Below are 62,705 nucleotides of genomic sequence, written 5' to 3'. Positions count from 1 at the left end.
ATTTCTATTTCCTGCCTTCCCAGCCTCCTTTGCAGCGAGGAGGAATCATGTGATCCTGTTTTGGCCAATGGAAGTGTTGCTTTCAATTTTGGGGAGATTTCATTATACTTAAAGTTCATGTCTTTCCTTTGCAAAGTTGCTGACCTCTTGAAGACTGGATTCAAGTAGACAGAGAATCCATTCACCAAGCTTTCAAGTTAAGAGATCAGAAGTTTAGTTGTCACTTGAGTTGTGCCAGTGGTCCTGATGCGTGACCCCTGGGCTAGCCACACTCCCTCTGGGGAGACTCTGTTTTCTCATCTGTAAAGACAAGGGTGTTGGGGCTACAGATCTACAATCACAACTACTGGGGAGATGGAGATAGTGGAATCACAATTTGAAGTCAGCCTGGGCAAATTCAGTAAGATCTCTATCACAAAAAAGAAGCCAGGCACAGTGGCTCTCTCCTGTGATCCCAGCTACTTGGGAGATAGAAACAGGAGGATTGTTATCCAATGCCAGTCCAGACCAAAGCTCAAGATGTCAAGGTTGAAGATGGGGTGGGATGATGGAATCTAGGCAAGGGGGTTGTCCCCATGGAGTCGCCACTGGTATTGGGGTGCCTGGAAACAAAGTCAAAAACTTAGGATGGGAATTTGGTTGTAATGCTGGCTCCTTCCAAGATGGCAGAATTTCAAGGCCCTTAGAACCTCAAATTCTCTGTCACGCACATGGCCCAAGATGGTGTTTCTGGAACTGGGCACCCGTGGCTCACACGTGTGATTGATTATATCCAGCCCGGTTCTATCTTTTTTTAAACCTAAAGTTCATGTCATAAGCTGAAGATGGATTAAAATGCTTACTCTCCTTCTCTCTCCTTGTTGTGCTGAGTTAAATAAATCTCCCTTCTCTGCCCTTCACTACTACTGACATAATGGGGTAAGCGGCTGGACTTGACTTGTTGGAAACTCCCCTTTCCCTTCCCCCCTCAAAATATTGGGCTTCTAGACTAGGACTCTGGTTACAGCTGTATTTTCCCCCTAGTATGATACACACTTAAAGGATAAAACTCTTGAAAGTGTGGCTCCCTTTCTCCTTGAAGAGCTCTCTGGCTGTGCTAGCCTTAGACTTGAACTGCAGAGAGAGGTAGAGTGTTTGTTTCTTTTGCATTTCAATTTTCAATACTGGATAAGAAGGGACTGAGGAAGACAGAATAGAGTGTAGGAATGAAGGAAAAGGGCTCGTGTGCTTGCTTTAATGAATGGCTATTATCTGAAGAAAAAAATGTGTGTGTGTGTGTGTGTATGTGTGTGTGTGTGTGTGTGCACGCGTGCGCGTGCGTGCTAGTACTGGGACTTGAACTCAGTGCCTCATGCTCTTACATGGCTTTTTCACTCTAGGCTAGCGTTCTACCACTTGAGCCACAGCTCTACTTCTGGCTTTTTGGAGATGAGTTTCATGGACTTTCCTGCCAGGGCTGGCTATCTTTGAACCTCTGTCCTCAGATCTTAGCATCCTGAGTAGCCAGGATTACAGGCATGAGAAACACCAGCACAAGGCTGAATATTCTTAATAGTGAATGAAGGAGCTTACATTTTTATTTTATAGGGACTGCAAATCTGAGGTTGCTTGTTCTGCCTGAGCACAAAGGTTAGAAGCAGAAGGTATTTGGTGTTAAGCCTTTGTGTGGGCCAGACAGTGACCAGGACCTTTAGCACTTGCAAATCTCCTTGAATAGAGAGCAGACCTAAGTGTGTACAGAAATGGCTTCTAGAAGAAATCAAACTACAAGCCATAAGTAGAGTTTCTTTTTTTCATGAGCACCTATCATACTTCTGGTTATGATGCAAACTACTCTTAACTACAGGTTATCTGGATTCCTTATGTTTTCTTTTTGTACATGGGAATAATTAAAGCCACCTGGTAACTGTTCACATCTTATTTCCCTATAGGAACTGTCCTTTTCTTCTCCAGTATGTTTCCAACTAGACTGTCAATCGTGGTGCACTGCCTCAACTCCACCCATGGGCCCATGGCTCTGGCTAGGCCAATCAGAGTGCTCTATTCCCTTTCATCCTCGCACTGCCAGCTGATCTAGGCGGAGCTTTAGGGCCTACCACAATTGAATTTCCTTTCATCCTGCGTTGATTGCATTGAAATGGAAATTGCGGGTCCCCAAAAGACAGGCTAATCAGTGTCTTTCACTCTTGCTCTCTCCCCTGTAGTCTTCTGGTGCTGCTGTGTGAAGACAGCATGTGTCCATTGCTGTGGCAGGCAGGAGCCCCTGGAACTGGTCAGGGACAAGGTCAGACAGCAAAGGTTCTGTGAACACGACCAGAAAGCTGGCTCAAAAGGTCGGAATGCTATGACCCTTTTATTGCTTGCGTCAGGGGAAAATAAAAAGCAGACCAATTTAGTACACTAATTTATTTAGTACATGCTTGATATTATTTGGGATGCTGATGGCAGATTTTCATAGACTTTTCATCAGGTCTCTAACAAGAGAGGAAACAGAATTCTCTAGCAAAATGTGACAAGAGGCCCTTGACACATGGAGCTAAAAGCACTTTTAGCAAAGTCTTTTTGGGTGTGGGAGGGGCAGGGAGGGGAACACAGGAGGGCAATGCTGGGATTTGAAGTCAGAGTCTTGCACTTGCTAAGCTGGCCCTCTTCTTATTTTTCTTTTTGCCAGTCCTGGGGCTTGAACTCAGGGCCTGAGCTTTACTACTCAAAGCTAGCACGCTAGGACTTGAGCCACAGATCCACTTCTGGCATGTACGTGTACGCGCGCGCGCGCCTGTGTGTGTGTGTGTGTGTGTGTGTGTGTGTGTGTGTGTGTGTGTGTGTGTGTGTGTGTGTGTGTGTGTGTGTGTGTGTGTGTGTGTGTGTCTCACAGGCTTTTATACTCAGGCTGGCTTTGAACTTTGATCCTCAGATCTCAGCTTCCTGAGTAGCTGGGATTACAAGGTGAGCCATCCGCTCTTTGGCCTCTACTTATTCTTATTCTTATTCTTATTCTTATTCTTATTCTTATTCTTATTCTTATTCTTATATTTTTGGCCATTTCTGGAGCTTGAATTTAGGGCCTGAGATTTTTTTTGCTCAAGGCTAGTGCTCTACCACTTGAGCTACAGCACCCCCTTCTGGCTTTTTTTCTGTTTATGTGGTACTGAGGAATTGAACCCAGGGCTTCATACATGCTAGGCAGTCTTACACTAAGTCACATTCCCAGACTCTACTTATTTATTTATTTGTTTGTTTGTTTTGGTCCCTCGTGGGGCTTGAACTCTGGGCCTAAGCACTGTCCCTCAGCTCTTCAGCTCAAGGCGAGCACTCTACCACTTGAACCACAGTGCCACTTCTGGTTTTCTGGTGGTTAATTGGAGACAAGAGTCTCCCAGACTTTCCTGCCCAGGCTGGCTTTGAATCTAGATCCTCAGATCTCAGCCTGCTGCATAGCTATGATTACAGGTGTGAACTTACTTTTTTTTTAAGCAGCTTTATTGATGTAAAATGTGTATAACATTTTAAGTGTACAACTGAATGATTTCCTAGTACTTCAGAGTCATGAAAACACCACTGTAACACAGTTCTAGGACATTTTCATTACCCACCCACCCACACTAAATCTTCTGTGTCTGTGCATTGTCCCCCATCCTGAACCCCCAGCTCAGGACACTTGACAGCCTCCATCCAACTCTATAGTGTTTCTACTTCTGATGCTTTATATGAACAGAATCATAACATGGGGTCTTTGTCTTGTTTCTTTCCCTTAGTACAATGCATGTGAGGTCACCCGTGTTATAGGATATTAATAGTTTTGCAGAAAAGTGTTCCACACTCGGTCATGCCAAATTTCATTTAACCTTCATCTGTCCATGGACATTTGGGCTGTTTCCATTTTGCTGTCAACATCTGCAAATAAGTCAAACTGTGAGTAATTGGGTCTTTAGACCCTGTGGCCTTCCTCTTCAACACAGAGAAGCAGGCTCTTACCTGAAAACACACATAGCTCTCAGCAAACCTTGCTTGAAAGCCAGTGGCTCGAGAGAGGGTTAGAACCACCATCTTCCTCTGAGAAGACAAAGTCATTATAGGAGACCTCAGGATCCGTGTAGATTTCCCATGGTGCCCTGAACAAGGAAGGACAGCACCCAAGGCTGGAGGAGTGGACCAGTGACCCTTCCTTGGCTGGATGTAGAAGGATGTGTGAAAATGTAAAGTTGACGCCCCTGAGGGATGCTTGCCCACGTGTGGAGGGAGACTGTCAGTGGCATTCATTCATTTATAATGTGTTCATTCACTCATCCATTCACATTCAATAATATTACCGAGTGCTGTTTCTTCATTCTGGGCACTGGCTTAGGTCTTGAGGACACACTTGTGAATGAAATAGACAAAGCCTTCCCACGATCTTGGACTTTACTCCTAGGTGGGGAGATAGACCACCAGCCAGGACAACAAAAAATGTCACATAGGTCACATGGGGCTATGGAGACAAATTCAGCAGGGAAGCGCAGTGGACTTCCTGGGAGAGGACGGAGAACAGCACCACGTAGCACTTACTAAAAATGTGGGATGTGAGGCCCGGCTGCAAATGGTATCCATTCACAAGTGACTAATGCACTGTGAAGTGTGTGTGTGTGTGTGTGTGTGTGTGTGTGTGTGTGTGTGTGTGTGTGTGTGTGTGTGTGTGTGTGTGTGTGTGTGTGGGTACCTCAGCAGTTCTCACGTTAGCTGGATCAGAAGCTTCTAGAAGGTTTATTAAAGCACATTGCCCATCCCTTGGAACTGTATTGACATTGTCATTGTGATGTGGACCCTTGCATACTCTGTTCTTGCATTCTACCCCATCTCTGTTCCCTTCCCTAGGAAGGGCATCCATTGTATATATAAGGGAAACTGAGGCTCACAGGTGGCAAAGGACTAGAAATCCAGATCTCCTGCCATGAAGCTATTATTGCTCCCCAGATAAGGAGGATGGAGAGGAGAGAGTCAGACGTCTGTTCAGGGTAGCTTGGACTCTGGGGTCACACTGAAGATCCTGCCACCCCTCTTATTTCCAACTAGCTATTTCCTTAGCCTGAGGGTTGCCCTGACATCCTGATTGATAGCCCAGGGTTCCAAAACTGGGACCCAAATAGCATGGACTGGGGTAGATAATTACTAGTGATGTAGAGGATAGTGCCCTCAGCCAGAATGGCACAAATAGACAGTCACCTTGGAGAGTCTTGCTGTCCATAGAGGACCCAGTGAGTGTTTCTTGCCATCCTGGCGCTTTTTAATTACAATTGGAATAGTAAGGTTTAATTGGCATTCTGAGTTCCCATTTCTACCTCTAACGACTGTCTGAAGACCATTATTATGTGCCTGTGTCTGCCACCCAGGACTAGGAGCTGAAAGAGAGGTGTCTGACTCTGTTCGGGAAAGAAGCATCATAGGAGAGAGCCCAGGCCACATTCCCTGATCATCAGCTCCAAGTGTCACTCTTTCCTAGGAGAGACAGAACTCCAAACCATCCATCTCTACCAGGATGTATCATGGTCACACCTTGTGAGTTTGTTGTGTTTCTCTCACTGTCTGTGTGGTCCTTCCTCCTTAACCCCCTCCCCCTTCACTCCCCATCCTGGCTACTGAGACCCATACATCCAGACACATGTCCGGGCCTACTCAAGCAGAGGGCTGGGACCTCCAGATGTGGTCCACATGTGTCATAAGCAGGATCAGAAGTCTCTGTAAGGCTTAAAATGAAGTCCTTTGATGCACAAACCATAAAACAATGCATAAACCTAGCTGCTCAAGAGGCTGAGATCCGAGGATCGAGGTTCAGCACCAGCTAAGGAAAACAAATCTGTGTGATTCTTTTTTTTTTTTTTTTTTGGTCGGCCGTGGGGCTTGAACTCTGGGCCTGGGCGCTGAACCTCAGCTCCTCAGCTCAAGGCAAGCGCCCCTTCCGGTTTTCTGGTGGTTTATTGGAGATAGGAGTCTCACGGTCTCTCCTGCCAGGGCTGGCTTTGAACCGCTATCCTCAGATCTCAGCCTCCTGAGTAGCTAGGATTACAGGCCTGAGCCACCAGCGCCCGGCTGTGTGATTCTTATCTGAGAATAACCAGCCAAAAGTCAGAAGTGAGACTCTGGCTCAAGTAAAAAAGCAAAGGGACAGCACCCAGACCCTGAGTTCTAGCACGCATGCACACACACACACACACACACACACACACACACACACACACACACACCACTTTGAATGAATTACATCTTCCCCCCCCCCACACACACACATTCATCTCTTCCCCCAACAGCGCTGGAGATTCGGCAAAGCAGAAATCTGATTTCATCTTTAGAGATAAAAAGAGAAGATATTTGGGGGCTCACATCATCACCCTGGTAAGCTGGCCACCAAACAACCAAGGACGCTGAGCATTTATTTAGAAAGAAATCAGGGGCGGGCCACGTTCCACCGGATCCTTCTTTCCATCCTGCAGCCGAGAGCCACACCGTGCTCCGTGGCCTTGGGCTAGAGACCGGAGGGCTGGGAGATGGAGTCCCCCAGATGTGGGCACGCCCCAAGGTGGACGCTCCCGCGGCGGACACGCCCCAGGGCGCACGCTCCGGGGCAGGCGCGCACTCTCCGCGCACGACGCTGGGTGGCGCTGCCGGGTCGCCCCGCGCTGGACCTGTTGCATCCAGGGCGCAACTCCGGCAGGTGCAGAGTAAAGAGGGGCGTTGTGTGGCGCGCGCCCTTGTGCCCCTCCCCACCTCGCGTTCGCAGTCCCCACTCCGAGTGCCTTAAACCCACCTTAACTCGGCGCCGCCCATCTTCCAGCCTCGGCGCACTCGGTCGCCACCGTCTTAGGCGCAATGGATGGGGGTGGGGCAGGAATAAAGTTTTTCCAAGGCGTTTTGGGGACAAGGGCTGGCCGGCCAGGACCCTCCCAGCCCCGGTCTCCCCCACCCCCATCACCACGACCGGCCGGGCCGGGCGCCCCTTGTCTGCACGGCCGTCCCCGGGGCTCTGCGGCCGGCCGGGTGCCCGCCCCGGTACCAGCCGGCTGGGCTGACCCGAGCGCCGCCCCCGCCCACCCCGCTTCCCCGGCCCCAGTCCCCTCCCCGCCCGCCCGCCGCGCGCCCGGGCCCCAGCGTCGCCGCCGTCCCCGCGGCTGCCCCGGGCGATCTGCCCAGGCGCCCGGGCCTTCTTCCTGCCCGGGGAGCGCCCTGGCGTTGGGGTGCGACCCCGAGGGACAGGCCGAGGCGGAGACCCCGGGTGGCCCCGCTGTGCGATCCGGGCGGGGGCGGGGAGGACGCAGCCCCGATTCCCGCCGCGGGCGCGCAGGGCCAGGCCAGCACGGGGCGGCCGGCAGGGGGGCGGGCGCCGCTCATCCGCCACGCCGGTCACGTCTGGGGCCGCCCGGCTGCCCTCGGCTTCCTGCCCCCCGCGCCGGCTGCCCCCTCCCCGGCCGGCGAGGGCAAAGTGGCCGCGGCGGCGGCGCCATGCCCGGGCCGGAGTGAGCGCGCGGGCGAAGATGGCGTACATCCAGGTAGGGCTGGGGCTCGGGGGGCGAGGCCCGGGGGGCGGGGGGCGCGGCCCTCCACCCCGGGGGCGCGCACGGGAGGGGCGCGCATGGCCCGGCTCCCACGAACTTGCGGGGAGGACGAGGGTGCTGGGTGGCAGGCAGGCTCGGGGTGCGCCCCGGGAGGAGGCGAGGCAGGGGACCGATCCCCCCCCTCCTCCCCCGCGAAGCCCGGGGGCTCTGCGCCGGTGTCCCCTTCCCGGGGCGGGGTGGGGTGGGCGGGCTCCCCCCACCACCTCGGGTCCCCCTCACCCCGCACCCCACCCCGGGGAGGGGCCGCGGGGCGCGCCAGCTGCGGTTGCCGTGGTGACGGCTCCGGCTAAGCGGCCGGCGGAGCGAGGCCTGGGCTCCCGCCGGCCGGGGAGGGACAAGGACGGGGCGCGTCTGTGGGGCGCTGGGCGTGGAGGATGTGTATGTGTGGGGTGAGGGTGCGTGTGGGGGGACAGAGACCTGAGCGCGCTGGATGGCCGGGCCCGTCACTTATTCCTTTGCGTAGGGGGTTCTGGAAGTTGGGGACACTCCCCTCCTACCGATTCTCCAAGCTCCCCCAAGAATCTTCATCCTGAATGAACTTCCTAGCACCCCGGGTTGTTTTATTGGGGGGGGTGCGGTGGGGGCTGAGGGCGGGATGGGTGCTTGGAGAAAGGGACATTTTCTCCCGCAGGGAGGGAAGTGGAGACAGGTCAGCATCAAGGTCACGGAGTGAGACCCGCAGACACGCCCGCCCGTGGATCTGCGGTGAACCCCACAGCCCCCCCTCCACCCCACTCCCAGGGCTGGGACTCCCACAGCCTGTCCCCTCGGTCACAGCTGGGGGGGCTCACTGGGCCGGGGGGGGGGGCTTGCCTTGTCCTCTGGCTGGCAGCAGCCCGGAACTCTATGGTCTCTCTCTCTGGCACAGCCTCACCCATCTCTCCTGGCTTGGATTTTCTGGCTCGGTTTCCCTTTCGCGGGATTCCCCAGGTCCTCCTTTCAAGTTCAATGAAGGTCACCTTTGCTGTGCATCTACTGCATGCTGCCTGTGGTGGGAAGAGGGGGAGGGGGGTGTTCTTGAATAATCCCCAATAAACATCTGGTGGCCACTGTGTGTGTGTGTGTGTGTGTGTGTGTGTGTGTGTGTGTGTGTGACACCACTGGGAATCCCTGCCCCTCTGACCACACACGCGCGCGCGCACACACACACACACACACACACACACACACACAGAGGCAAGGAACGTTACAAGTGGTATCTATTCTTTCTGCTTTTCTCTTTTGTACTGGTTCTGGGGTTTGAACTCAGGGCCCTTGTGGTTATGCTTGGCTTTTTCACTTAAGGCGGGCATTCTACAGCCTGAGCCCCACGCTCCTCTACTTCCAGCTTTTTGCTGGTTCATCAGAGATAAGCATCTCTTGGACTTTTGTGCCCAGGTGGTCTTCAGATCTCACCCAGGTTTACAGATGTGAGCCACCGGTGCCTGACTGAATCTACTTTGGCTTTTTTCTGCTTATGTGGTGCTGAGGAACTGAACCCAGGGATTCTATGGTTCTTTTGTTTTGTTTTGTTTTGTTTTTGTCGGCCATGGGGCTTGAACTCTGGGCCTGGGCGCTGTCCCTCAGCTCTTCAGCTCAAGGCGAGAGATAAGAGTTTATTGGAGATAAGAGTTTCACAGACTTTCCTGCCCGGGCTGGCTTTGAACTGTGATCCTCAGATCTCAGCCTCCTGAGTAGCTAGGATTACAGGCGTGAGCCACTGGTGCTTGGCTTGATTCTATGGTTCTTGACAACTGTTTTTAATACAGAGATACTGAATGATTTGCCCAAGGCCACACAGCTGCTTAGAGGCACAGGTGAGATCTCGAATGCAGAGTGGAGGGTGTGGGGGTGCATCATTAAGCATCTCACAGGTGAATGGCTCCGTGATCCTGACTTTCCTTCTAGAACAAGTGGCTGAACTTTTTCAGGAAAGTTCCAGATCTTGTATGTATGTATGTATGTATATATATATATATATATATATATATATATATATGCACACATGTATATGAATATATATATTCATATATATTATATATATATATATTTGCCCTTCAAGATCCACAGGGTCCCTGATTGTATTACTAAGGCAGCCATTGGCGATGGAGTCAGCGTGGCTGTGTTCCAATAACATTTGTTGTGAGCATGAAGTTTGACTTCTATAGTCTACGCATTGTGTTTTGAGAACATGTCAAGGAACCTTCATGATGCTGTGGAGGAATTAACTAACCTTTTGGTTGCTTCTTGTCAACCACTTAAAAGTACACCAGTCACTCCTAGCTGGTGGGCTGTGTAGGAGCAGGTTCGGGGCTGGGTTTGGTCCACAAGCCTTACTTATCGTTGGCATTTTATCTTCTAGCGTGCCCTATGGGTCTCAAACCTGTGAACTCAGAGGGTCCGATGTGAGGAATCTGCAAGCCGGTGCCCTCAGAGCATCTTCCTGCCCGCTTGGGTCCTCTTCCTGGTTTTCTTTGCTCCCACACCTAGGTACCCGAGCAGGGTGTGTTGTTCTCCATAGCCTTGTAAATGATTCTCTTTGACCGCCCCATGTCCAGGGAATACTCTACCCCTTAAACTGAGAGAACGTGCCTGGGGTCTTGTCGGAAGAAGCCCTTTATATCAAACTTTTTTTTTCTTTAAACCCTTAGTGGATCCTGGAATTTGAACTCAGGACCCTGGTAATTACTAGGCCATGGCTCTGTCACCTAATCCACACCTCTAGCCCTTGTTGCTTTTAGTGGCTTTTTCAGATAAGGTCTCTTCACTTTTACCCAACTCAACTTTGGAGCCTAGTCCTCCAACCTTTGCCTCTAAGCAGCTGGAACTACAGGCATGGACCACCACACCCAGCCTCTGTCAAACATTTCAGACATTTTTTTTTTTAATTTGCTGCAAGACTCGGAAAGACCCAGCGTTCAGCAGACAGGGCACAGCTGCATCTGCCAGGATGATTCCAGATGCCTAGCAGGGTCTACTGGGTCCTCCAGATTCTGTTCTCTGTGTGGAATGGCTTTGCTTTTTGAAAGTGTTTGTGCTTAGTGCCTTTTTCTGTTTCCCAGGCTGCAATAATTCATGTCACTACAAGGATTTTGAATTTTAGTGTTAGTACTTTTTTTTTCTTTTATTCACTCTTTGGTAATTTTGGGGTCTAAACTCAGAGCCTTTCGTTTGCTAGACAAATGCTCTGCCACTTGAGCCATACCTCTAGTCCCTTTTGGCTTTATGTTATTTTTTTCTTTAATTGAGTCTTTTAGTTTTGCCCAGAGCAGCCTTGGATTGAGATCCTCTTACCTACAGATTCCAGTTTATCTGGGGCTATAGATACTTACCAGCATGACCAGCTTATTGGTTGAGATGGGAGTCTTGCCTGGACTAGCCTTGAACCCTGCTCCTCCCCCTCTCTGCCTCCCAGGTGGCTGGGATTACAGGTGTGAGCCACTACACATGCTAACTTAATATTTTCCCCTATAATAAGTGGATTCATTTATATATTTTTTAACTTAAAGAAGTCATATGCAAAGTTAACATGTGTGTCATGGCTGTAAGAGAAAACCAGGGTCACATGATAGACCCAGAAGGCAGCTGGAAAGATAAACAGAAGGAGAGTAATGTCACATTATTAAATTCCAGCTGGACTGGGCTACTGCAGGGTTCTGAGCTGGCCTCTGCTTCCTTTGTTTGCAAGGAAGGATGGAGAATGAACAAGTGTCAGAAAGATATTGACATCCTTATAAAAGATCTGGGAGAGAACACACACACACACACACACACACACACACACACACACACACACACACACACACACACACACACACACACACGCACACACTTTCCCCTCCTCTGTTCATCTCTGGGCTACAGAACTCCAAACCTGCCTGGTTTACTTGGCTCTTTGGAAGAACCAGCTGGAAAAGGAGGAGAGAAGGTAGAGCTTTGAACCTAGGAGGAAAAAAGATGGGGCGGGACCAAAAGAAGAGCTCATGGCTTTCTTTCCAACACCCCCCTCCATTAGTGGGTGGCCATAGGAAACTCCCCCCCCCCATCCCTGACGCTGGATTGGAAGCCGGCCCTGGGGAGGGCGGGGAGCCTGCCTGCGTGGTAGCTGATCGTGTCCTTCGGGTTGGTTTCCTGGTTATTTCTGCATTAGGAAGGGTTTGATTCCCCCCGTGCAGCGTGGCTGTATTGGATAGCATGACTCTTTCCACCGGCTTTGATTCATCATAGCAGACACAGTGCAAATCGAATCGAAATGCTCGAGTTTCCCCTGCATTCCCTGTTAGCTAAGGCAGAGGCTCCTAGCAGAGCTGAGAATAGCCATAGCAGGTTAGCAAGTTCGCTCCTGGCCCAGGATGGTGAGTGTGAAGGGGGAGCCATGCTTGTGTTTTGTGATTATTTGCGTTTTGAGTTGCTGGAATAATGCTAAACAGGTTCTCTCTCTCTCTCTCTCTCTCTCTCTCTCTCTCTCTCTCTCTCTCTCTCTCTCTCTCTCTCTCTCTCTCTCTCTCTCTCTCTCTCTCCCTCTTTTTGCTTCCCCCTTTGGCTTTCATCATGGATATATCAAAGGGCAGTTGGAACCATTAAACGAGGTGGGTCACTGTGCTGATGCTTGGGTCTGAGTTCTAATCCGGTACCTTTTATTCTGGAGACGGGTTGTGTGGAGTCTATGGGACTGGGGACCGAAACCAGAATTATCGGATGTTGGCAAGACATCGTTTCTGGTCCTTTCTCCTGAAAAGAGAGCCGGGTAAAAGGGACATTAGCAACTTTTTTGGTTTCCCCACCCCCACCCCAATGGCCAATGTAGTTTCATGTCCTCCTCCCTGCTTCCCAGATGACTCGAGTTCTGGAAATATCTCTTCTCTGCTTGCAAGAGGAGAGTCTCAGGCATTCTGCTTGGAGAACATTGTCTAGCTCTCCTGATGTTGTGTAGAACCAACCACGTGGCAAGAAAAGGAATTCACATAAACGAGAGAGAGAGAGAGAGAGAGAGAGAGAGAGAGAGAGAGAGAGAGAGAGAGAGAGAGAGAGAGAGAGAGAGAGAGAGACCTGAAAATACTTTTGCTGGGTGCTCTTGTTTGCCAGCTTCGTGGGTAAATAGACACGGGATGTATGTTGTCCTGAATGTTCGCTCACAGGGACAGAACTCTGAATGACTGTGTCCTGGGAGAGATGGGCTGCTTGTAATTTGGGATGTTGTTCCTCCTCTTCCTCCTCCTCCTCCCCCGCCTCCTTGCCCCCATGGCCTCAGGGTTTTCTTTCTAGAATCTCTGATGTGCTGCTGTGCAGATGGACCTGGCGGCTTTGCTGTCAGAAATGTTACGAATCCAGCTGCTGCCAGTCCAACGAGGATGAAGTTGAAATCCTGGGACCTTTCCCTGCCCAGACGCCTCCCTGGCTGTGAGTATCTGTTTGGAAATTCACCTCCAAACCAATGAGCCACCATCTCTGTCTCTCTGTCTCTCTGTCTCTGTCTCTCTCTCATCAGCCCTCCCCACAGGAGGGAGGGAGGCAGGGGATGGGGCAGAAGAAGAGGCTGAGTTTCCATGGGCATTGTGGCTAAGGAGGTGTGTGTGTGTGTGTGTGTGTGTGTGTGTGTGTGTGTGTGTGTGTGTATGTGTGTGTGTGTGTGTGTGTGTTTGCACCCTTCATTTGATTTGGCAAGCTGCTGAGACCAGCTGGCTGTGGCTTTCATTTCAGTGAGTTTCCCATCAGGCTTTGGAGATGCCAGCCTGGCAATGTTAGTCCTGTGGCACTTGGGTGTCACAGTGAGTGGCATTCCAAGTGTGTGTGTGTGAGATCGGGGGACTCTGGGGTACTCTCCAGAGTGGCCAGATGCGGACAGATGCTGGGAGTTCCTGGTCTAGCACGTGCAGTGGGCTGTCCTAACCTACCCGGGGAGGTAGGAGTTCAGTGGACACCTGCGGCACAGATGGGTGGACGGACAGCAGGCGCAGTGGCCTGCTGGGACTCAGAGCATGATCTGCAGACAGGGAGGAGAGGAGGCAGGAAACACTTCCAGCCCCACCCTGCCCTCCAACACGCTTTCTGCGCGCTCTGGCAGCTTTCATTTGATTTCTGATTCTCTCCCCTCCCGCGCCTGCATCCAGCATCTCCATCTGCCAGTCCCTCGGATATTTTGGGAAGGCCGTTTTGAAGCTTTCTAGCCACGTGTCTGGTCTCCCTCTCGGGGACTGGGGAGAGGGATGTGGTCAGATGGTGGAGAGAGACAGGGAGGCCTGCGCTGAGAAAGGTCTGGAAATTATCAAGGGTAGTTCTCAAAGCTCAAGGAGGAAATCCAGCAAGGAGACAGTGCCAGGGTGAATGTTGGAGTCCTCTCCCACCAGGCTGTTCCAGTTAAATCCTTGGGCTGGCATGAGCGTGACCTTCAGTGCCCTGTCTTTCCCTCCAAGTTGGGGGTCAGGAGTTTGGGGCTAAGCTGAGCCACATAGTGAGACTCTGTCTCAAACAAATGAAAGAAAGAAAAAAACAACAACCCCAGGTGCACTGATGCCTCACACCTGTAATCCTAGCTAGCTCTGAGGGTAGTGGTTCTAAACCACTAACCGTAAGATTTTTATCTCCAGCAAAAAGCTAGAAGTGGAGGTATGGCCCACGTGGTAGAGCACCAGCCTTGATTTAAAAAAGCTAAGGGAACAGGGTGCTGGTAGTTTACACCTGTATTCTTAGCTACTCAAGAGGCTGAGATCTGAGGATCATGGGTCAAAGCCAGCCCAGGCAGGAATGTTTGTGAGACTCTTATCTCCAGTTAACCACCTGAAAACAAGAAGGTGAACTCAAAGTGGCAGATCACTCACCTTGAGCAAAGCCACCTTTCTGGGACAGCACCCAGGCCCTGAGTTTAAGTCCCACGACAGAGATAGAAAAGAAAAGAAAGAAAAAGCTAAGGGAGAGGATGAGGCCCTGAGTCCAAGACTCAATACCAGCACACACACACACACACACACACACACACACACACACACACACACACACACACACACACACACACACACACACCCCACAGGTAAATGACATGCACAGAACATGCTTAGCACATTAGAAAGAGCTCTGCAAATCACATCTGTTTTCATCCAGTCTTGACCTATGTAAAGAGATGTTCAGGAATTCTTGAGGCTTGAATCCAGCAGGTACATTGATTGCTCAGGTGTTGTTGTGGGAGGGAGGGAGGCAAATTAACCAAGAACTAATTCCCATCGGCACAGGATTGGTGAGGCAGTACATGTGGTATCTTTAAAGCTGCTCAGAAGGACGCCTAAGAAAGGCAGGGATCCTTGTCTGATCTGATCAAGAAAGAACAAAGCAAAATGCTGCACACTGGTGGCTCACGCCTGTCATCCTAGCTACTCAGGAGGCTGAGATCTGAGAAGCATGGTTCAAAGCCAGCCCATGCAGGAACATCTGTGAGACATTTATCTCCAATGAACCACCAGAAAACTGGAAGTGGCTCAAAGTGGTGGAGCGCTAGCCTTGAGCAAAAAAGGTCAGGACAGAGCCCAGGCTCTGAGTTCAAGCTCCAAAACTGACCAAAATAAATTAAAATTAAAACCCAGCTGTTAACTAAGCTCCAGGCAGAAACTGAATCCTTAACATGCCGTTGGTACCATTGGAAAGTTGTGTCACTCTCTTTGGTAGTTATTTCTTAAGGGCACTGTGGCAGGCACAGTAGTCCACATGTCAGATCCGGTCCCCTTACCAGTCTCTAAAGCAGGGATGGAAGTCTAGTTAACTCTCAAAGTTGTGGATCCACATCCCACACATCCTATGTGACAACATCTTACGGAAAAGTCCAGGGACAATGGCTCTGGTGTGCTGGCTCCAGCAGCTCACGTGATATGCCCCCTCTCTCTAGTGCTTGTCTAAATTGGCCTCAATTTTAAGCCTGCTTTCTTCAGATGTGGCAGCCTGAGATTTACATGGTAGCTTTGCAGAGAAACAACAACCACTATGAAAGACTGTCTGTCACTCACCTGTACCGATCACTTGTCTCAGCTAGAAACTGTCCACTCCGGAGTCAGGGTGGAGGTCAGTCCTGTGGACAAAGCTAGTCTGGCATGTGTTAAGCTCTCCAGACCTGAGTCAGGTGCACAGAGCAAGCAGGAGTGGGTGTGGGCGTGGCTATACCCCAGTGACGTCACTCCTATGCTCCAATGACGACGCTCCAAAGGCCAGCAGTGGGTGTGGCCCTGTAGTCATGGGTGTGGCTCTTTGGCGGGGTAGGAGTGATGTGCCCAGACAGGAGGGGGAAGATCCTGTCGAGAGATGCCTAGAATGGGCACTGAGTTTGGGCAAAGTGGGGAATGGGCCCCGCAGGCTCAGATCCTGTCAGGTCTTGAAGATCAGTTAAAGAATTTGGGGACTCTCCATCTGCCACCAGATCCCCGGAAGCTGGGTGTCACAGCCTGGGTTAAGGATGCTCTATTTTTTTTGTTTCTTTGTTTCTTTGTTTTGTTTTTGTTGATCGTGGGGCTTGAACTGGGGATGTGGACACTGTCACTGAAGGCTAGCAGCGCTCTACCACTTTGAATCAACAGACACGTCTGGCTTTCTAGTGGTTCATTGGAGGTAGAGTATCACAGACTATCCTGCCCAGGCTGGCTTTGAACCACAGTCCTCAGATCTCAGCCTCCTGAGGTGCTAGGATTATAGGCTTGAGCCACCAGCACTGGAGAGGTTTGGTCCTCTTGAGAGACTTGTTTGGGTTTTGCCACAAGCAGAGAAGCAGGCTGGAGCTCTGCAGCATGGATAGCGCCCCATGTAACCACGAATGGCAGCACCATCGATGTGGTGGTGGTTGCTATGAGTGTGAATGGCACCCTGCAGAGTTGTGCAGTCTGCAGTGTGAGCAACCTTTCAAGTCCTCCCTGCTTTCCCAAGGCCAGCCAGGTCTTTCTGAACCCTTGAGCTGCACTGATCTCATTTTTTTGGGGGGGGTATTTGATATAATGCAAAATGGTTAAGGGAAATCTGTAAAGGGGAGGCGAGATTAAATTATTCAAAAGCAATTTGTGTGTGTGTGCGCGTGTGCACGTGCACGCACTGATACTAGGGCTTGAACTCAGGATCTTGTGCTCTCCCATAACTTTTTCATTCCAGGCTGGTGCTCTACTACTGGAGCCACAGCTCTACTTCTTGCTTTTTGCTGGTTAATTGGAGATAAGAGTCTCACCGCCGTTTCCTGCCTTGGAACCGTAATCCTCAGATCTCAGCCTCCTGAGTAGCTGGGATGACAGGCGTGAGCCACTGGTGCCCAGTGTTTGGCTTCACAAAGCAGATTTGCAGCTTGTGTTCCCCACAGATTTATTTACCAGGCAGGCAGTTGGGTGTTATCAAACAGGCAGGCAGTGGAAATGTCAAGTGCATGGGCCTTGTGGCTCTGTTCCTGCCATAGCACCAGAGTGGAGGACCCTCTGGCTCATCTCTGCAGTGTGTTGGATGCGCTGGTCCTTGTGTGCGCTGTGAGTGTGATCTTGGGGAGGTGGCATTGTCACATGTACTGTGTCACAGGGACCCTGGGGCTGGGGCTGGCTAGCTTGGGACCAGTTGTACAATTTGATTGTCTCCTTTGGGGGCAATGCCAAGAGGCCTCTTATAAAAATGAATGGAAGTGAAATGGTTCACTTGTTCAGCCCATGAGTCAGTGCCCAAGGCTCTTACAGGCCTTGCAGGGAATACCTAGCCTAGCCAGCGGTGGCAGCACCCATAGCTGGGCATGGCAGGCAGTGAGGGTTTGAGTACCAACAACTGCTTCCTTTGATCTTTGCCACGTACAGATCATGCTTTGTGTGTGTGTTGTGGTGGGGGGGAGGGTCTGTCATGACAGGGGTAAAAGACAGGGACAAAATGAACCAGATAAGAAAGGGGACTGGGAATGGGGCTTAGTGGTAGAGTGCTTGTCTAGCATGCATGAAGCCCTGGGTTCAATTCCTCAGTACCACATATGCAGAAAAAGTCAGAAGTGGCACTGTGGCTCAAGTGGTAGAACGCTAGCCTTGAGCAAAAGCAGCTCAGGGACAGAGCCCAGGCCCTGAGCTCAAGCCCTAGGACTGGCAAAACAAAACAAAACAAAACACCACATACAAGAAGGGTACGCCTCCTTCCTTCCCTCCCTCCATTCCTTCTTCTCTCCTTTTCTTCTTCCTTCTTCTCTCTCTTCCTCCTTCCCTTCCTTCTCTCCCACCTTCCTTCCTCTCTTCCTTTCTTCCTCCTTCCCTGCATCCCTCCTTCTCTTCCCTCCTCCTTCCTCCTTCTCTCCCTTTCCTCCCTTTCTTCCCTCCCTTCCCTCCCTCCCTCCCTCCCTCCCTCCCTCCCTCCCTCCCTTCCTTCCTTCCTTCCTTCCTTCCTTCCTTCCTTCCTTCCTTCCTTCCTTCCTTCCTTTCTTTCTTTCTTTCTTTCTTTCTTTCTTTCTTTCTTTCTTTCTTTCTTTCTTTCTTTCTTTCTTTCTTCCTTCCTTTTTGTTGGTTGTGGAGCTTGAACTCTAGGCCTGGGCGTTATCCCTCAGTTCTTCAGCTCAAGGAAAGCACTCTACCACTTGAGACACACCACCACTTCTGGTTTTCTGGTGGTTAATTGGAGATAATAGTCTCACTGATGTTCCTACCCCAGCTGGCTCTGAACCGCAATCCTCAGATCTCAGCCTCCTGAGTAACTAGGATTACAGGCATGAGCCACCAGCTCCCAGCTCTTTCTTTTTTCCTTTTTTTCTCCTTTTCTGTCCCCCTCCTCCTCTCCCTCCTTCTTTCCCTTCTTCCCTTCCTCTCCATTCCCCCTTTCTTCCTCACTTTTCCTTCCTTCCATTCTTCTCTTCCTTTCTCCTTCCTTCCTTCTCCTTCTCTCTCTTCTCCTCTCTCTCTCCCTCCCCCCCCCCCACTCCTTTCTTTTTTCTCCCTCTCCCTCCCTCCCTTCTTTCCTTCCTTGGAAAGTGGTACAGCAGACTCCCCCATGCCAGGACTGAGTGCTCAGGGCCAGCTGGGCTGTGTCCAGCTAGAGAGAAGAGTCACCAGTTAGTGTCAGCTAAAGGGCAGAGCAGTTCCAGAGAGGAGTGAGAAGCCAGGAGGGGTCCTTGGCCCTCTGAGCAGGTGTCCTGGTAGCCAGACCATCTCGGGGAGGAGCTTCACAGGTGTGAAGGCTGGCACCTGGCAGAGGACAGGGGCTCGGTGGCTGGGGGAAGGGCAGCAGGGGCTGGGGTGGACGCATGGGCAGCTGGGTCTGAGAGACTGAAGGGGCGATAATGAGGGAGCTGGGGGGCCCTCTGGGAAGCAGGGCTACCCAGAGGGACAGGTTCCAGGGTCATGGCATCTGGGCCAGCCCACCAAAGAGAGGGTGGCTGCTTTTGTTCAAGGGGCAGAGGAGGGACACTGCAGTGATTTGCCCCATAGCCACGGCCCTCCAAGTCCCCCCTCCCCTTGCCGGCAGGTGGGGAGCAGGAAGCCTGTGAGTTCCCCCACTTCTGGCAGTGTCCTCTTGTCCTGACCCTGCAGGGCACTGGGCGGCCATCTGACCCTCTGAAGCTGAGTTTGCCTGCAGCCTTAAATGTCAGGCTGATGCGCAATGCAAGCAGGGAAGGAAGAAATCTGCGTCAATTAAGGATCAAGGCCTTAGAGCACCATCTTCCACCCCATTGCCAGACTCCCCCCGGCACCCTGCCCAGCTGGAGGCTTGCCGTAGTCATCCATCTCTCTCTCTCTCTCTCTCTCTCTCTCTCTCTCTCTCTCTCTCTCTCTCTCTCTCTCTCTCTCTCGCTCTCGCTCTCGCTCTCTCTCTCTCTCCCTCATCTCACCTAGATACAGTATCAGTCTGTGCATCCGCTCATCGATCCATCATCTCTATCTACCCATCCTATATCATCTTTCTTTATCATATTTATCATCTATCTAGACATGTCATCTGACTACCCATCTGCCTATCTGCCTATCTGTCTATCTATCTATCTATCTATCTATCTATCTATCTATCTATCTATCTATCTATCTATCTGTCTATCTTTTTGTGTATTTCTGTGTGTGTGTGTGTGTGTGTGTGTGTGTGTGTGTGTGTGTGTGTGTGTGTTGAGACACCTGTAGAGCCCATGCTAACCTCATTCTGAGACTCTCCTGCCTGGACCTCAAAATGCTGGGATTACACCCATACAGCACCACTCCTGGCTTGGGATAGAGGGTTTTTTTTCTTCTTTTTTCTTTTGGTCTGTAGTGGGGCTTGAACTCAGGCTTGGGCGCTGTCCCTGAGCTCTTCTACTCCAGGCTATGACTCTACCACTTTGAGCCACAGAGCCATTTCTGGTTTTCTGGTGGTTCATTGGAGAGAAGAGTCTCACGGACTTCCCTGTGGAACTGGGATTGCAGGCATGAACCCCCATACATACCCAAGCCTGACACCAGTGTTTGCCAGAGTGTTCTATGTTGGGGAATAAACCCTTTGCCACAGTTCCTATTTTGTGCAACGATCAAGGCATTGTTGAGGGTTTCTGTATACAACACTCGTTCAAGGCTGTCTCATTGCAAGAGGTGTGAAGCAGGTGAGAGAGCTGGTCTATCTGTGGCTGCAGATCCCTGCGCTCAGCTTGCACCTCTGCTGGCTTCCTTCTCTAGTCTGTGAGCAGGGCAGATAACAGATGAACTAGCAGGGAGACACAGGGGGGACCCCTGAGGGTTCTTCAACAACCACCGGAATCTTGTCCCCCTCCTGCAGGGTGGCCAGCCGGAGCAGTGACAAAGATGGCGACTCTGTCCACACAGCCAGCGATGTCCTGCTGACCCCACGGACCAATTCCCCCGATGGGCGCCGCTCCTCGTCTGACACATCCCGATCCACATACAGCCTGACCAGGAGGATTTCCAGTGAGTCCATCTCGGGGAGGGTGGGCGTCAAGACTGGCCTTCCCAGACACCCCTCCGTGTCCTTGAGCAGAAATGGCAAGGGCGGGGCCGTTGCTGTGGAGGAGGTAGAGGGAGGTAGCGTCTAGGGCCCAGGGCAGCAGAGATGACAAGATGGCAGAATATGGGCTCACACTCCACCTGTCCCACTGAGTTTGGTGGGACATGGCCGCTTCCACTGATCACAAGTTTGATCAGGTTGGTTTTTTTCTTTCTTTTCTTTCCTTTGTTGTTTTTGCTCATGGGGTTTGAACTCTGGGCCTGGGCGCTGTTCCTCAGCTCTTCAGCCTTGAGCTGAAGAGCCACAGTGCAATTCTGGTTTTCTGGTGGTTTATCGGAGATAAGAGTTTCATGGACTTTCCTGCCCAGGCTGGCTTTGAATCATGATCCTCAGATGTCAGACTCCTTCCTGATCAGCACCCGACTGATCAGGTTTTCTGAGTCAATTGAATTGATCATTCCAGGGTTACTGTGTTACAGAGTAGGGCTTGCCCATTTGGGGGACCTCGAGGATTCTGGGCCTGTGTCAGTGGCTGGGTACAGAGGACTCGACAAAACCCAAATCACCCTCTGGCAGGCCAGGTGCTGTCCCTGAGCTTTTTCACTTGAGGCTGGCACTCTACCACTTAAACCACACTTCCATTTTTGTCCTTTTGGTGGTTAAGTGGAAATAAGAGTCTCATGGACTTTCCTGCCCGGGCTGGCTTCAAACCTAGATCCTCAGATCTCAGCAGCCTCCTGAGTGGCTAGGATGACAGGCGTGAGTCACCGGGGTCCGGGGTCCTCATGGCTGTTTCTGTGATCATCGTGTAGATCTGGATTCCAGACGCCCCAGCTCCCCACTCATCGACATCAAACCCATTGAGTTTGGGGTGCTCAGCGCCAAGAAGGAACCCATCCAGCCCTCGGTGCTCCGCCGGACTTACACCCCGGATGATTACTTCCGCAAGTTCGAGCCCCGCCTGTACTCCCTGGACTCCAGCGGTGGCGGCGATGGCGGCGGGGATGATATGGACTCGCTGACAGATGAGGAGATCCTGTCCAAGTACCAGCTGGGGAAACTCCACTTCAGCACGCAGTATGACCTTCTGCACAACCACCTCACCGTGCGGGTGATCGAGGCCCGGGACCTGCCTCTCCCCATCTCCCACGACGGATCTCGTCAGGACATGGCCCACTCCAACCCCTACGTCAAGATCTGCCTCCTGCCCGACCAGAAGAACTCCAAGCAGACGGGGGTCAAACGCAAGACCCAGAACCCCGTGTTCGAGGAGCGGTACACCTTCGACATCCCCTTCCTGGAAGCCCAGCGGAGGACCCTGCTCCTCACGGCCCTGGATTTCGATAAGTTTTCCCGCCACTGTGTCATCGGGAAAGTGTCCGTACCCCTGTGCGATGTGGACCTGGTCAAGGGCGGGCACTGGTGGAAGGCGCTCATCCCCAGTTCGCAGGTGAGGGTGCTTCATACAAGGGTTACTTTGTGATTTTCATATTTGAAGGTATCTCACTGTTGTGGTGGTTGTTTTTGCATAGGGCTTGAACTCTGGGCCTGTGCACTGTCCCTAAACTCTTTTGCTCAAGGCGAGCACTCTACCACTTTGAGCCACAGCACTGATTCTGGTTTTCTGGTGGTTCATTGGAGATAAGAGTCTCTTGGACTTTCCTACACAGGCTGGCTTCGAACCACGATCCTCAGATCTCAGCCTCCTGAGTAGCTAGGAGTACAGGCGTGAGCCGCCTGTGCCTGGATCCCATGTGTTGGGTTGTGTTGTTTTAATATTGAAAAGATTTTGGAATGCTCTTCATCTGTTGTTCTCCTAAGAATAGCATTTTGGCCAAGTGACCTTGGGTCATGCTTGTAATCCTACCTGCTCAGGAGGCTGAGATTTGAGGATCAAGGTTAGAGGCCAGTCTAGGCACAAAAGCTCATGAGCATCAGCCATTAAAATGAAAAGAAAAGAGAAAAAAAAAAACAAGTCAAATGAGAGCTTGAGCTTGAGACCTGGAGTTTAAACCAATGAAGGGGACACCCACTCAGGAGGTGTTCCCTCCCCTCCCACCCCCGCCCCCATGCCTCTGGGACAGGGAAGGGGCCAGGCCTCCACCTCTCACAAACCCCAGGAGAGATGGTGGACCTCACTTGTTGCTGGCTTCTTGCTACAGCTCCATAGCTTCCAGCTTTGGACCTGGTCCTGAGTTCCAGGGTCAACAGGAAATGTCCCCACCATCCCAGAGGAGCCAAGCCAGCCCGAGTTGTCATTTATTCTCAGAGTCTGCCGCACTTTGGAGGACTCAGTGGAAGCTTTTTGAGTGGAATAATAGTGTGTTTAGAGCATTAGCTTTTTTCATTTCTTTTTTTCTTTTTTTTTCCAGTTCTAGGGATGGAACCAGGGCTTTGTGCATGCTCAGCAAATTATTGTTGTTGTTGTTGTTGTTATTTGGCAGTATTGGGGCTTGAACTCTGGGCCTTGCATTCTCATTCAGCTTGTGTGCTTGGCTGGTGCTCTTCCTCTTGAGCCACACCCCCAGCTCTGCTTTTTGCTGGTTAATTGGAGATGGAGTCTCACAGATTTGTGGTGTGTGTGTGTGTGTGTGTGTGTGTGTGTGTGTGTGAGAGAGAGAGAGAGAGAGAGAGAGAGAGAGACAGACAGACAGACAGACAGACAGACAGACAGACAGACAGAGAGAGAGACAGAGAGAGAGAGAGAAAGAGAGAGAGAGAGAGAGAATACTGAGGCTTGAACTCAGAGCCTGGGCACTGTCCCTTTGCTGTTTTACTAAAAAAGCCACAGCTCCATTTTCAGGGTTTTTTGGTGGTTAACTGGAGATAAGAGTATCATGTCTCTTACCCAGGCTGGCTTTGAAGTATGATTCTCAGATCTCAGTATCCTGAGCAGCTAGGATGACAGGCGTGAGTCACCAACGCAAATTCTGCTGTCTCAGTTATGCAGTGAGCAGACAGTAGATAGGAGCTGAATTAGTTTTTCAAATCTTCTGTTTTAAAGGCTCACAAAAGAATCAAGAAGGAGATCAGAGTTTTCTCTTGGACGCTTGTACACACACACACACACACACACACACACACACACACACACACACACACACACACAGGAGTACATCGGGCCAGACCAGGCTGTCATCATTATTACCCAGCACCCACAGCTTGCAGTGAGGTGCATTGTGGGTACATTCTACAGGTTGGAATGAATGTTGCGTGTCATGAACATTTGCCTTTCTGGGGCTTGTTTTATTTTATTTTATTTTTTTGTGTCAATCGTGGGGCTTGAACTCAGCGCCTGGCACTATCCCTGAGCTCTTTTGCTCAAGGCTAGCACTCTACCACTTGAGCCACAGTGCCACTTCCAGTTTTTGAATAGTTAATTGGAGATAAGTGTCTCATGGGGACCTTTTTGCTGGGCTGGCACTGGACTGTGATCCTCAGATCTCAGCCTCCTGAGTAGCTAGGATTATAGGCTTGAGCCACCAGCGCCAGGCAAATTTTATTATTTTTGTTTATTTATGTGGTAGTGAGGAATCGAACCCAAGACCTCATTCATGCTAGGCAAGCAGTCTACCACTAAGCCACCTTCCCAGCCCCTGGGGCTTGTTTTGAAAGCGGAAATCACTTGGTGGAGAGGCTTGGAGACCGCTGCTGGCTTAGCGGTCTACTTGGTAGCCCCCTGCAGTTCCAGATGGTCCCCGGCCTGCCTTCTCAGCTGGCTGCTAAAACCAGCCGGATATACAGACACCTCTGGCCATGGTTTAGATGTTGAGATCAATCGCTTCCCGCACGGTCACCGTCATGGCTGAGCCCTGGGAAGGCAGGTTTTAATGATGTCTCTGCTTTAACTTACCCCCTTGCTGCCGTCAGCCTCTGCCTCCTTCCAGTCTCTGTTCAGTTCTGTCAGCCAGCCAGGCCCGAGAGCCAGCACTGGAGCCAGGCCAAAGCCTTTAACAAAGCAGCCAGGGACTCCAAGTTTCTTTCCACATCGTCTTCCTTGTTCCTCTCTTCCTTAAGTAAACATGGATTTCATGCTTTAGACACCCACGTGAGCTGTTACGTGGCGAGTTACAACGTGAACGAGGAGAGGGACAAGAAACAACTTGGATCAACTTCTCTCTTGTGAAGATTTAAAAAAAAAAAAAGCACAGAGAGGTTGAGTGGCTTGTCCATGTCACCCAGCTCCCAGTGACAGAATCAAGATTAGAGAGTTTGGTTGCCTGACTTCCAGGCGGGTCTCGCTACGAGCGCCCCTGCTTTACAACCACAGTGGTTGTGAACTGGCGATGGCTAAGAACACAGACCTGCGAGCCACACCGACCGAGGTTCAAGTCCTAGCTTTGCTGAGGTGATTCCTGTTCCTCTCCCAGCCTTATTTTCCTGTCCTACCCTGGGAGGAGCATACACCAGCAAGCCCTGGCTCAGAGTACAAGCAATTTGGCAAAGCCAATGGGATCCTGGCTGATTCCAATCAGCCACTTAAGTCGGTGTTGTCAGTGGTGACACTTAAGTTTGCAAACCACTCCCAGACCCTTACTGTCTCCGACTTAGAGAAACTGAGGCCTAGGAAGTTTGGGTCTGCTCCCAAGGCCTTGTCTTGGCATTAGCTATAGGAGGAGTCTACATGCAAGCCCCAGAGCCAGTGATTTTGCCTTCAGCCCTCTGGATTGGAGCCAGGCTCGGCTTCTTTCTTTGCAAAATGGCAGGAAAGACCAAGTTCAACAATCAAGGGTTGTCTCTACTGTCGGCTGACAATTCCTGAGGTGTGCCCACACCCTGTAAGGGCCAAGGCCTGGCTCCGTGTCAACTCACGGCTATAATGTCACAGTCATTCCCCAATGATTTCACAGGAATCTTTCCTGGCCATGAAATTGACACAGCTGGTGGGGGGGGGGGGAGTGGAGAGGGGAATGGAACTACTTTGAACTACTCTTGAGCACAACTCTGGATTTCTCTTCAGAACAGTACTGTGTAAGAGAAATTCAGATTTGGGAGTATCTTCCATAAAAGACTCAAAAGAAGCTGGGCACTGTGGCTCACATCTATGATCTTAGCTACTCAGGAGGCTGAGATCTGAGGATCACGGTTCAAAGCCAGCCTGGGCAGGAAAGTCTGTGAGACTCTTGTCTCCGATAAACCACCAGAAAATTGGAAGTGGTGCTGTGGTTTAAAGTGGTAAGGTGCTAGCCTTGAGCAAAAAAGCTCAGGGATAGTACCAAGGCCCTGAGTTCAAGTTCCATGACCACCACCAACAACAACAAAAAAAAAAAAAAAGAAAGAAGTAAAATTTGTTGAACATTGTCTCATAGAATCATTTCCATGTATAATCTATTAAAAAATACTAGTGTGAAATTTTTTTCTGTTATCCACTAAATTCTCATAACTATTGTGGATTAGCTCATTTAGAGGTGTGTGTGTGTGTGTGTGTGTGTGTGTGTGTGTGTGTGTGTACATACACATATATAGTACATATGAAGTATATGCTACAGTTAAGCCCCAGCTGTGGCACTAAATAACGTGTGTTGTTGTGCTATTTTACAAATCTGTGATGGCCTATTGAGAAAAACGAGGGGAAATACAAAAAGAAAGACAGGAAGAAAGAAAGGAAGAAAGAAAGAAAGAAAGGAAGGAAGAAAGGAAGGAAGAAAGAAAGAAAGAAAGAAAGAAAGAAAGAAAGAAAGAAAGAAAGAAAGAAAGAAAGGAAGGAAGGAAGGAAGGAAAGAAAAAGAGAGAGGGAGGGAGGGAGGGAGGGAAGAAGGGAAGGAAGGAGTGAGAGAGGGAGAAAGGAAGGAAGGAAGGAAGGAAGGAAGGAAGGAAGGAAGGAAGGAAGGAAGGAAAGAAGGAAGGAAGGAAGGAAGGCAAGCAAACAAGCATCTGACAAAAGTGTGGGAAATGCAGGCTTAGATTGTGGGTTGAGTTTTCTTTATTTAAACACCCATTCCCATTGTGTGTGTTTGGTAAATGAAGAGACCAAAGGGTTTCCCCAGCAGGTGTGGACAGGGGTAGCAGTTGAGCACGGACAGCTGTCTTTGGGCTCTGGTAGAAGTTGGTGTGTGCGGGGCTGGGAAGATAGCTCAGCGGTAGAGTGCATGCCTTGCAAGCATGAGGCCCTGGGTTCGATTCCTCAGCACCACATAAACAGAAAAAGCTGGAAGTGGTGCTGTGGCTCCAGTGGTAGAGCGCTAGCCTTGAGCTGAAGAGCTGAGGGACAGCGCCCAGGCCCAGAGTTTAGGCCCCACGACCGGCAAAAAATTAAATAAATAAATAAAAAAGAAGTTGGTGAGTGCCCACCTCTGAAGCCCTCTGCCCAGGCAGAGGGAGCCTGCTGGCAGGAGAGCCAATCTCTTGTTTTCCCCAGAACAACGCCTTTGGTCCCAGATTAGATTTGAGCTTGTATTGAAGAGCTGCAGGGGCCAGGGGCTTTGCTGGGAGGAGTCGGAGCAGCTTTAGAGCTGGCTACCCAGTGGCTTCGGGATTCATTTGAGTAATTTACAGACAGTCTATTTTGGTTCTCCTGGGGGCCAACCCACGTGGTTCCACCAAATTAAGCTCATCAGGCTCTTATAAAAAAGGAAACAAGGCTTATTTATTGGTGGTACCCGCCTCCTGTTCCTCCTGCCATATCAGTCTGAGCCTCAGGAGGCTGGACAGAGCGGGAGACAGAATGTCACGCGGAGGTCCCCTCTGGGACTGGCATGTTCAGGGTCACCTGGATTCAGAGACTAGGAAGACAGGTGCAAGCCTGTTCTCATAGATCTGTCAGCTCCTAAATGGAAAATGCCCTCAGGCATCAAAGCTATGGCTTTGATCTTCATGCTGCATCAATAGTCTGTGTGGTAAAGGCTGAATCCCCAGCATGGCACTATTTGGGAGAGGTGGTGGTGTCTTTAAGGGGTGAGGTCTCCTAAGAGATCCTCGGGACCATGCCCTGGAAGGAATGCTAGGGCCTTCCTCTTTTCTCTTTCACCTCCCAGCTATAGCACAGGGACTATCCATGATGGAAAGAAGAAGACTCCCTAGCTGTGAACCAACACAAGCCTTTTCTTTCTGTGTGCTGACAACTGCAGTCATTTTATTACAGGCATAGAAAGCTGCCTAGCACACCACCTCACCTGCCAAGTTCTGTGATTGTAGTTACCTGGGAGCCGAGCTCACTGCCGCTGTCCAGCATTGCAAGAGACGGCTGGGACCACAGCTCACTAGCCCAGGAAAAGAGCGACATTATAGAGAGGAAGAACAGTGTATGAACACTCCTGAGACTATTCCCTTGATGACTCCAGGCTCCTCAATGACTTTTTCGGTTTTGTATTGTTTGAGGCAGGCTCTTACCATGTAGTCCCATTTGTCCCTTGAAGTTCAGATCCTCCTCCCTCAACCTCCCCAATGCTGAGATTACAGGCCTGCACACCGCCACACTGTTTCCTCCACTATCAAATGATTCTAGCAATAGTATCTATTTCTCTGTTGAAGAAAAAAACTAATTAGATGAATCATGTTAAAGCGTGGTGATCAGACTGTCGTCAGGGTATGGTATGAGGACTAAGGCAATGGGATTTTGCCAGGGGGAGGGCTGGGCCTCCACTCCAAATGTGGCCTGGGGAAGCCAGCGTCCAGAACAAGAGGCAACCGGGGCTCAGTAGATCCAAATGACTAAGAGGAAGCGGGAGGGGTGAAGTGGGGGGTGGGGATTCTGGCTAGACCAAGCTTTTGGGATTCTTCCTGAAGCCAGGCCAGGATGAGCAGACATCACTGGGGGGAGGGAGGGCGAGTTAGGGAGGAGAGGGGGAGGAGAAGCCTGCCTCAATTACTCAGGGTGAGCAGACATCATGGGTAAGCATTCTTACTAAGCTGACTGAGCAGAGTTCTTGCTAAACCTGGATTGCACAGGAAAGTGTACAGGTGGGCCTAGAAGAAGGTTCAACACCTGACTGAAGTTTAGCCAAGCAATGAATCTTTGTCAGTTGTCAGGTGGGAACATAAACCCAACATTGCCTTCCTGGTTTTCAAACAAGGCAACAAATCCAGATTGTTTTCAAAATATGAAACATCTTGACTCTTGAATTACATACTAATTAAGAGTAATTATCTGTTTAAGCATGATGCAGGCCACACAAAACACATCTGTAAGTTGCCAATTCACAGCCCTGAGTTAACGTGGGACACTGTTTCTTGTTTGGGGACTAACTTGCTCCCGTATTGGTTATCTTTTGGTTTGACTGCTCATCCTGTCAACAAATGTTTATTGACTATTTACTTCATGCCAAGCATTATTCCAGAGCTGCCATTTGGCAATAATTTGCTGATATGATGGAAGAGTTGGGTTGGTAGATATATGTATGCATGCATACCTATTCATGGCTTGATGGATGAATGGATGGATGGATGGTGGGTGAGCTGAATGGGCAGGTGGACGGATGGGTAAATGGATGAATGAATAGATTAATGGATGGATAGGTCAATGGGTGGAGAGAGATGGGTGTGTGGATGTGTAGATAGTTGAATGGGTGGATGGGGGATGGATGAGAGGATGAATGAACGGATGAACATTTGGGTGGGTGGAGGGGATGGATGATCTTATTCTTTGGAGATATATACACTGACATATTGCAGATAAAGTAATCTGATGTCTAGGAGGAAGTAGTGTATGGGATTAAATGAAGGTACAGGTTAATGGAGGTAGACCATGAAATGGTTTTTGAAGCTGAGGGAGGGTATGGGGGGGTGAGTGGTTCCGTGTGTTTTTCTTCCTTCTGACTGAGTTTTCCAGATTTTTTTTTGGGGGGGGGTCGGTCATGGGGCTTGAACTCTGGGCCTGGGTGTTGTCCCTCAGCTCTTCAGCTCAAGGCGAGTGCTCTACCACGTGAGCCATAGCGCCACATCCATTTTTCTGGTTGTTAATTGGAGTAAGAGTCTCACAGATTTTCCTGCACAGGTTGGCTTTGAACCATGATCCTCAGATCTCAGCCTCCTGAGTAGCTAGGATTACAGGTGTGAGCCACCGGCTCCTGGCTCAGATGTTTTTCTTATTAATGTATACTAGTAGCCCAGAAAGACTTCATGATGATATTTCTATAAATGTGTATAATGAAGCTTGATCAATTTACCTCCTCTGTTTTACAGCAGTTTTAAGAGGCTTCATTATTCTGTTTTCATACACACATACAAAGTTCTTTGATCATAATCACCCCCTACCATGGAACATTGGAGTTAATGTCCAGATCCACTAGAGGCTCATCCTGAAGAAACATCATTTGACAGAATGTTGATACTGTTGCAATTGGGTCAAGTGGGAGTGGAGATTGGTTATGCCAGTCTATTTATTTAAAATGGTTGTATTTTCTACAATGGTGTTAAAAGGAACACAGAGGTGAGGGGCTGGTGGCTTTCGCCTGGAATCCTAGCTATTTAGGAGGTTGAGATCTGAGGATCACCATTTGAAGCCAGTCTGGGCAGAAAAGTCTGTGCGATTTTTTTAAAAAATATATTTTTACTGTAAAGATACTGTACAAAGGGGTTACAGTTACATGAGTAAGGTAATGAGTACATTTCCTATAGAGCATTGTTACCCCCTCCTTTGTTTTCCTCCTCCCATCTCTTCCCTCCTCTGTGAAACTTTTAACTGCAATTACCCACCAGAAAACTGGAAGCAGAGTTGTAGCTCAATGTGGTAGCATGCTCCCAGGCCCTGAGTTCAAGCCCCACCACTGACAACCACAACAAAAAAGAAAAGTAAGGACTCCTGGGTTCTAGAATTTTGGCAGTTTGATATCATGCACTTGAGTACTGACAGCTCTTTCCTGGTGGATAGAGTTGGCATTCAAGAAAACCCTACTGTTCTATAGGAAAGGCCCTTGCCAAGCATTGCCATGGTAACGCGAGAAGCATGGGTCCTGTTGTAGATCAGGTCTGAAGGCCAGCTCTGCCAATTCTTAGCTGGGTTGCCTTGGATGTGTTATTTAACCCCCCCTGGGCCTCAGTCTCCTCATCTGTTACCCTGAGTTCATATACAAATACATCACAGACTCATTATAGCACCTACAGCAGTTATTGCATATAAAGCGATTAGCTTACATACGGCATATTACACTTATTCTTCTGTGACTCACACTTTCTTTGTGGCTGTGACTTTTAAGTCTTCTAAGAGCTGGGGGAAATATCAGCTTTCCTGAGACTGAATTTTTTTATTTTTTTTGTCTGTCATGGGATTTGAACTCTGGGCCTGGACACTGTCCCTCAGCTCTTCAGTTCAAGGCGAGCGCTCCACCTTTGAGCCACAGCGCCACTTCTGGTTTTCTGGTGGTTTATTGGAGATAAGAGTCTCACAGACTTTCCTGCCCGGGCTGGCTTTGAACCGTGATCCTCAGATCTCAGCCTCCTGAGTAGCTAGGATAGGCGCCGTGCTAACAACTTTCCTGAGACAGAATGAAGAAACTAGTTGGAAAGCTAAAAGAAGGCTCCCTTGTCCCCTAGTTCCCTGCCTGCAGCAATCATTTGTGGGCTGCTGGACTCAGCGTCCTGCCTGGTGGGTGCCAGAGGGATAAAAGCTAACAGCAGCTTTCTGACCATTTTCATTCTCTGCAGAATGAAGTGGAGCTGGGGGAGCTGCTTCTGTCTCTGAATTATCTCCCGAGTGCTGGAAGACTGAACGTTGACATCATTCGAGCCAAGCAGCTTCTTCAGACAGATGTGAGCCAAGGTTCAGGTACGGTGTGCTTCCCTCCTGCCCTCCCCTCTTCCCCCTTAATGGGACGTCTGTGCATCTGCATGGGTTTGGGAGATGTGGCTTTTCTGTGTCTGGATTCTACCCACCCCATCCCCTTGCCTTTCCAAACACTTTAGGGGGATAGATGATAAATGCTGAGTGGGCCAGTGACTTGACAGGTGGATGGGAAATGGAGAGATGAATGAATGGATGGATGGATGGATGGATGGATGGAGATATGGAGAGATGGACTGAGAGATGGATGTAAGGAGGGTTGAATGGCTGGATGGAGAGAAGACTAGATGGGTGAGAGGAGGCAGAGGTAGGGAGTTGAAGGGAGGAATGGCCAGGTGGAGAGAGAGGGAGGGGTTGGGAAGTTGAATGAATAAATGGTAGATATATCGGGTGTCACAGTTTCCAATACCCTGTACCGCTGTCCATTTTCTTAGACCCATTTGTGAAAGTCCAGCTGGTACATGGACTGAAGCTGGTGAAGACCAAGAAGACCTCCTTCTTAAGAGGTACCATTGATCCTTTCTACAATGAGTCCTTCAGCTTCAAAGTTCCCCAGGAAGAACTGGAGAATGCCAGCCTGGTGTTCACAGGTAGGCAGCGTTCTAGTCCCTCATCGGCCTAGGTGAAGTACGTGCAGCTCATTGCTCTAGAGAAGAGAAGCTTCTAGAAAGCTGAGAACCTCACGTCTGATGTCCAGCTACCTGGGGTTGAGTCTACTCACCATCTGTGAATTTGTGCAAGACTCACAGAGCCATAGGAGCAAAGTTGCTACACATCTTAACTCTTGAGCTAGATTTCCCACAGTTGCTTCATAGTGACTGAGGGCTTTGGCAAGTTCACGCCTTCAGAGCCTTGGTTTCCCTCTCTATAAAATGTGAACAATAAGTGTTCTGTGCCATGATGTGCCATGAAATAGTCCCAGCTGGGTAGCAAGAACTCACTATCTGGTCAGCTATGACGATGATGATGATAGTGGAGGTGATAATAATGATGATGGTACTGATAGTGGGGGTAATAATGATGATGGTAGTGGTGGTGAAGATAATTGAAGTTGCTTAGTTTAATAGACGCACATGAGAAAACAGGGTTACGTCACTCAGAAAAGAATTCATGATACTTAAGTAGAGCCATCATGTGCCACTGTCTGGTAGAATTGGTAGGTTGTTCATGTTGTCCTTTGTTTTCAGGATGCTTTAGTTGTCTATCACTTGAGTAGCAAATCACCCTAAAATGCAGTGTCTTAAATCAATACACATTTGCTCTCATATTGCCTGTGGCTTAGGAGCCTAGCCATAGCATTGCTGTGTGGTTGTGGCTGCAGATCTCTGACCAGGTTGCCGTGAAGGTGTTGGCTAGGGGCTGCAGCCTCATTTGAAGACTCATATTGGGAGGAGCTGTTTGTAAGCTCTCTTGTGTAGCTGTTGGCAGGATTCTGTTCTTTGGAAGCTGTGGACCAGGAAGTGGGTCATCTCAGTTCTTCTTGATTGGTGGCTTTTAATGACCTTCCTTGATTCCTTGCGCCCCTCCCCCCCTCCAACCCCAGGCTGCTTCATGGGATGACAGGTAATTTCTACCTGTTTGATCAACCATGGGAACAAGAGAGGGCAAGAAAGGGTCATTTTGTAATCTAGTATCAGAAATGACCTTCTATCATTCTTTTCCCCCTATTCTGCTCATTTGAAGTAACTCACTGGGTGTGATGGTTTGGGTATAAAGTGTATCGGCAAAAGGGTTACATGTCATACGCTTGGTCTCCAGCTGATGGCACTATTTTGGGAGGGGGTGAAAACTCCTGGAAGTGGGGCCCAGCTGGAGGAAGTAGATCACTGAGGGGGTGGGTCCTTCAGAGCATCTTGTCCCTGGCTTCTTCCTGTCTCCCTCTCTCTCTTTCTGGCTCCTCCCCCAGCCCCTCCCTCTTCCTTTCCCTCTCTCCTTCCTGTCCACCATGAGGTGAACAGCCTCCACCGCACACCACTCCCACCACCATGTTGTTCTTCCCACATACGTGTGTGTCCAGGCAAACCTAGACCAAACCATGAGCCAAAGATCAGTCCTTCCTCTGTTAAGTTGCCTCTCTTGGGTGTCTTGTCACTCACAGCAGTGTGGAGAGCCAGCTGACATCTCCGTCCAGCCAGTGCTCAGGAGGAAGGGATCTACCAAGAGCGTGGGTAGTGGGAGGTGAGGGTGAAGGGAGACATCTTAGAAACTGCCCCCACGACGGGGGAGTAACTGGTTATCCTGTCATGTGACCTAATCATGGCAGGTATCTCCTGTGTATTGTTGCTAATCCTCACTGTCACCCACCCTGTCCACTCAGTGTCACCATCCTGGGTTTCTTCAAGCACTGCTGTCCATGGGCACCCAACAGGACGCTCTGAACAGTCCCATGTCAGGGCACCTGGAACTGTCCTCTGTGGACAGGGTCTAGACTCCTGGTCCCTGGCCTGCCACTAACCTGAGCCATGGCTGAGGCGTCTTCTGATGAACTGACAGTGTCTTGTCACCTCCACCAAGCAGGCCCCTCCATCTCTGGATGGTTCTGGACTCTCTCAGGGCCTGTCGCCCACAGAGTCTGCTTCCCATCAGAGGACGCCTGCCCGTGTGGGCACAGGGATCCTGGCAGGCTGTGACAGCTGCTCTCCGGATCCTGTTACACACAGCCCAGGGCCACGCTCCATGCTTCTAGGACAAGACAGCGAGAGCAGAATCCTTAAATGGCGGGCAAGGCGGGCAGCAGGACTGTATGAACTAACACAGGTCACAGCGTGAACTGGCTATCTCCCAGTCTTCCTAGACACCAAGGAGTTCCTGTTGTGTCTGAGAGCACATTTGGGAAGCCCTGACAGTTGCATACATCTCCCCCTCCCCAAACTTTAGGACCACCATGGCTGATGTTGGTTGCGGCTGAGTGACACACAGCAAGGTGCACAGAGACAGAGAGCAGAGCATAAGTGTGGGGGCGGGGAGGCAGCCTAGGTCCTGACTCCACCTCCTCTGCCTTGGTGGCCCTGGGCAAGATCCGGGTGCCAGGAAGTGGGAATAATAAACAAGAGCCTCTTGCTTAAGTAGATTAAACGAGAGCAACACCGAGGCAATGCTGAGCTTTCTGCCTCGCACAGAAAAAGGCACTTTATAACAACGGCCTCAGGAGACCTTCCTCCCTTCCTCCTCTCCCTCCCAGTCCTGCCTTTGGCATTCTGGTGTGTATCTCTCCCTTCTCCTCCCCACACATACCCCACAGACACTTTTTGTTCCCCCCTTGGCAAGAAGAAAATTACCCACATGGAGAGGATTTGGCCTTTTCCAGAGCTATTTGAGAAGCCAGGTGCCAGTGGCTCATGCCTGTAATCCTAGCTACTCAGGAGGCTGGGATCTGAGGATCATGGTTCAAAACCAGCAAAGGCAGCAAAAGTCCATGGGACTCTTATCTCCAGTGAACCGCCAAAAACCCAGAAGCAAGCTGTGGCTCAAAGTGGTAGCCTTGAGCAGAAGAGCTCAGAGACAGCACCCAGGCCCTGAGTTCAAGCCCCACAACTGACAAAAAAAAAAGTACTATTGGTGAGCCAGGCACACTGGTTCACACCTGTAACACCAGCTACTTGGGAGGCAAAAATAGGTGGTAGCCATCTAGGCTGAGCTGCCCCGTTCTTGAGTATAAAGTCCCTGAAGTTCTAACTGGCATGATTTGGTGATTGAGAAAAAGAGCTCTCCCCTCTAGCCTGCTGATCTGAAGCCCAGCCCAGGCCTGTGTTTCCAAACACTTCCTAACACAAGTCAGCTTGATGGGCATTTTAATCCCTAGGCAAAGCCGGTAATGAGCCTGTGGGCTGGGCTTTCCCTGGGAGAAGGGAGGAGGAAGGCCGCTCTCCACAGGTGGCTTCAGTGATTCAAGCTTCAAAAAAGGAAGAGAGGGGAAAGTTGGTTTTCAGTGGTATAACACATGATCCAGAGGCTTCCAGAACATTCTGGGAGATTAACTTAAGTGGAGTTGGCTATCGAGGGAGAAGGGAGGAAATGGAGGGAGGGGGAGAGAGGAGGAGGGGAAGGAAGGAGGGAGAACAGGAGGAAGGGAAGGGAGAAGGAGGGAGGGAGAGAAGAAGGACAGGAGAAGCAGGGAGGAAGGGAAGGGAGAAGGGAGATGGAGCAGCACAAGACCCCTGGTGGGTTGATGTCTCCCTGAGAGGCCCCCGGGAGTCAGGGCAGCATGGCGGTTGGTTAGAAACAGCGCTTTCTTTACTAGGAGTAGATGGGGTGCTGCGAGTCAGCCTGGAGGAACACCCCGCGGCCTGCCCACCCTGTCCACCGCCCACACCCCCCCCCGCAGCTGCTCTGACAGCTGACCTGGGCATAGGCTTCCAGGGACCCATTGGCGATCGCCAGTGCGGGAACCCTGGAGAAAGGGAGCCAGCCAAGTGTGCATGGCTTGCTCTTTCCCAGGCGAGGTGTAGGGAACATGGCTGGCTTCAGGCTTACACACACACGCAGAGTCCCCAGAATGACTAGGCACTGCGGCCTGTGACTGTCCTCCTCAGCCAGTGCCACAGGGAGGCGCAAATAGGAGGATCTGTAGTCCAGGCCTGCCTGAGTCTAGAGAGCTTAGCCCCAAAAGGAGGCCGGAGGCATGGTTCAAGTGGTAGAGCACCTGCTTAGCAACCGTGAGGCCCCCAAATTCAATTCCCAGTTCCACCACCAACAAATCCTGACACCTGGACCCCCATCCACAGGAAGGAAGGCAGCCTGGCCGCTGGATTTTTCAGAGCTCCACAGAGGCTCTCTCCTCCACGGCCTGGCTTGGCCAGCCTTTGCCTGCTCCGCCATGATTGCCTGCCCACCCACTCTGGCTTAGGAGTCCTGCCAGGCCCTGCCACGGGTGCCAAGGCACCTGGTCTGTTTTCCATAATGACTTGGCCTTCTGCAGTTGGAGCAGCAACCCTGCTCGCTGACTGAGATGAGCAGGGCGGTACCACAGGGTAGACAAGCAGCCACCTGCTCCCCTGGAAAGACCCCTAGTCCTGGGGGAGGTGAGGCATGAAGAGAGCTCACCTGAAATGTAGGGGAGAGAGGCCTGGGGAGCAGGCAGAGGTCATGCCAAGCATGTCCAGGAGACAGAAAGGAGGGAAGCAATTTCGAGGGGCACTGCTGGTCTCAGGGGAGAGAGAGGCTGTGGGGGTGCTCCGTGGCCTGTCTCCCCTGCCACAACCCACTCCTCTCTGGGGCCATCCAGTGGCCCCCATCCCTCCCCTCCCAGCCTGGCTTAGTGGACCCCCGCCTCAGCTCTGCCTCCTAGTGGTCACATGGACCGTGGATTGTTGGGCACAAGCTACAGTGTGTCTTCAGTACACGGCCTTGGGTGAACAGTTTCTCTGAGCTTCCCATCCCAAGCCTGAAGATCATTGGCCTTAGCTTGCCTCTCACGATGATCAGTGATCAGGCACCACTAGATGAAGCGATGCTGACGCCGATGATGGATAGTCTCCAAGAGGAGCAAAGCCTGCAATCACATCCACTTAGGTTTACATCTTGGCCTCCTCCATTAATCAGCTGTGGGACCTTAAGCAAGTGACTCCACTTCTCAGAGCTCTGTGTACCCTCTTGGGCAAATGTTCACAGGCATATGGGAATTAAAGGTACAGCAGCACTGTGTGGACCCATCCAGCCACAAGTGACCACTAGGGAAATCCCAGCTGTTGGTTTGGCTCCTATCAAGGTGATGAGAGGGGACTTGGAGGGCTGGCACGCAGAGGTTCACAGCCCAGCCCAGCTGCCTGTGGATTTCTGCTGCCAGCCTCTCTCCTTCACCTAACCGCCATCACCACAGCGCTCTCTCAGCTGGCACAGTGCCCGGGAAGCTGGAATTGACACATGACACATGCAAACCCAGCTGGAGAGCCAGGCGGGTTTGGGCTCTTACGGTCCTATGATTTGGCAGCATGAGAGATGGGTCAAGCCAGAGCTACTACAAGCCTGGGTTCCCTCCCAGCCCCTCATAGGACGTAAATGGCTGACTGAGGAGCGTGATCTCCCTCCGCCCCCCACAACACACACACTGTCCAGCCAGAGGACCTCAAAGCATGCCCTTGGAACACCACAGCATGAGGAAGCAGGCAGAGGGGATGCACTGAAGGATGAGACCCCCATCAGCCTACGCGTGGACCCCTGGGCTCGTATAACAAGGATTTCAGGTGTCCAGGTGCAGTTCCAAAAGAGACTGGATTTCTGAAGAACCAGGAAGGGAGAAAAAAGTGGGGGCCAAGTGTTCGAGCATGATCACCAGCAATACAGGTCAACCTGCTTGAGAAGAATGGCAAGGTGGCAAAGGGTAAGGTGGACATTTTAGGAAGCGACAACGTATCACAAGTGAAGTAAGACCCTCACCGGATGGGCTTGGTAGCAGAAGAGCCATGACAGAAGAAGAGAAGTTTTGTAGCCTTGACTATGCACTACATAGATCCTGGTGGTGGGAGGGGATGGGAGAGAGGAACTGGGGGGGGGGGGCGGGGAGAGGCCTCTGGGGAGAGATCTAGACTCAAGCATGTCAAGCATGTCTGGTCACTCTTGGCTGTGAAGAGAAGAGACAGCAGGAAGTGTGGATATGGAGTGGTGAGCCGTGTCTTCACCAGAGTGCTGAACCCCTTGCTCAATTCCCAGCCTCCAGGCTTCCCTTCTTCCCAGAAAATATTAGTGACTCCGGAGGACGCCAAGGGACACCCTGGTCAGCCAGACCTGGCTCCTGTGTGGCTGAGCACAAGTTGCTTGGTCTCTTACCTGTTTCCTTTGTCCAAACAGCGAGGTCAGAAAGTTGGGGTTGGGAGGGAGGCATGTGTTCATGAACCTCCTGTGCATGTTCATTGAATAGATACATGTAGAAGGGATGTTTTATTTGATGGCTTTTTTTTTCCAGCTGGAGAAATGGGAACTCAGAGAAGGGCAATGTAATGGGGTTTAGCCAGAGGCAGAACAAAGACTGGCGTCCTTCCAGACACCAGCTGCAAGTTCAAGTCCCCCGGTCTGCCTCCCTTCCGACTGGTTGGCTACAAACTCAAGGTTCCAGTGACTATCTTCAGATCAGTGATGTGCTGCAACAGCATCAGGGCTCGCTCACTTCTTTGCGGGTCCTGGGTGCTGTCCCTGAGCCTCTTTGTGTTCTACCACTTGAGCCACAGAGTCACTTCTGGCATTTTCTGAATAGTTTATTGGAGATCAGAATCTTACAGATTTTTCTGCCCCGACTGGCTTTGAACCACAAGCCTCAGATCTCAGCCTCCTGAGTAGCTAGGATTATAGGCCTGAGCCACCGGTGTCCAGCTAGTGCTGAAGTTTTATTATATTGAAAGGATGATACAATGAAAATCTTGCTGGGCACCGGTGGCTCATGTCTAGCTTCTCGGGGGACGGAGATAAAGTCTGTGATTCCATCTCTAGGTAACTAGAAAAAGCAAGCCCAGGGGCTGGGAAGGTGGCTCAGTGGTAGAGCGCTTGCCTTGCAAGCCGGAGGCCCTGGATTCGATTCCTCAGCACCATATAAGAAAAAAGAAAAAAGCCGGAAGTGGCGCTGTGGCTCAAGTGGTAGAGCGCTAGCCTTGAGCTGAAGAGCTGAGGGACAGCGCCCAGGCCCAGAGTTCAGGCCCCACAACCGGACCCCAAAAAAAAAAAAAAAAAAAAAAAAGCAAGCCCAGAGACATGGCTTAAATGGTAGAGTATAAACCAAACCAAACAAATATGAGCCCCCAATACTGGGGGGGCAGGGGCTGGAATAAAATCAACCAAGGGAAAATGATGATTTTAAATTGGGCAATATGAGCTGAGAAAGAGCCACCTGTGCAAAAAGAGGAGCAGAATAGTCTAGGAGGAGGAAATGACAGACGCAAGGGTCCTGGGGCAGGAATGAGCTTGTTTGGCTCAGAGGGACAGAAGGCCAGAGTGTCCACGTGAAAGTTAACAAAGGGAGTGAATTACGCAGTGAGGCTGGAGCAGTAAGCTGGGGTGAGGCTCGGGCTGGGAGTGTAGATGATAAGTATTTATCAGACACCTAGTGGTTACCCACGGCTGTTTGGCGTTGGGGAACAGATGTGGCTCCTGGTGCCACGGAGGACTGGAAGAGATGACGTGCATGCAGAGACTTAGCACACAGCAGATGCTCTGTGGGTGGAATCTTCTCTCTTTTCCAGTTTGTAAGTTGACATGAAAACTGCTTCTTTGGGTCCCTCCTGGGAACAGCACAGAATGTCATCGGCTCCTCATGGAAATAATTTTGGGGGAAGGAGTTATGGGCAAGGTCTTTATTCACAGGTGGGTGACAGCACAGGGCTTCCCTGGGTCTTGACCAGCAGGGCCCTGCGCTGGCCAGGGGGGTGGGGGCGTTGGAGCCCCTCATACCCTTGGCCTCTTCCATTCCATAAACAGGCCCAGGAGGCAGAAAGCTGTCCGCTAACCCGTCTGCCAAAGGGCCCGTAAGGTATCTGCTGTTCTTATGGCTTGTGAGGGCAAGGGATGACTTGTTCCGGTTAGGGAGCATGGTTGCTCAAGGTCAGGGGGAAGAGGAGGAATTCAAGGCTGGCTCGTTGTCCCTCCAAGAGTTGCAGCCAACCTTCCTGACCGGCTGGGTCCCCCAAGGGCCGCACGCTTGGTGGGTGAGCACTGTCTCACCTGAGCTTTGCCGTGCCAGCAGGTGCAGCCTGAGGGTCTCATCCAAAATTCATGGGATCAGATTTGGTCTCCCATTGCAGACTTGCCACGCTTTGGAGTATTTGCATATGCATAATGAGCTATCTTGGAAAAGACCTAAGCATACCATTTTTATTTAGTTGGTTAATTATGTAGTTATTTATTTTGTCAATCATGGGGCTTGAACTCTGGGCCTGGGCGCTGTCCCAGGCTCAAGACGAGTGCTTTACTACTTGAGCCACAGTGCCACTTCCGGTTTCCTGGTGGTTCATTGGAGATAAGAGTCACACAGACTTTCCTGCTGGGGCTGGCTTTGAACCAGGATCCTCAGATCTCAACCTCCTGAGTAGCTGGGATTGACAGGTGTGAGCTACAAGCATCTGGCTTCTTTTATACACAGAGCCTGAAGGTAATTCTGTACAACACTGTAAATCTTTCCTTAAAACTTTTTTTTTTGTTTTGCATAAAACAAATTTTCCACTGTGGCATTATCTCTGTGCTCAAATGTGCCTGACTTGAGAGCATTTATGGATTTGGGAGGCTTGGACCAGGGCTGGTCAATCAATTTGTTTCTATGCAGTTGTGCAGAAGAGAGAGGAAGACGGAGGAATTCAAATGACTCGGCGCAAAGCCCGAAGTTGTTGTACTTGTTAAGGAAAGGCTAGCCACTGTGATACCTCGGCCACTTCGGTGTTTGTGGTTTCACCCAAGAGAAGCTTATTTCTGTCCAATACTCTTTCATGAGTCATTTTGTGCATGGTCCTTCCACGGGTGACCCAGGCACTGTCTGCCCTGTGGTTCTGGGGCCTTCTCAGGCTCTGTGGGGTTTTGCCTCTAGATGGTGGATGGGAGGGGGGAAAAAGGGAGAACAACAGAGACAGGGAAAGAGGGAGGAAGATGGAGACAGGGAGAAAAGAAGAAGGATGGAGAGAGGGAGAGAGAGGGAGAAGGATGGAGAGCAGCAGAGTGCTGAGGGGTCTCTGGGAGGATCTCAGGGACCAGGCCTGGAAGCCGTAGATGTGGTCATAGGGAATCCTGGGAAATGTAGTCCAGCTGTGTTTCCAGGGAGAGCAGCGAATGGGCTCTGTGGCCACACAGCCACCTCAGCTACCTGAACCCAGGCAGGCAAAGAACAGAGCCAGCCATGCCCCCCCTCCCCAGCTCTAAGTTCAAGATCAGGTCTTACAGGGGGAGGTGCTGCTGGTCTCCGGGTCTCCATTAGACCAGTGGTTCCCTGAGGGGGTGATTTCGCCTCCCATAGGAACTTTGGGGTTGTCAGGACTCCAGGAGGTCTGCTAACATCTAGCGAGGAGAGACCAGAGATGCCATGAACCCTTCCTTCCATCCCCCTGCAGTGGCTGGCATGGCCCACCACACAGAGGGGGCCTGGAGCCAGCGCAAAGGTGCAGTCCCCAGCCCCCCGCTGAGAAGGGGAGGGGCCACTGCCCGCCCTGGCCTGTCTGTGGCTGCTTTCTCTCCTGAGAGAGGCCCCATCCATGCCCAGCTGTTTCTCTGTACTACCTGCCTGAAGAAGCAGGGCAGGGGTGGAGCACAGCTCTCAGCTGGGGAGTTCTCCACGGACTTCCTTCCCTGACTCACCGTGTGCAAACAGAAACACCTGCTCTGTAAACAAGCCCCCCACCCACCCAGCAGGGCCTCAGAGGAGGGGGGAGAAAGGGAAGGCCCTCATGAAGGGAAACAGGGCTTTTCAAACTCAGCCCCCTACTCCACCCTACCTTACAGCCCAGGGATTGTGTCACACGTGTCATGACATGAAGGGGTCCTGGTGGATTTTTAATATTGTTTTAAAGTACTGTGTGTGTGCGTGCACGCACATATACATATATTTTTTAGATATAACTTGTGTATTATTAGGATATCGCCATACATGCACTAATAATCATTACTAAAGTGTCGATAAGGGTAGATAGTGATTTATAATATTTACATATTATGGGTGTCTACATGACATTAAATATCAGATAGATAGATAGATAGATAGATAGATAGATAGATAGATAGATAGATAGATAGATAGATAGATAGATCTGCACAACCACAAAAGGGCAGATGTAAAATAATAGCTACAAATCCCAATTTCCCCTACCACTAGGTAACCATTGGACTGAGGATAGTGCCTTGTGCCTATAATTCCAGCAACTAGAGAGGCAGAGATAGAAGGGTCAAATTTCAAGGCTCCTCTGGACAAAAGCACTAGGAAAGTGAACAAAAAGCCAAAGGGCTGGGGATGAGGCTGGAGCGGTAGAGCACTTGCCTAGCCAGAGGAGGGCCCTGGGTCCAATGTGTGCCAGTGTGTGGGGGTGAGTGTGTGCTTGAGCATGAATGTGTGTGAATGTGTATGTGTGTGCACTGTGTCTATGCATGTGTAGATGTGTGTATGAATGTGTGTGTATGTATAGATGTGTGTGAAGTGTGTCAGTGAATACATACAGTGTGTAAGGGTGTGAGAGTTTTTGAGTGTATGTGAATATATGTGTGTGTGCATGCATCTCTGTCCTTTTGTTAGCATGTAAAGCATATCACCTCACTAGACTGTGTCTTTTTTTTTTAATTGTTGGTGGTGGGGCTTGAACTCGGGGCCTGGGAGCTGTCCCTGACTTCTTTGTACTCAAGGCTAGCTCTCTACCACTTTTTATTTTATTTTTGATCAGTTGTGGGACTTGAACTCTGGGCCTGGGTGCTGCCCCTGAGCTCTTCAGTGCAAGGCGAGCGCTCTACCACTTGAGCCACAGCGCCACTTCAGGTTTTCTGGTGGTTCATTGGAGATAAGAGTCTCACGGACTTTCCTGCTGGGGTTGGCTTTGAGCCGAGATCCTCAGATCTCAGCCTCCTAAGTAGCTAGGATTACAGGCGTGAGCCACTGCACCCAACTCCAGCTGAGGTTTTGATTCTGCCTCAAACCTGAGCACCAGAGGAGCCTCTGAAAAACACTGGCAAATGTCGTCCATCCTCCCCACCCTCAACACCACCCAACAGAACCTCCCGGGGGTAAAGCTGGGGGCCTGGTGGGAAGGTGTGACTCACGTCCCCTCTTAGCTTCAACAGGTGTCATGTGACTAGCGCCGGCGACATTTAGTGGTGAACATTTTCTCCCAAAGCCATGCCAACATCTCCAAAACAAATGTGCAAAGAGCATCTTCATCCCAATGTATAAATTTTAGTGGCTCGGGGGAAAAACAAGCACATTGCTTTACAGTCACACCTTTAAATGCTTCCTCTGAGATGATGTGACTCATTCAGCTCTGGAAGGGCTTCTTCAGCCCATATGTCTGTTTGGTGAGCATGGCACCGCATGGCTCAGGCTCCACTCAAAGGCATGATGAAGTGGTCCCACCGCTCCAAAGGAATTTCAAGAGCTTTTCATCTTCTCTCTCTCTCCCTCTTCCCTCTCCCTCTCCCTCCCCCCCCTCCTTGTCTTTCTCTCCCTCTCTCTCCCTTCTTCCCTCCCCTGGTCTTGGGACTTGAACTCAGGACCTGTTCCTTAGCCTTTTCATTCAAGGCTGGTTGGTGCTCTACCACTTGAGCCATAGCTCACACCCAGCTTTGGGGTAGTTAATTGGAGTTAGTCTCATAGACTTTCCTGCCCGGGTTGGCTTTGGACTGTGATCCTCAGATCTCAGCCTCCTAGGTAGCTAGGGTTGCAGGCGTGAGCTACCAGTACCCGCCAGCATCTTGACTCCTGATCGGCTCATTTTGATCTGGAGGAAAGAGGGTATGGGTGATGGGTGGAACTTTTCTTTCTGAGATAAGAAAAGGAGAAAGGAGCCGTTGCTTATCTTTTTTGTTGTTGTTGTTGGTGGTGGTGGTGTGGGGCTTGAACTCAGGGCCTGGGCACTGCCCCTGAGCTGTTTTGCTCAAGGTTAGTGGTCTACGACTTTGAGCCACAGCTCCACTTCCAGTTTTTGAGTGGTTAATTGGAGATAAGAGTCTCACAGACTTTCCTGCCTGGGCTGGCTTTGAACCAAGATCCTCAGGTCTCAGCCTCCTGAGTAGCTAGGATTACAGGAGTGAGCCACCAGCACCTGGCCTGTTGCTTTTCTTTGAACTTAGATTCCCGCTGGACCACACAGAGTCACACAGTGGCTGGGCCCTCAACCTCTTTACCCCTGTTTCCCACCTGAAAAATGAGGATATAAACAAACAGTATCTTTCCTCATAGGGTTGTGCTGTGGACTCAGTTTAAACACACACACACACACACACACACACACACACACACACACACACACACACACACACACACACACACACACACACACACACACTGTTTTGCTCAATGCCCAGTAGTACTGAGGAGCTACAGGATTTACTGTCTCTGATTTTTGTGATTATAATACAGCTGTATAAATTGTCATTATGCCTGTTGGAAGGGAAATCATGGAGGAAGATGGTCCATCTGGGCAGCTGCTGTGGATCACAAAATGAGCCAGGGAAGTGGGGAAAAGATCACCTTAAGTCATGGGGGACCAAAGAAATAGCAGAGCTGGAAGGGGTGCTAAGACCATGTAGGCCTGCTAGTTTAAATGGGGAAACTGAGGCCCAGGGGGAGCTAATCCAGGGACAGGGTTAATCTGAATATCAGAAAGAAGGTAAGAGGGAGAAGGCAAGGAAGAAGAGGAGAAGAAAGAAGAGGAGGAGGACAAAAAGAAGAAGAAGAGGAGGAGGAGAAGGAAGAGGAGGAGGAGGAGAAGAGGGAGGTGGAAGAGGAGAAGAAGAAAGAAGAAAAGAAGAGAAGATAAGAAGAGAAGATGAGAAGAGGAAGAGGAGAAGGCTGAGGAGGAGGAAGAGGAAGAAGAGGAGGTGGTGAAGGAGGAGGAGGAGGTGGAGGAGGAAGAAGAGGAGGTGGTGAAGGAGGAGGAGGAGGAGGTGGAGGAGGAGGAGGACGGGGAGCTCTGGTTGGAAGAGGAAGGGATGCCTGGGTTGTGTAGAGAGCCTTCCTGCAGGAAGTAGGGGAGGAAGCAGTTTGCACATCTGTGTGGGTCCTCACCCCCCAGATGAACATCCTGATGGAGTGAGAGGACGCCCCTCCCACCGTGAGGAGCCCGGAAGGACGGTGCCACAGCCAGAGATGATTTAAGTATTTCTTTTCTAGAAATCAGGGAACAACTCACCCCAGCACCCAGGAATTGACTCTTGAGGTACCGTGGGGAGGTATTAAGGATCTGAGAGTCATCTATAAGTTTCTATGCTCTATCAGGATGCTCGAAGTTGGGGGAGGGGTCAGTGGGAGCCAGGAGCACAGATCAGAGTCTATTATTATCTTGTGAGCCAAACATGAAAAAAAAAGGGGGGGTGTTGAGTCTGCTCCTGTTTTTTTTTTCTTTTTAATTTGTGATGTTTATTACACCCACATTCAAAGTCATCCAGCTTCTCTTCCAGAACCGTCTGCCTTGGCAAACGAAATTAGCAGCGCAGAGAGTTGAGCTCCTACAGGGAAGAACAAATTTCCTTTTTTTTTTTTTTTTGGCCGGTTGTGGGGCTTGAACTCTGGGCCTGGGCACTGTCCCTCAGCTCTTCAGCTCAAGGCGAGCGCCCTACCACTTGAGCCATAGCACCACTTCTGGTTTTCTGGTGGGTAATTGGAGATTAGAGTCTCACAGACTTTCCTGCCCCGGCTGGCTTTGAACCTCCATCCTCAGATCTCAGTCTCTTGAGTAGCTAGGATTACAGGTGTGAGCCACTAGTGCCCAGCCTCTTTTTTTTTTTTAACAGCCAGTATCAATATGGGAAAGGTTTGCAGTCCCCCCAGCTTCGGGGCCCTCATGAGGTCCAGCGAGGTGGACCTCAGTCTTCCTAGCTATAGCAAGGGCAGGCCATCACAACTTTCTGGGAGCACCGTTTCTCCATCCACTGCCAATGTTGGTTGTTACTACTAGTGATGCCAAGCATGGAAAACCCCTCCGGAGAGCTCATGGGAAAGCTCAGCGTGCTGATGCATGGGGCGTACTCAGCCCTGGACCAGACACGTAGCAGGTGCTTGGTAAAGCAGTGATCCTTCCCACTGCACCTTCAAAGTCTGACCTGGGAGCCCACGTTGTACCTCTTATTGATCTTTTCTCTTGCCAGCTTTGTTGTCCTCATGTTATTTGCCATGATCATTAGCATCCTAGAAGCAAAACAGGTTGAATACTCTTTCGAGAAAAGTTAGACATCCAACTCCAGAAAGTGGTGACTCACGCCTGTCACCCTAGCTACTAAGGAGGCTGAGAGTTGAGGATCAGGGTTCAAACCCAGCCTGGCTGGAAAGTCCTTGAAATTCTTATGTCCAATGAACCACAAAAAAAGAAAGAAAAAAAAAGCTGTAAGTGGGGTGTGGTGTTAATGGGTGTAGAGCACAAAAGTTCAGGAGGAGTACCCAGGCCTCTGAATTCAGGTCCCAGGACTGGCACCAAAAAACAAACAAACAGACACACAGACAAACAAACAAAAAACACAAAGTAGAATGGACGGGGTGTGTATATTAGATTTCCCGGTACTTGTCTCTCCACGGGCAGTGAGTCTCTTGAGATTGTGGCCTCCAGGGTACCTGAGAGCCATTCTGATTCGTGAGAGAAAACAATGTGACAAAGAAGTAGAGGAACATCTCTGGAAGGGGGTTATTTTACAACCTCTGGGGGAGAGGACACTACAAACATCTCTCCCATTTGAGTAAAACTGCCCTTAGTAGGCACTTTACCCTTAAACTTAAAAAAAAAAAAAGTGCCAGGCTCTGGTGGCTCATGCCTGTCATCCTAGCTACTCAGGAGGCTGAGATCTGAGGATTGTGGTTCAAAGCCAGCCCGGGCAGGAATGTGCGTGAGACTCTTTATCTCCAATTAACCACCAGAAAACTGGAAGTGGTGCTGTGGCTCAGGTGGTAGAGTGCTCACCTTGAGCTGAAGAGCTGAGGGACAGCACCCAGGCCCAGAGTTCAAGACCCACGACCAAAACAAAAACAAAAAAACTTAAAATGTCGACTGTGTTTGAGATAAACTTGTCACACCTGCTTTGGCCCTCTCAATAATAGATCAAGAGTCATAAGTCTCAAAATAATCATGAATGATCACAGGTTAAACATCTTTCCATTCTGTGAAGGAAAGGATTGAGCCCTTCTACTACACTTCTTTGAGTTCATGTATCACAGACCATTGTGTTAAATTACTCCAGTTTGGGAAATCAGGTGATCAAGTCTAATAATCCATTTCCATCACTATCACAAAATACCTGGCGACTGGGGATTTTATAAAGTACAGAGATATTCATTTAGCTCACAGCCAGAAGAGATTTGGTGGCTGCCTTCATGGGAACCTTGTGGTGGATAGCAACACAGCAGGAAGGATTCCATGGTGGGACAAGAAGCCAGAGAGAGGAACTGGGAAGGTGGCTCAGTGGTACAGCGCTTGCCTTGCATGCATGAGGCCCTGGGTTTGATTCCTCAGCACCACATACACAGAAAAAGCTGGTAGTGGGCGCTGTGGCTCAAGTGGTAGAGTGCTAGCCTTGAGCTGAAGAGCTGAGGGACAGTGCCCAGGCCCAGAGTTCAGGCCCCAGGACTGACCAAAAAAAAAAGCCAGAGAGGTCAAGGAGTCAGTTCTACTCTTTTTTTCTTTTCTTTCTTTCTTTCTTTTTTTTTTTTGGCCAGTCATGGGGTTGATCTCAGAGCCTGGGTGCTGTCCCTGAGCTTTTTCCACTCTGCCACAGCTCTACTTCCAGTTTTCTGGCGGTTCATTGGAGATAAGAGTCTCACAGACTTTCCTGCCCAGGCTGGCTTTGGACTGTAATCCTCAGATCTCAGCTTCCTGAGTAGCTAGGATGACAGGCATGAGCCACCAGCACCCACCAGTCTTACTCTTTTATAACTGCCCACCCTGCAGGACCCAACTAGGGCCTTAAACTCTTCAGAGAACAGCACCTCCAATGACCTAAAGACCTCCCATGAGACTCCAGCTTTTAAAGGAACTGCCCCCTCCATTCCTCCACACCCCCATCACACAGCTTTCTGAGGGCAAACCACATCCAAACCATAGCCGTGTGTTCCAATTGTGTCTAAATCCATGAATAAGACCTGGGTTTAAGAAGGATGGATGTGGTGTGTGTATGGATTCTGGCATCTGTTTGTTTATTTTTCCACCATCTAGGTTTTACACAGATTGTTGGGAAGTTTATTCTAGATGACTAAGGAGTATAGTTAAGAGTATACCTACTATCCTATAACATATTAATGTCTTCTTTGCACTGCATTCCCCCAGAGCAAGCAGTAAGAATATTTAAGGGGAAGAGGGAGAGGATGTCTACAATAAGATTTTTTAGTTGGGAAGGAGAAGGGGAGAGGGGTAGACAAATGAAGGGAGGAGGTGGCGGGGCAGGGGAGAGAATGCAGTTGAGAACTCATGGTATATACCTCAAAATTAAGGAAAGTAAGGGAAGGGGTGGATTGAAGTGGGGGGGTGAGATTGAGGGGGCCGTGACGCTGATCAAGATGCCACTGTATACATAAACTTCCCTGTTGAATGGCACCTGCCCTGTATAGTCACTTAAAGGTAATAAAAATCAGTTTAAGAAAGAAAAAGAAGGAGCTGAGGAATAGAGATATAAGCAATTGGCTGCTTTTGCAGCTCATTTGCCTCCAGTGCGGGGTGTTTTTGAATCACCCACTAGCCAGGTGACATGGTTAATGTTATCAAGCAATTTGCAGGCACGATGCCTGCCAGTTCACTCACTTCCCATCAGAAAGGCTGAATCAGACAAGAGCTCCCACCTCCTCAGGGCCCAGTGATTCAACCCGCCAAGTTACTTTGCAAATTGGAATAAGGAACAGAGACTATTAGACTTCCTTTTCAATTTCTTCCCTTCTGGCAACTTAGATGTAGGTTCTCTAAGAGCGACTTAATTTTTTTTTCCTTTTCCAAAATAATATGTACTTGTTAGAAGTTCCAACTGCATACATTCATGTCATACAGAAACTGGAAATTTTCCTTTAGAGAGAGCTACAGTTTAGCGAAGGGAATATTTTTCCCCAGATATTGTTTTCATTGCATAGGTGAACATTTCTTTTGACAAAAGAGATCATGTTTACATAGACTCTTTCACAAGTTCCTTTTGTCTCCTAGCAATATGTCTTAGAGAATTCCCCCCCCATTCCATATTTGTAGTTTTGACTCATTTCTAACTGTGAGATTGGATTCCCATGGTATTATTACACCAGAAATTATGTAATTAGCCGGGTGCTGGTGGCTCACACCTATAATCCTGGCTCTGTAGGAGGCTGAGATTTGAGGATCATGGTTCAAAGCCAGCCCAGAAAGAAAAGTCCATGAGGCTCTTAGCTCCAATTAACCAACAAAAGTCTGGAAGGATAGCTGTGGCTCAAGTGATAGAACACAAGCCTGGAGTGAAAATTGCCAAGTGAAAACAAGAGGCTCTTGAATTCAGGCACTAACACCAGCACCTTCCACCCTCCCCCCTCCCCAAAATGTAGTTAGTTCTTTCTAGTCTTGGTGTAGGTATCTCCCACTACCTACTAAGGAGGTAAGCATCAAGAAGGAGCTGAAAGGGGCTGGGAAGGTGGCTCAGTGGTAGAGCACTTGCCTTGCATGCATGAGGCCCTGGGTTCGATTCCTCAGCACCACATAAGGAAAAAGCCGGAAGTGGCGCTGTGGCTCAAGTGGTAGAGTGCTAGCCTTGAGCTGAAGAGCTGAGGGACAGCGCCCAGGCCCAGAGTTCAGGCCCCACGACTGGACCCCCCCCCCCCAAAAAAAAAGAAGGAGCTGAAAATAAGAGGAGAAAGGGAGGCAGGCCAAGCCAAGGGCCTTGCTTAGTGGCATCTGCAGTGAGCGGGATTCTGCACTCCACCCTCAGGTCAGTACTAGAAGAGCCTCAGCAGACCTGCAATCCTGGTGCTAACAACTGATTGTACCAACTCAGCCCAGTGAGAGGTGGCTGCCATGGTCTGCATGCTTGTTCCTTTCCTAGGAGAAGGTGTTCAGAGCTGGGTGCTGACCAGGCATGGAGCTCCAGTCTCCTGATGGGGCTAATGTCCTTAGAGAAAGCTGCCTTGCAGCAAGAGGGCGCCATCTTGGATGCAGAGAGAGAGAGAGAGAGACAGAGAGACAGCTCTGGCCAGGCTAACATGGGCTATGTTAGCCAACTTGACCTTTAACTTCCCAGCCTCTACTACTGTAAGAACCCACCTAGTTTGTGGTAAGTAATGTGTTACAGCAGCCCAAATAAACTAAACAGGTACTCAGGGCAGAGTCTGGGAGACACCAGGTCCTGTGGTCCTCCTCTACCGGAGTTAAACGGACAGTGTGTAATTCTACCATATATATAGTGGTGGGGCTTGAACTCAGGGCCTGGGCGCTGTACCTGAGCCTTTTCACGCAAGGCTAGCATTCTGCTATTTGAGCCACAGCTTTACTTCTGGTTTTCTGGCGGTAAATTGGAGATAAGAGTCTCACGGACTTTCCTGCCCAAATCCTGCTGGATTTGAACCACAATCCCTCAGATCTCAGCCTCCTGCATAGTTAGGATTACAGGCGTGAGCGACCTGGCTAATTCTCCTGTTATTGATAGATGCAACACTCAAGCGTACTGCTGACTGTGGGAATGGGCACTTGAACTTTGATGCAGACATGGCTGACCCTCATCCCCAGCCCCCTCTGAGGTCAAGCTACTATGATGTGGCCCAAGACACCCTACCAGAAAGCACACTGTGCACATAGACAAGCCGGCATTGCCCCGGCAGAGAGTTGCTCAGGTAGAACGATATCCTCAGAAGCTGTGAGGACCCTCGGGGTGGGAGAAGGCCACTCACTCAGCCACACTGCCTCATGGGGATTTTGGCAGTGCCAAGGTTTCCTTCTTACAAACAGTGCACCCTAGGAACAGGCAGACAAACTTTCCTGTCAATAACCAGATGGTAAATATTTCAACCTTCAAGGACTATATGGTTTCTCTAGAAATTATGTCTATGGTCTAAGTGGTTGTGATCTCCCCAAATCAGATGTGGGAGGCCTAAGGCCCCCAAGTGGTGGTTTTAGGGTATGGAAGCTTTGTGGGGTGATCCCACAAAGCCCTCATTATCAGGATGGGGCCTCAGGGAGCTAGCTTGTCTCTTCCTCCCTGGAGGACACAGTGAGCAGACCGCCATCTATGAGAAAGAGTACCCTCACCAGACACTAAATTTACTTTGATCTGAGACTTCCAAGACTCTAGAACCAGTCGCTTTGCTTTTGGTATTTGGTTAAAGCAACCTAGCTAGCAGTCTGAGACATAAACCCTGCCTTGTAGCACAGAAGCAGGATTGGGGTAAACAAGTGGGTTTGATTGTGTTCTAATAAAACTTTATTTACAAAAGAAGTGGTGGGGCCAGGTTTGGCTTGGAGGCACTACTCTGCCAACTCTGGCTATATAAAACAACCTTGTACGTATGTCTTTGTGCAGACAGTTCAATAGGATGTAGAAGTTCAATAGAAGTAGAGGCGCTGGGTCACAAGTTGTCATGTTTTGTTGTTATTTGGGTGATACTGGTGCTTGAATTCAGAGCCTTGTGATCCCTGGGCTTGCTTGCTTGGCTGGCCCTCTATTACTTGTGCCACTCCTCCCAGCCCTGCTTTTTGCTGGTTATTTTGATGATGGTCTCTAATGGACTCTTCTACCCAGACTGACTTTGAAACCTCAGTCCTCCAGATCTCAGCCTCCCGAGGAGCTGGGATTACAGACGTGAGCTGCTGGTACCTGGCAAAGTCATGTTGTTTTTATTTTGAGCATTGAACCACTTGGTCCGCCACGAACATCACACGAACTACTTTCAATCTTCAGTTTTCCAATGATAACAAAGCCCCGTGTCCATATACAAGAGTTCTGGCCCTCATCATCCCTCATGATCATGTTTTGGTGGGGAGGAGATAAAAGCACATTTCCCCTAAGAGAATGAAACCAAATGGAGCCTGAAATCGTCCCACGCTGTTAATCTTGCTTTACATTTAAGGCCGATCTGACTCGGGTAACTTGCTCTCATTTGTTAAGATCACACTTTACATTAGGCACTAGGTATGGGTCAAAAGACTCTCTGAGTGTTACCTACTCAAAAAACTTGATTCAGTAATTCCTTGATGAGGCAAAGATTCCATTGCTAATATTCCCCTTTATTGTCAGATCCTCATGTTCTCCAGGTCCACCTGCACCTGATGAGCACATTACTGAATGTCCAAAACATTATACATGGTCCATTTTTTTCCCTTGTAGAGGTGACACATTCCCAGACACCATTGAGAGAGATGACATCGTGTTTGATTTGTCCTAGGGTCGGTTTTGATTTTTGGCGTTGGAATGAGATCTTGTGTTTCTTCTTCCACTTTTCTTTCTGTCCCCTCTTTTTATCGCTTGGGATTCTTGGTGTGAACCCCACCGGGGAGAGTGGAGGAGTCTCATTAGCGCTCAAGCTCTGTTTGGTGCTGCATATTTTTGCTGTTGTATTTGAGAATCGGCCTCCCTCCTAGGATCCAGCCTGCCTTTGCTCAGCTCACGCTGAGCGAATCTGTGATGTTTCCCATTCTGTAGTCCTTCATTTATAACCGACGCAGCCTGCATCCCCATTAGCGAGATGGCATGCTTAGACTACCCATGCATAGATAACGAACGAGGCCGCACTAGCCCAGGAAGATAAATCAAGCTAACGATCTCATTAGGCTTGAAAGACAGAAACAAAGCTTGCATTGGAGTGAACAGAGAAGCCTTCTGAAGAGATACATGCCACACAGCCAGGGGCGGGGAGCTCACGGCCATTCCCTCAGCAAGCTTGCCTCTGCTACGTGGAATGGAGGAAGGATGAAGTTCCTTTTTATAAAAGGCAACAGACAGAAATATAGAATGGAGGCCAGGTGCCAGTGGCTCACGCCTGTAATACTAAACTACTCAGGAAGCTGAGATCTGGAAGATTGTGGTTCAAAGCCACCCTGGGCAGGAAGCCCATGAGACTTTTATCGCTAATTAATCACAGAAAAAGCTGGAAGTGGCGCTGCGGCTCAGGTGGTAGAGTGCTAGCCTTGAGCACAAAGAAGCTCAGGGACCATGCCCAGGTCCTGAGTTTAAACCCCAGTACTGCCAAAAACAAAAACAAAAAAATAGAATTGCAATGGCAGTGTTTACTGTGTACTCACCATTCACTAGGCTCTGTTTCCTGAGAGCTGTATTCTGCATTGATTATGAGATAAGTTCTACTAAGAATCCTCTTTTTGCTCGTGGTTTTCATTGGCATGTATTAATTATACAATGAGGGTCATGTTGCAGTATCTTCATAATGTATACATCGTATCCCGTCATCCTCACCCCTTTTACCACCCTTCTTTGTCCCCCACTTCTTTTTTGGGGGGGGTCCGGTTGTGGGGCCTGAACTCTGGGCCTGGGTGCTGTCCCTCAGCTCTTCAGCTCAAGGCTAGCGCTCTACCACTTGAGCCACAGCGCCACTTCTGGCTTTTTTGTTATGTGGTGCTGAGGAATGGAACCCAGGGCCTCATGCATGCAAGGCAAGCGCTCTACCACTGAGCCACCTTCCCAGCCCCCCCCCCACTTCTTATTAAACCAGTTTCAACAGGTTTCATTGTTCTAGTCCCATACATGTATATAAAGTACTGGAGCCTATGCAACCTCTTCATGCCTTTCTCCCTCCTGACATTCTTTTTTTTTTTTTTAAGTGTATGCGAGTTATACCAGGGGGTTTATATTATATGCTAGTCAAAGTAACCCCCTGGGCTGCCCTTTCCCTGCCCCTCCCCCAGCATCCAGTGGCTTCTGTGAGACTCTCATATCCCCTTCATCCCTGGATGCAGTGCATTTCCGTGTTATTCACGCTCCCTCATTATGAATCTTCTTTAAGTCAGGCACCAGAGGCTCACACCTGTCATCCTAGCTACTCAAGAGGCTGAGATCTGAGGATCGTGGTTCAAAGCCAGCCTGGGCAGGAAAGACTCTGACACTCTTATGTCCAATTAACTACCAAAAAGCTGGAGTGGCTCCGAGTGGTAGAGCACTAGCTTTGAGCACACAAGCTCAGGGACAGCACCCAGTTCCTCAGGACCAGAAAAGAAAAATTCTTTAACCAACCAGGAAATTGAGGCTCAGAGAGTTTACTTTGTTTGCTTGAGAGTCCCATAGCTTAAACCGAGCGGCTCTCATGGGGCCGCATTATCCCCCTTCCAGGAGACAGTCAGCTGTGTTAGGAGACTTGTGAGTCGTCACTGTCCAATATGAAGGGAAGACCCACTATTAGTATCTAGTGGTAGAGCCCAGAGATGCTGCTAAACATCCTCCAGTGCACAGCAGAGGATTATGTAGCCCATGGCGTCCACCGCGGGGAGCCCCTGGCCGACCCACTGAGCTGGACTGCAGTGACGGCTCCTTGTTCTACCAGGACTGTCTGTGTGCCATGTAGGAGGCCACTCTGTGAGGCCTGTGGCGGGCGGCCCAGCCATGGGCAGGACAGAGGCTGTCGGGAAACATGGCTGGCATGGTAAGGGCCAGCGGCAGGCCACATGCCAGTAGCTCCCCAACTGTCATCTTAGCTACTTTGGAGTTTGAGATCTGAGGATCTCTGTGTGAAGCCAGCTCCAGTTAACCACCCCAAATCCAGAAATGGAACTGTGTCTCAAGTGGTAGAGTGCCAGCCTTGAGCAGAAATGCTCAGAAACAGTGCCCAGGCCCTGAGTTCAAGCGCCAGGGCTGGCAGAGAGAGAAAGAGACAGAGATTGACAGCAGGTGCCCTATTCAGCTGTTGCAAAGACTTGGGGAGGCAGAGGTGAGGGAATTGGGAGGGGTGGTTTCTGATTCTCACCATGAAAAGAAACACTAAAAGCTTCTGTCTCTCTGGCCTCCTTCGTCCTGTCTTCTCTCCACCTGCCTCCCCAGTGTTCGGCCACAATGTGAAGAGCAGCAACGACTTCATCGGAAGGATCGTCATTGGCCAGTACTCATCCGGGCCCTCGGAATCCAACCACTGGCGGCGGATGCTGAACACCCACCGCACAGCCGTGGAACAGTGGCACAGCCTGCGGTCCCGGGCCGAGTGTGATCGCGTGTCCCCGGCCTCCCTGGAGGTGACCTGAGGCCACAGAGAGGGCAGCTTCCTTGGTCAATGGAGACGTGCAATTACAGACACTGCCATGTGTACACTCATACTCCAGACTCTCCTGTGTACACCCGCGATCATACAAACACACATCAGACACTCCTGTGTACACACACACCCGACATTCCTGTGTACACACATTCACAATCATACAAACACACACAGCAGATACTCCTGTATACACACAATCATACAAACACACCCACACACATCAGACACTCCTGTGTCCACACCCTCTCACTCTTATTCACATACCAGACACTCCTGTGTACATACACAGTAGATATACCTATATATACAACCACACAAACTCACAAACACCAGACACTCCTTTGTACCCCTCCCCCACACACACATACATTGCATCTTGTCAGAACTGAGAGAAAGCTATTGACCACAAGATGGCCGCCCTCTCTGAGGAAACTATTGACTACAAAATGGCCGCCCTCTCTGAGGAAATTATTGACTACAAAATGGCTGCCCTCACTGAAGGAGACCTGAGAACTTTCTGGAAGCTCTATTCATCTGCCATGGAGCTGGGTGGGCTCTGCTGTGGGATGTGTTTGCAGGGTCTGCTCATGCTCACACCCCTGTCCTAAAATGCACTTTCAACCCTCAGGCCACAGAAAGGCGGCCTCCCGAAGAGAACTGTCCAAGGACTAACTAACTCTACCAAGGGTCTGGCCAGTCTGTGGGAGGCCTGGACCCCCATGCCCGCAAACACACCGCCAACAGGGCAACTTCTGAACAGGGGGGTCTTCACACCTGAAACCTTTCCCCAAAGGTGTAAGTATCTTTGTCTTCTCCTTAGTACCGGTGTTAAATAGATTAGACTATGTGGAGAAACAAAATGGTGACAAAAAAAAAATCCAATGTTAGAAACTTCTCCCAGCTTAACTGAATGTGTCTTTGTGGTAGCTTATTCCAATCTAGGGGCTCCCTGTGGGGGCATATGTTTATGCCCTCATGTGTGTGTGTGTGTGTGTGTGTGTGTGTGTGTGTGTGTGTGTGTCCATCACAGATGAACGTGTGTGTCCTCTGGGGAGTTAGGATCTCCACCTTGGGCCCCCCTTCTCTCTCTGTCTCTAATGTTCAGTGAGAGTTCACCCAGTGTCCTCGCATCTGTCAGAGACCCTCCCACCTTGGATAACAATAATATATGTATATGTTTGTATCGCGTATATAGGGTATGATAGGGCAACAGTAACATTTAGTGACTGAATCACGGTGGCTGTGACCCACCAAGAACCTTGCCACTCAGTTTAAGATGGCCACCACCCCCGTCCATGGTGATTTCCTCCTTAATCACACTCTGAGGCTCGTTCGGTGTTTGTGTGTGAACCAGTCGTGTCTCACGTGCCAAGACCTTAGTGTAGGTACAATAGAGCTCTCTTTTCCCGATGGATGATTCTGTGTCTTTCTCCACAGTGTATTGTCTGGTGTGCTAGGGAGCTATTTATTGAAATTAAAGATTATTTATTTGTGCCATGCATTTGTGTTATCTTCTTTTTCTTCATGACATAAAGATGGGGGAGCAGAGCAGACATGTTTATTATACTCGTGGGTTTTGTGAGTCAGTAATTTAGGCCAGATTCAGCTGGAATGGCTCAGCTCTGCTCCACAATACCTAGGGCCTCACCTGGAGCACCTGAGGGCCGGCACGAGGGCCCCTGGGAAGGATTGTTCCCTCTCGCATGGGGTGGTTGGAGCAGCTGTCAGTTTGGGCTTCCTCACAGCATATAGCATGTTGGTAGGGTTCCAAAGACAATAACCCCAAAGCAAGAAATCCATCTTGCTTTCTATGCTTTGTCTGTACAAGTTACACAGACTCATTGCTATCGTATCTCCTTGGTCAGAGCAATCACAACCCTCTGCTGAACCTTAGGGGGAACATCCAGAAGGAGAGGCAGTGACATTTTAGGAAAAGCTTGTGGGACAAATAGAATATAGCACCACTGTCTTTGGAAGATGTAACCTGCTGTCGTAATACAGATGGACACCCAGTCATGTTGGCCCACTGGTGGTCAAAGGACCATAGCAAGAGAAGGTAAGGGTTTAGGTTATGTCTCTTCAGTTGTAAGCAACAGAACATTGATGCAAACTTGTTTAAGCATATAGTTTGGGCTTCAGGCATAGCTGAATCTAGGGATTCAGTGAGACCATAAAGCTTCATTTCTTACTCCATCTTTTCCCTACCAGCAGCCAACTATTTCCAAATCTTCCCTCCCCTCCCCTTCCCTTTCTTTTCCTTTCCTTTTTTCTTTGCACTTATTTTTTTTTTGTGGATAGGGACCTGTGCTTGCTAGACAGCAAGTCATATTAAATCTCAGTTTAAATTTTCCCATCCTGATGCTGTTATTGTTTTGTCTTTTTTGTTTTTGTTTTTGAGACAGCTCGGTCTCAGACTGGCCTGCACCTCCCTGTATAGCCCAGGTTGGCCTTGGCCTTACAATTCTCTTGCCTTAGCCCCCAACATTTCAAAGCCAACAGCAAAGAAAGTCTGAGACTCTTAATCCCCAGTTAACCACCAAAAAAGCCAGAAGTAGAGCTGGGGGTTCAAGTAATAGAGCGCTAGCCTTGAGTGTAAAAGCTCAGGGCTCAGCCGGGCGCTGATGGCTCACACCTGTAATCCTAGTTACTCAGGAGGCTGAGATCTGAGGATTGTGGTTCAAAGCCAGCCCAGGCAGGAAAGACTGTGAGACTCCTATCTCCAATAAACCACCAGAAAACCGGAAGTGGTGCTGTAGCTCAAGTGGTAGCGTGCTCCCCTTGAGCTGAAGAGCTGAGGGACAGTGCCCAAGCCCAGAGTTCAAGCCCCATGACCGACAAAAAAGCTCAGGGATTACACCCAGGCCTGAGCTCATGCCCTAATGCCAACACAAAGGGTAAAAAAGCATGGGAGGACAAAAACTATAAGCTAGTATAGATGTACAATAGGCATTAGGAAGAGAGATGTGGCTTTGTCGTTTGGCTTAAAACACCATAGTTCAAATCCTGGGCCCATCATGACTTAACCTGGTACCCTTGAACCAACCACACAGTACCTCAAAGCCTTCATTTCCTTGTCGGAGCCCTCAAAATAAGACCCTGAAGAGAGCAGGGCTTGGGTGCAGATAGCTTATTGGGAGAAGCAGAAGTAAAAGTCAAGGAAGGAAGAAAAGCATTGTGGGAAGCTGGAGTTTGATCCTGCAGCCCCCTTCTTTCATGGCTTGAAGGCTGGAGACATGGAGTGCATGCCCTGCAGGATGAATCTATGTGGGTTGAGCAAGCATCTCAATCAGCCTCCCTGGGCAGAGAAAGAGGCACGTGGGCTTGGTAAGGTGAGCTTTGCGCATGCATGGTCTGATGGCAGCCCACAGCAGTCACAAGTGAGCTCAGATGAATTGAGTGACCGGAGTGGAGTGAAGGGGACCCTCAACCTCTGCTCCCCTCTTTAGTAATAACCAAAGACTGGTTGAGCCAAAATCTCCTTTAAGCCCCACACAGCCACTTATAGGATTGGCATTGGTAAATAAGGACATTGAGGTTGAATGTGAGTAAGTGGCAGATCTGGAAGACCGGCCCAGGCCTGTCAGACTACACTTAGCACAGGCTGAATGGGGTCTCTCTTCCCTGCCAAGAAAGATTTGCGGCAGTTCTAGCTCAGTACCTCAGAATGTGATCTTATTTGGAGACAGAGTCCTTAACAAAAGTAATCAGGGGAAGGACAGTCATGAACATGGCCCCAATCCAAGATGATCAGGGCCCACTTTCAACGGGAAGTTTGGACACAGAGATGGAAATGCACAAGGGGAAGAACTAAGGGAAGGGAAGAAGAGGGGAGGGGAGAGAAAAGAAGGGATTGGAAGCAGAGCCATTGACAGGTGAAGGAGAGAGACATGCATGGCTCTCAGCCCTCAGCCCTGCCTACTGGACAGGACACCTGGATGTTGATCCTTCGCCATTCAGAACAAGGACACAATGGCTTCCTGGGATTTAAGCTGCCCAGCCAGGCGCTTTGTCAAGGAAACTAAAAGTTAGCCTTGGCGACCTCAGATTCAACCAATTGTGAGAAGTTTCATCTGTACTAAGCATGTACAGATGTGTGTGGAGCTTTGAACTTAGGGCCTGGGTGCTGTCCCTTAGTTTTTTTCATTCAACGCTGGTGCTCTACCATTTGTGTCACACCTCCACTTCCACCTTTTTGCTGGCTACCTGGAGATAAGAGTCTCCTAGAGTTTCCTGCCCAGGCTTGCTTTAAACCTCAAGCCTCAGATCTCAGCCTCCTGAGAACTTAGGATGACAGGCCCACGTACAGATTCTATTCTTAGTGTTCTACAAACAATGCAGGCCAACAGCTGTGTATGAGACACTGTCTTGGGCATGGTAAGTCACCTGGGGGATGTGTTTGGCTTCTATGCAGCTATCAGGGCATTTTCCCTAAGGGGCTTCAGCATCCACAGGTGTTGGTGTCCGTGTGAGACCTGGAACCAAGGCTCCTCTGATTCCTGTAATTCAGAGTGGGCACGGCCAGCTTGCTCTCTGTGCTGCCGTCTCTGAAAATGGGTGACAGCCCCACAGGATGGAAGTGAAGATTTGCTGGAACAAATCTTGGCACACACACAGCGCACGGCGGCTATTATTACCCAACCGGCGCGTATCAGGCAGCACTCGCTGGGAGAGCAGAGGAGCAATGGTGGTACAGATCAGAGCCAACCACATCTCCAGGAATAGTTTGTCGGGACACAGAGATGTGTTGAAAGGTGAGAGAAGGACTAGAGTTTCTATAGAAACCAGGGCATGAGGTGTCTTGTGGTGGGGTACCCACTTGTCATAATTAGCATCTTCTTCCTCCTCTTTCTCCTCCTGAGGGAGGAGGTGGGAAAGAGAGACACAGGTCACTTAAACACCCTGTTGATAGGGACCTGAGCTCAAAGAGAAAGCTTCTGAGAGCAACAGCGGTCTATGTGTGCTTTGGTTTTTCCAAGTCTGTGCATGTCTTGGCAACTCCTTGTTTCTATTCAGCTGTAGTTCTGAGCTTAGACTGACTTTATAGGACCTGAGGGTTCCAGCCTCAACCTGGGACTCGACAGAAGCCATGAGCCTGGCCTGCCCTGTGCAGAGAGGACAGTTCCTGCTCCAGAGCAGCAATCTGGGGCACTGGCATTTCTCTCCCAGCAAGTCAGGAATCGCTACCAGGAAGAAGTTTTCCTTTCCTTTCTGGATGGCTTTTCTTCTGCTGGGAATGGGATAGCCACCCTTTGCACATTCAGAAATACCTGTGGAAATGATTCCAACATGGTTGGTAGTGAGATACTAAAAAACTCATGCCTAGAAAAACAAAAAGTAAGACAGGGGAACAATGCCCTAGAGTTTGGCAGCGGTGAATCTTTCAGTAGCATATCAGTCAGTTTTGCATCACTATAACAAAAAGCTTGACACAGCTGAATGCGTCAAGAGGTGCTTGTCATTCTAGCTACTCCGGAGGCTGAGATCTAAGGACCATGGTTCAATGCCAGCCCAGGCAGAAAAATCTGTGAGACGTTTTTGTTGTTGTCATGGGGCTTGAACTCTGGGCCTGGGTACTCTCCCTGAGCTCTTCAATGAAAGGCTAGCACTCTACTACTTGAGCCACAGCACCACTTCCAGTTTTCTGGTGGTTTATTGGAGATAAGAGTTTCACGGACTTTCTTGCCCAGGCTGGCTTTGAACCATGATCCTCAGATCTCAGCCTCCTGAGTAGCTAGGATTACAAGCATGAGTCACCCAAGCTCAGTACCTATGAGATTCTTATCTCCAATAAATTACTCAGAAAAAGCCAGAAGTGGTGCTGTGACTCAAGTGGTAGAGTACTAACCGGCACCTGGCTATACCCAGTATTTTTTTTTTTGGTAGGTCATGGGGCCTGAACTATAGGCTTGGGCACTGTCCCTCAGCTCTTCAGCTCAAGGGTAGTGCTCTACCACTTGAGCCACAGTGCCACTTCCGGCTTTTTCTGCTTTTGTGGTTGTGAGGAATTGAATCCAGGGCCTCAGGCATGCAAGGCAAGCACTCTACCACTGAGCCACCTTCCCAGCCCACCCAGTATTTTTAAAGGTTCCATGGTGACCTAATGGTCATTATTGAGGTATTTCATTATTTCTAAGTACTTATATGTGACAGTCCTGACTGTATATATTGTGCGTGCGTGTGTGTGTGTGTGTGTGTGTGTGTGTGGTGTCTATGCGTGTATGTTACAGTATTACTCAATATCCATGCTTGTTAAGTGGAGCAGGTGGTCAGTCTCTGGCTAGTAAGCTTGAGATGTACTGCCTATTTTTATAAATAAAGTTTTATTGTAACACTGTTGGGCCCATTTCTGCATCTCTGGCAAAGCCAAAAATGATAGCGATCCCATGGCCTGCAAAGCCTCGAACATTTACTGTGTGGCTCTTAACAGAAGGTGTCAAGCAATGTCTTGTAAACTTTAACATGCATGCAACCCGATAGGGAAAAACCAAAACACAGTTCCTGATTTTGTAACTCTGGATGAGGCTGAGACTGTACATTTCTAATGAGCTCTCAAGGCCTGTGGATCTGCTGGTCTGTAGACTACACATAGATTGGAACAGTAAATTGCTAGTGTGCGTCCACACAGAGAGGAGACCCGAACTGACATACCAAACCTTCAGCCATCATACTGAGACCCAGGGAATGGACCAGGATTATTTTGGTTCTCTTCCTTTGCACCAGCTACTGTTTCTCACCTAACTTGTTCACACTCCCGGGGCACATTGCTACATTTGAATGCTTTGTCCTCTCAGAGAGCCATGTCAAAATGTGATGGTGTTTGAGAGATGGCACCTTGAAAAGAGGTATTTATGTCTTTCATAATGAATAGACTAATGCCTTCATCTCAGAAGTACGCTTGCCTTCGCTTCCCCCCCTTCTCTATCTCCCCCTGATCTTGTTTTCCACACTGTGATGATACAGCAAGAAAACACAGGCACCTTGATTTTGACCTTTCCAGGCTTCAAAGCTGTGAGCCAAGAGATTCTGTTCCCAATAAATTACCCAGCCAGTCTCAAGAATTCTATAATAGAAGCAAAGGAAAAAAAAAAAAAAAGGACTAAGATGAATATGTCTGATTTCCAGGCAGCCCCAAGAATATGACCCAGTGGTCTCCCTAGTTCATTGCCCAGTGAGGAGAAAAATAGTAAACTTTTTCCTATGTAATATCAATGTTTTGTGTCAACCTGGAGCAAAGTCTTAGAAGATCTATTTATAGTAGACATTTTACTATAATCAGTAATGCCTGTCTATCGCTTATAAATATATAACAAATGCGTGCCATTTGTGAATAAATAAGTGTGTGTGCTTGTGGTGTGGACCAGCACACGTGCTGCAGTCTGGAGCTGGCCCTGGCTTCTGAGTCAGGTCTTGGCAGACTTACAGCTGTGCCAATTGGTACCAATAGGGCAAAGCGTGCTGCGTGGGCACGGATTAAGTTATTCCTCACAGTGCAGCAGCGGGGGTTTCAGAGAGAAAATGAGTGGCTTGCAAACCAAATTGACACGTTCCTGTTCTCCTCATGAATACCAGCTACATGAATTTCTGGGGCACCTGGATGAGCATTTTGGAGGAGGAAAGGGCGGCGGGTTGCAGGGGGTGGGAAGGATGTGGGTGATTCCAAAGGAAGTCTTGCCCTTGCTCTCAATAGCGATAATAAGCAAAGGTTCTGTCATATATTGATCATCTACTACTTGCAAGCGTCTCAGCTTAACAG

At 49.8% G+C, this 62,705-nt stretch overlaps 1 protein-coding gene and 1 long non-coding RNA gene across 5 annotated transcripts; one reads left to right on the top strand and one right to left on the bottom strand.

Moving 5' to 3' along the window:
• Positions 1–7,422: 7,422 nt before the first annotated feature.
• Positions 7,423–56,451, top strand: LOC138814912 (synaptotagmin-17). Of its 4 annotated transcripts, none has more exons than XM_070004019.1 (8): positions 7,423–7,517; positions 12,134–12,151; positions 12,814–12,962; positions 20,271–20,419; positions 21,269–21,906; positions 31,038–31,158; positions 31,608–31,763; positions 54,742–56,451. In XM_070004019.1, exons 1-8 carry the CDS (start codon positions 7,503–7,505, stop codon positions 54,936–54,938), a joined length of 1,443 nt encoding a protein of 480 aa, XP_069860120.1. In that variant the 5' UTR covers positions 7,423–7,502; the 3' UTR covers positions 54,939–56,451. The 4 variants fall into 4 exon arrangements, with proteins under 4 accessions (XP_069860120.1, XP_069860122.1, XP_069860119.1 ...); XM_070004021.1 differs by lacking the exon at positions 7,423–7,517 and adding an exon at positions 8,430–8,537; XM_070004018.1 differs by lacking the exon at positions 7,423–7,517 and adding an exon at positions 11,696–11,917 and having other exon boundaries at positions 12,129–12,151.
• LOC138814913 (uncharacterized) lies at positions 8,484–15,631 on the bottom strand. Its single transcript, XR_011368117.1, has 3 exons — positions 15,554–15,631; positions 12,197–12,293; positions 8,484–8,569 (listed from the first exon to the last, which is right to left on the bottom strand). It is a non-coding gene; the product is annotated as an uncharacterized lncRNA (long non-coding RNA).
• Positions 56,452–62,705: the final 6,254 nt, after the last annotated feature.

Source organism: Dipodomys merriami, unplaced genomic scaffold, assembly GCF_024711535.1.
Source record: "Dipodomys merriami isolate MVZ:Mamm:240054 unplaced genomic scaffold, mDipMer1.0.p SCAF_62, whole genome shotgun sequence".
NCBI classification, from domain to species: domain Eukaryota; kingdom Metazoa; phylum Chordata; class Mammalia; order Rodentia; family Heteromyidae; genus Dipodomys; species Dipodomys merriami.
The sequence above is the reverse complement of the archived record's forward strand: the minus strand, read 5'-3'. Positions and strand labels throughout refer to the sequence as shown.

Coding starts and splice junctions, on each gene's coding strand:
- LOC138814912 (XM_070004021.1), top strand. CDS start 8,430: ATGGTCTCTCTCTCTGGCACAGCCTCACCCATCTCTCCTGGCTTGGAT. Junction 12,963..20,270: donor GCCCAGACGCCTCCCTGGCT/GTGAGTATCTGT, acceptor CCCCTCCTGCAG/GGTGGCCAGCCGGAGCAGTG. Junction 31,159..31,607: donor AGATGTGAGCCAAGGTTCAG/GTACGGTGTGCT, acceptor CCATTTTCTTAG/ACCCATTTGTGAAAGTCCAG.